The sequence below is a fragment of the Lolium rigidum genome, chromosome 1 (assembly GCF_022539505.1).
Source record: "Lolium rigidum isolate FL_2022 chromosome 1, APGP_CSIRO_Lrig_0.1, whole genome shotgun sequence".
NCBI lineage: Eukaryota > Viridiplantae > Streptophyta > Magnoliopsida > Poales > Poaceae > Lolium > Lolium rigidum.
In genome coordinates this window covers 333,835,742-333,907,063 of record NC_061508.1, presented here as the reverse complement: position 1 = coordinate 333,907,063, position 71,322 = coordinate 333,835,742, and the positions used below count along the sequence as shown (strand labels likewise).

The window sequence follows — 71,322 nt, the reverse complement described above, 5'->3', positions numbered from 1 at the left end:
TCGTTGCATGTTTCTGGATGGAACTTCCGAGGTTGCTGCCGGAGCATCACCTGCCGAAACTGAGGTCCTCGGGCCAGATGTACTTGTCCTAGGGAGGCGAAGAAAGCCTCCGGAGTCGATGATGAAGTGGACACCTCCGAAAGTTGCGGTCATGTCGTCGCACGATTCTGCAGGGATCGAGTGCGGCGGCTCGAGATGTGGTACGAACTCAAAGGATCCGCAGCGGATCGGGTCTTTTGGATCTGGTGGCGTTGGTGACTCGAGTACGAACGCCGCAGATGTGACTGGTATCGCCGATGACCTGCCTTGTGCCGACAGGGTTCCCACAGACGGCGCCAATTGTCGAGGGTACTCCTCGGCAATGCCCTCCGATTGGGGCTTAGGGTTGATGGAATCCTGCAAGCTGATGACGGCGTGTAACTCACACGCTCGTTGGGAACCCCAAGAGGAAGGTATGATGCGCACAGCAGCAAGTTTTCCCTCAGAAAGAAACCAAGGTTTATCGAACCAGGAGGAGCCAAGAAGCATGTTGAAGGTTGATGGCGGCGGGATGTAGTGCGGCGCAACACCGGAGATTCCGGCGCCAACGTGGAACCTGCACAACACAACCAAAGTACTTTGCCCCAACGAAACGAGTGAGGTTGTCAATCTCACCGGCTTGCTCGTAACAAAGGGTTAACCGTATTGTGTGGAAGATGATTGTTTGCAAGAAAACGAGTAAAGAACAAGTATTGCAGCAGATTTGTATTTCGAGTATAAAAGAATGGACCGGGGTCCACGGTTCACTAGAGGTGTCTCTCCCATAAGATAAAAGCATGTTGGGTGAACAAATTACAGTCGGGCAATTGACAAATAGAGAGGGCATAACAATGCACATACATGTCATGATAAGTACGAGTGAGATTTAATTGGGCATTACGACAAAGTACATAGACCGCCATCCAGCTGCATCTATGCCTAAAAAGTCCACCTTCAGGTTATCATCCGAACCCCCTCCGGTATTAAGTTGTAAAACAACAGACAATTGCATTAAGTATGGTGCGTAATGTAATCAACAACTACATCCTTAGACATAGCATCAATGTTTTATCCCTAGTGGCAACGACATATCCACAACCTTAGAACTTTACGTCACTTGTCCCGAGATATCAATGGAGGCATGAACCCACTATCGAGCATAAATACTCCCTCTTGGAGTTAAGAGCAAAAACTTGGCCAGAGCCTCTACTAATAACGGAAAGCATGCAAGATCATAAACAACACATAGGTAATAACTTGATAATTAACATAACATGGTATTCTCTATCCATCGAATCCCGACAAACACAACATATAGTATTACAGATAGATGATCTTGATCATGTTAGGCAGCTCACAAGATCCAACAATGAAGCACAATGAGGAGAAGACAACCATCTAGCTACTGCTATGGACCCATAGTCCAGGGGTGAACTACTCACTCATCACTCCGGAGGCGACCATGGCGGTGAAGAGTCCTCCGGGAGATGAATCCCCTCTCCGGCAGGGTGCCGGAGGAGATCTCCAGAATCCCCGAGATGGGATTGGCGGCGGCGGCGTCTCAGTAAGGTTTTCCGTATCGTGGCTCTCGGTGCGGGGGTTTCGCGACGGAGGCTTTAAGTAGGCGGAAGGGCAACGCGGGGGCCACACGAGGTCCCCACGCCATAGGTCGGCGCGGCCGGGGCACGGGCCGCGCCGCCCTATGGTGGCGGCACCTTGTGGCCCCACTTCGACTCCTCTTCGGTCTTCGGAAGCTTCGTGGCAAAATAGGACCACGGGCGTTGATTTCGTCCAATTCCGAGAATATTTCGTTACTAGGATTTCTGAAACCAAAAACAGCAGAAAACAGACAAGCGGCTCTTCGGCATCTTGTTAATAGGTTAGTTCCGAGAAAATGCACGAATATGACATAAAGTGTGCATAAAACATGTAGATATCATCAATAATGTGGCATGGAACATAAGAAATTATCGATACGTCGGAGACGTATCAGCATCCCCAAGCTTAGTTCTGCTCGTCCCGAGCAGGTAAAACGATAACAAAGATAATTTCTGAAGTGACATGCCATCATAACCTTGATCATACTATTGTAAACACATGTAATGAATGCAGCGATCAAAACAATGGTAATGACATGAGTAAACAACTGAATCATAAAGCAAAGACTTTTCATGAATAGCACTTCAAGACAAGCATCAATAAGTCTTGCATAAGAGTTAACTCATAAAGCAATAAATCAAAGTAAAGGTATTGAAGCAACACAAAAGAAGATTAAGTTTCAGCGGTTGCTTTCAACTTATAACATGTATATCTCATGGATAATTGTCAACATAGAGTAATATAACAAGTGCAATATGCAAGTATGTAGGAATCAATGCACAGTTCACACAAGTGTTTGCTTCTTGAGGTGGAGAGAAATAGGTGAACTGACTCAACATAAAAGTAAAAGAATGGTCCTTCAAAGAGGAAAGCATCGATTGCTATATTTGTGCTAGAGCTTTGGTTTTTGAAAACATAAAGAGAGCATAAAAGTAAAGTTTTGAGAGGTGTTTGTTGTTGTCAACGAATGGTAGTGGGCACTCTAACTACCTTATCAACCAGACTTTCAAGAGCGGCTCCCATGAAGGACGTTATCTCTACCGAGCAAGGTAGATCATCCCTCTTCTCTTTTGTTTACACATGTACTTTAGTTTAGTTTTTCTTTATTTATGGATGACACTCCTCCCAACCTTTTGCTTACACAAGCCATGGCTAACCGAATCCTCGGGTGCCTTCCAACAATCACATACCATGAAGGAGTGTCTATTTGCAAAGTTAAGTTGCTTACTGATGAATCAGAGCAAAACATGTGAAGAGAATTATTAATGCAAGTTAATTAATCGGGGCTGGGAACCCCATTGCCAGCTCTTTTTGCAAAATTATTGGATAAGCGGATGAAGCCACTAGTCCATTGTGAAAGTCTGTCAGAAGTAAATGACAAGATCGAAAGATAAACACCACATACTTCCTCATGAGCTATAAAAATTGACACAAATCAGAGGTGATAAATTTTGAATTATTTAAAGGTAGCACTCAAGCAATTTACTTTGGAATGGCGGAGAAATACCATGTAGTAGGTAGGTATGGTGGACACAAATGGCATAGTGGTTGGCTCAAGGATTTTGGATGCATGAGAAGTATTCCCTCTCGATACAAGGTTTAGGCTAGCAAGGTTATTTGAAACAAACACAAGGATGAACGGTGCAGCAAAACTCACATAAAAGACATATTGTAAACATTATAAGACTCTACACCGTCTTCCTTGTTGTTCAAAACTCAATACTAGATATTATCTAGACTCTAGAGAAACCAAATATGCAAACCAAATTAGCAAGCTCTAAGTGTTTCTTCATTAATGGGTGCAAAGTATATGATGCAAGAGCTTAAACATGAGCACAACAATTGCCAAGTATCAAATTATCCAAGACATTTTAGAATTACTACATGTAGCATTTTCCAATTCCAACCATATAACAATTTAACGAAGAAGAAACTTCGCCATGAATACTATGAGTAGAGCCTAAGGACATACTTGTCCATATGCTACAGCGGAGCGTGTCTCTCTCCCATACGGTGAATGCTAGGATCCATTTTATTCAAACAAAACAAAAACAAAAACAAACCGACGCTCCAAGCAAAGTGCATAAGATGTGACGGAATAAAAAATATAGTTTCAGGGGAGGAACTCGATAATGTTGTCGATGAAGAAGGGGATGCCTTGGGCATCCCCAAGCTTAGACGCTTGAGTCTTCTTAGAATATGCATGGGTGAACCACCGGGGCATCCCCAAGCTTAGATCTTTCACTCTCCTTGATCATATTGCATCATACTCCTCTCTTGATCCTTGAAAACTTCCTCCACACCAAACTCGAAACAACTCATTAGAGGGTTAGTGCACAATAAAAATTAACATGTTCAGAGGTGACACAATCATTCTTAACACTTCGGACATTGCATAAAGCTACTTGGACATTAATGGATCAAAGAAATTCATCCAACATAGCAAAAGAGGCAATGCGAAATAAAAGGCAGAATCTGTCAAAACAGAACAGTCCGTAAAGATGGATTTAATTGAGGCACCAGACTTGCTCAAATGAAAATGCCCAAATTGAATGAAAGTTGCGTACATATCTGAGGATCACTCACGTAAATCCTATATAACTAAATAGTTCATCCCCACTAACTTATTTCTCTTGACATGCAAGCTATCCACATCATCAGGTGGGCCTACATCACTAACATTTCCATGTCATCATTTTCTATCCTGTCTGTCCCACCTCATGAAGAAACGGTTCTTTTCGTGCGATCTGTTTCTTCAGCTCACCGAATCGCTACAACCCCATGCAGCCCATTCATCAAGTATTTTGTGCAGCCCATTACTCTAGATGCTCACCAATTGCACAAACCGGCCCACATAGTTTTTTGCCTATATTTTTCTTCGTTTTCATTTACCTGTACTGTCATTAACGCTTGCTCTTTGCCATGAATTTTTGTGACAGTGCGCCTCGATGATTCTTCTCCTTCCCATCTCCAGTAACCGCTGTGGTTTCCTCTCTCCCCAGTCGATGCCAGATCGTCTTTTGCCGGTTCCTCTTCCCATGACGCCACAAGAAACTGACTGAATCCAATCTTCGTAAGTTCCTCCCCGTCCCCTCCCCTCCCCTCACGAAGCATTGAAACCTGGCGATGCTTCCCCTTCACCACTAACTTCAATTTATAAATTGACCTCTACACCTTTTCAATCAGTTCTATCATAGCGACTGCGATCGTTCGGCAGGAGCCACACAGGAGATGTTGCCCGGACATCTCTTCCCAATATGGAGTAGAGACACCAGAGGTGCTCAGCACTTATCAGAGTCGCTGCTAAGCCTCTGCACCGAAGACACCGACAACAGCTGCAACATGGATCCCTTCGGCTACTTCTCCTTCCACCTCATTCATGTCTACTGATCGTACCAATCTTAGGCCTGTACTGCATATAATTGTTGTGCTTAGGCCTATCAAAATTTATTCTTTTCATTCACCGTGTTTGTGAATATGTCATTTGATGCAAGAAAAACTACCTGAAAACTGCATATGGTAATATCTTGGTTTATATGTAGGCTATGGAATCGGCTGCCGACCGCTTGACCAACTTACTTTGGCCGAAGTGTATTCACTATCCAATACTCTACTGTCCACCACTATTATGCAGAAGAACTCGCTGAATTTCCTTCCCCTTCCTCATCTTCTGCATGAAACAAATGCAACCGACGCAGTTCACGTCATTTTCTCCACAGCTTCAAGCCCGCGGCCCCGCTGGATAGTGGATAGTAACCAAGTTTCTCCCCCAGAAAATGCACTAGATTGATTGGGTGGATTCCAAGTCAGCGGTGTTGACATCAACCTAAAGTTGGTACCCCGCGCACTGGCCGGTACATATCTGCAGCCCTCTTCTTCGCTCGCGAACCACTTCAGTTTTTGCCCTGTCCAAGGTTCTTCCTAATTCCCCCATGCCTAATCTTCTTACCACACTGCAGTTGCCGGTTTATCATTTTGCCATTCATTACTTGACTAAGTTCAGAGACGATCCACACTTTTGTTCTGCCATGATCAAGTCCTTGGTGAGCGTTTGTTCTGCCATGATCAAGTCCTTGGTGAGTTTGTCGATTGAAGTATAGTCCTCTTTGATTCCTGGCATGGGATGAGCAGTTTGTTCATTCTCTACTGACATGTTTTTGCTAAACTGCATGTGTGCACCATTTTAGATCGCCATTGCTGCTGGAGATTTCACCAGAACACAATAAATTGGCAATTGTGCTTCTTCCATCATTAGCCTGCGTAATATGGGGTATCTTTTCATGCTAGCATTATTTATCTCAATGTTCTTTCATGATTTGCAAACTGCGAGCAACTGAAGTTGATGTGAGAGACGAACCAACATGTGCATCTAAGGCTTGCGTCCTTTTGTTAATACTGATGTTCAGATTACTTGATGTTGATTAATTGCCTTTTCGAACTACACATCTTAATGCAGGCGCATTTTAAAAATCTCTCTCTCTCTTGACGTGCTCTCTCTGTCTCTCTCCCCTGTAGACTAATCCATATGTTTATAGCAATTTTGCAAGTCTAATTACTTCAACTTCTTGACCGTGAAACAATAAAAATACTTCACTTCTAACTGAAGCTTGCAAATTTTCTTTGCTGGAAGGGCGGCCATTAGAGATAAAGAAATTGATGTTCACATCATGATAAGATCCTTTTTGCAGTGTTTTTTAATGAGCAATGTGTAACGTTTTTTTTTTGTCGACAAATATTTCATTTTTTCATGTTTAACAAGCATAACTTGCTTTTTCATAACAAAAATCCATCTGATATTCCCGCAGCAACGTGCGGGGTATCATCTAGTTGGCTTAATTTTCTGAGTTACCTACAGAGAATTAGACCCAGATTCGTGACAGCAAAGAAATCTGTTTCTGCGCAGTAATCCAAATCTAGTATTTACTTTACTATCAAAGACTTTACTTGGCACAACAAAACATAAAACTAAGATAAGGAGAGGTTGCTACAGTAGTAAACAACTTCCAAGACTCAAATATAAAACAAAAATACTGTAGTAAAAACATGGGTTGTCTCCCATAAGCGCTTTTCTTTAACGCCTTTCAGCTAGGCGCAGAAAGTGTATATCAAGTGTTATCAAAGGGTGGTGCATCTACAGCGGGGTTTGGAGTTTTCTCAACCATGCATAGTATATTGGATACATAAGTTTCAGCGTCTCCCTTTTCATTAGTCTTGGGCTTGCTACTCTCATCGAACAAATTTTCGGGAACAAGCCAAGCATAGTTATTTTCTAGTGCATCATTCATAGCTAGGAGTTTACATGGTATTGGTGCTTTGATCTCCCCACCATCATTAATATTATTAGTGTACCTTATTCTATCCATGTCCATTTTTTCAAGGAGACCAACAAAATTAGTATGAGAACCAAGCATATTAAATTTAGCAAAGACCTTTCTAGCCTCTCTTGCTAGACCACCAAATTCTCTAAGAAGGGTTTCTAAAACAAAACCTTTCTTTCCCCCCTCTTCCATATCACCGAGTGTAAGAAACATATGTTGGATTATAGGATTGAGATTAACAAATTTAGTTTCCAACATGCGAACTAAAGCAGCAGCAGCAATTTCATAAGTAGGAGCAAGTTCTACCAAGTGTCTATCTTCAAAATCTTCAACGGTACTAACATGACTGAAAAATTCTTCTATATTGTTTCTCCCAACTATAGACCCGCGTCCTACCGGTATGTCTTTTGTGGTAAAATTAAAAGGAAACATGATGAATCAAGTAAAGTAAATGCAAGTAACTAATTTTTTTGTGTTTTTGATATAGCAAACAAAGTAGTAAATAAAGTAAAACTAGCAACTAATTTTTTTGTGTTTTGATATAATGCAGCAAACAAAGTAGTAAATAAAATAAAGCAAGACAAAAACAAAGTAAAGAGATTGGGAAGTGGAGACTCCCCTTGCAGCGTGTCTTGATCTCCCCGGCAATGGCGCCGAAAAAGAGCTTGATGGCGTGTAACTCACACGTTCGTTGGGAACCCCAAGAGGAAGGTATGATGCGCACAGCAGCAAGTTTTCCCTCGAAAAGAAACCAAGGTTTATCGAACCAGGAGGAGCCAAGAAGCACGTTGAAGGTTGATGGCGGCGGGATGTAGTGCGGCGCAACACCAGAGATTCCGACGCCAACGTGGAACCTGCACAACACAACCAAAGTACTTTGCCCCAACGAAACAGTGAGGTTGTCAATCTCACCGGCTTGCTGTAACAAAGGGTTAACCGTATTGTGTGGAAGATGATTATTTGCAAGAAAACAGTAAAGAACAAGTATTGCAGCAGATTTGTATTTCAGTATAAAAGAATGGACCGGGGTCCACAGTTCACTAGAGGTGTCTCTCCCATAAGATAAAAGCATGTTGGGTGAACAAATTACGGTCGGGCAATTGACAAATAGAGAGGGCATAACAATGCACATACATGTCATGATAAGTACAAGTGAGATTTAATTGGGCATTACGACAAAGTACATAGACCGCCATCCAGCTACATCTATGCCTAAAAAGTCCACCTTCGAGGTTATCATCCGAACCCCTTCCAGTATTAAGTTGTAAAACAACGGACAATTGCATTAAGTATGGTGCGTAATGTAATCAACAACTACATCCTTAGACATAGCATCAATGTTTTATCCCTAGTGGCAACAGCACATCCACAACCTTAGAACTTTCTGTCACTGTCCCAGATATCAATGGAGGCATGAACCCACTATCGAGCATAAATACTCCCTCTTGGAGTTAAGAGCAAATACTTGGCCAGAGCCTCTACTAATAACGGAAAGCATGCAAGATCATAAACAACACATAGGTAATAACTTGATAATTAACATAACATGGTATTCTCTATCCATCGGATCCCGACAAACACAACATATAGTATTACAGATAGATGATCTTGATCATGTTAGGCAGCTCACAAGATCCAACAATGAAGCACAATGAGGAGAAGACAACCATCTAGCTACTGCTATGGACCCATAGTCCAGGGGTGAACTACTCACTCATCACTCCGGAGGCGACCATGGCGGTGAAGAGTCCTCCGGGAGATGAATCCCCTCTCCGGCAGGGTGCCGGAGGAGATCTCCAGAATCCCCCGAGATGGGATTGGCGGCGGCGGCGTCTCGGTAAGGTTTTCCGTATCGTGGCTCTCGGTATCGGGGGTTTCGCGACGGAGGCTTTAAGTAGGCGGAAGGGCAACGCGGGGGCCACACGAGGGCCCCACGCCATAGGTCGGCGCGGCCGGGGCTCGGGCCGCGCCGCCCTATGGTGGCGGCACCTCGTGGCCCCACTTCGACTCCTCTTCGGTCTTCCGGAAGCTTCGTGGCAAAATAGGACCCCGGGCGTTGATTTCGTCCAATTCCGAGAATATTTCGTTACTAGGATTTCTGAAACCAAAAACAACGAAAAACAACAACCGGCTCTTCGGCATCTTGTTAATAGGTTAGTTCCGTAAAATGCACGAATATGACATAAAGTGTGCATAAAACATGTAGATATCATCAATAATGTGGCATGGAACATAAGAAATTATCGATACGTCGGAGACGTATCAGCCGACACGAGACATCGGTTCACAGACAAGCGGGGAGAGCGATTTACCCAGGTTCGGGGCCCTCGATGAGGTAAAACCCTTACGTCCTGCCTGTCTGATCTTGATTATGAAAGTATTGGGTTACAATGGGGTGCCGAATAGTTCGGCTGAGATCTCGTCGAGAGGCTAAGTGCTATGGTGACCTAGCTCTAAGCTTCTGGTGGCTAAGATTGCTAAGATTGATTGTCCCCCTCGGCAGCCCCTCTCCTGGCCTTTATATAGGTGGCCAGGTCTCAAGAGGTCTCACCGAGTACGACTAGGTTTACAGTAGTTTTAAATCTAATCTTTCCTTGCTCGGTTGCTTGCTTGTCTTGCTCGCCAAGGAATCTTCTGATGCACCATCTAGATGGCCCGCCTTGCCTCCAAGTGCCTTCATGGGCCTCCAACTAGTTAATACAGGATAGGGCAATGTCGGTTACCCGAAGGGTAATGCCCACGTCACCAGGCATTACACATCTTGTGCAGGGTCATGTTCAGCGACACAGGGGTCCATCTAAACCTCGCAAGAAGAAGGTATTGGCGCCAAAGTCCAAGCTCATGTGGAGAAGAAAGGAGGCGCCAAGTGTTGTATCAAGTCAAGCAAGCCGCGAGGGAGGATGTGGTGTGGAAGGCAAGCAAGACTTGATGACGGCGCAGATGTGTGATGTTCATATCACGTCACCTTTTCCAGAAGACCCTCACGCGTTGGGGACAACGCTTCTTGAAGGGGGGGGAGGAAGATACATGCATGAAGGCCTATGTGGAGTCCAATTTCAGGGCTCCTCCAGCCTAGTTATCTTATTTTATGTAATGGTCATATGTGGGCCAATTAGGGTTTCATTGGTTTGAGTCAGTTTGGTTTGGGCCTGTCCACACCAAGGTAGAGAGGCCCACTAGGGGCTGGCCGCCACCCCCTCATATAAGGGTGGGCACGGCTACGGTTTAGGGTAGATGAGTTTTAGGTTAAAAACCATTGCGTGTGTTCACGTGTATCATCCCTCTGGGGGTACGGCACTGCAGTTTATCTAGTTCGAAATATATCCGCTGCGAAGGTTCTTGTGTTCATCAAGGATTATCTAGCTCAGGTTTGAGGCGTATCGTTCATCGATCCGTTGCTTGCTGGATTCGGCCCTCTTCTCCAGGGTGCATTCATCGCGTTGTTGGGAGGATCTACTATCCCGGGTTCTCGCTATGAAAGATCGGGCAACACCCTAGGAGGATCTGCTGGGATCCCCCTTATCACCGTTAGCCTGGTAAATTGCGCATGTGATAACGTCTCAATGAGTTTGAACAGCCAGTTCTTAGCATTTGGCTCACCGATGGCCATCATGTGTTCCACCATCTCATCATCAGAAAGCGCCCAAACACTGGCCGCCATATTGCATTCAATAAGGGAGTGTCTCCATGAATTAGCTCTGCCACATAATGAACACGAGCTAGATTGTGCCATATTACGATGTTCCAACAGATCAGCTGTGAGTAATGACTGTTGAGATAGTCACCATAGAAAACCCGTATCTTCGAAGGTACTTGCACTTTCCATAAGGAGCACCAGGCTTTAGAGTCAGCCTCTGTGTTAGAAGACCCCGGGTTGCCATCAAAATAATTCTCTCGGTTGATCTTGGTAGCAACCATCATTCTATATGCCGATCTCACATTGTAAGCCCAAAATCCTCCTGCCTTTGCATGCACAGCGGAATGCCCATGATAACCGACGCATCCATTGGCAAGAAAAACTCCCGTATGGCTTCCTCCTTCCAAGTCGCATTTGTTTCATCAATCAACTCGCTGACCAGCTGCGGTGGGTTTTGTTTCAACGAAACAATAGGTCTCATGTTTGTATCCCTCGGAAGCCAATTATGATCCCAAATTTTTGTGGTTCTCCCATCACCAATGCGCCTAATCAGCCCCTGAGTGAGAATATCCCTTCCTTCAATAATTGACCGCCAGATCTTCGAAGGATGTGAGCCAAGTTCAGCCTCTAGAATTGACGAGTTCGGGAGATAGATGGCTTTAAGGAGTCGTGCACTCAAGGAGTTTGGCGTCTGTAAAATTCTACAAGACTGCCGAGCAAGCAAACTTAGGTTGAACAACTCAATGTCGCGGAAGCCTAAACCCCCCCCCCCCAGATGTTTTGGCCTAGTCATTACCTCCCAGGATACCCAATGCACTTTACGCTTCCCTTGCTTGCTTCCCCACCAAAATTATCGGATCAAAGAGTTAATATGACTACATAAGCCACGGGGTAGACGAAAACATGCCATAGAAAACACAGGAATGGCCTGAGCAATGGATTTTACCAGAACCTCCTTGCCACCCACCGACAAAATCTTCTCAATCCACCCCTTTATTTTGTTCCACACCCGCTCCCTTAGAAATTTGAAAGTTCCATTAGCAGAGCTACCAACATCAGTGGGCATGCCTAGGTACCTTTCATTTATCGATTCATTAACAACCTCCAGGATGTTTTTAACCACGCCCCTTGTTGCTTGGGGGCAGCCTTAGTGAAGAAGATCGATGACTTCTCCCAATTTATTCTCTGTCCGGATGCCTGACAGTAAACCTCCAATAAGTTAGACAAATCTTCTGCTCCCTCTCTACTTCCCTTACTTCCCTTAAAGAACAGCAGGCTGTCATCCGCAAACAACAAATGGTTCACCGGTGGTGCCAGTGGATCCACTTTAATTCCTTCGAGATGCGATGACTGAACATTACTTTTTAAAAGGCACGAAAGGCCCTCTGCTGCTAATAAGAAAAGATAGGGTGAGATTAGATCACCTTATCTTATACCTCTTGTCTGTTTAAACTTTAAACTCCTCCAACTTGTTCCCATTGAACACCATTGTTGTGCAAAACCTAACTTAATCATCATTGCTTCCAAATACTCCCACTCTACCCGGTCGTATGCTTTCATCATGTCAAGCTTGAGAGCATAATAAGCATTGTTCTTCGATTTGTTCCTCTTCATAAAATGGAGGCACTCATAAGCTGATATTATGTTGTCAGTTATAAGTCTGCCCGAAACAAACGCCGATTTTATACAGAACATGTCAGGAAGGATTTGCTTTAAACGGTTGGCCAGAACCTTCGAAGCAATTTTATACATAACATTGCATAAATTGATAAGTCAAAACTGTGAAAGCAATGCCAATTTTTTTACCTTCGGAATAAGCACCAGTATGGTGTCATTAATACTCTCCGCTGACTCCTTGCCTTGAACAATGCTTAACCGTCAATTAGATGAACTGGGTATGTTCTAAACCTCTTTATATATCTATCCACGGCCCAACCACTGGGGCCTGGGCGACATTTTAGCCCATTCGCTAATGAAAGCGGAATGCCCCAGAACAGTATAGCCGTAGCTGCAGGTTTCCACTCCCCCATCTTTTCTAAAAAAAAGCACCCTCCATCGCTCGTCCACGGCGCCGCCGCCGCCGCCGTCACTTTCTCCCGCCGCCATGTCCGTCTTCGCGGATAGCCTTCAATCGCCGGAGGAAGGCGGCACTCCATCTCCTGACAGGTGCGCGGAGCATCAACATCAATATCGCATCTTTTCCTCTTCCTCCGATCCCCTGACCTCTCCTCGTTCTCCCCGCAGCGACAACGGGACGGCGGCCGAGCGACTCACAGACGACCTCCTCCTGGAGATCCTCTCGCGCGTCCCCGCCAAGTCGCTCTGCCGCTTCAAATGCGTCTCCAGCCACTGGCTGGGCCTCATCGACCACCCCGACCACCGCAAGAATCTCCCGCAAACCCTGGCCGGGTTCTTCTACACCAGAAGCACCGTCGATGAATGGGTCAGGGGCCTGGAATCGCCGGTCCACTTCGCCAGCGTCTCGGGTAGACGCCGCGAAACCTCTTTCGCCTTCCTGTCCAACCGCCACCCGCGGTTGGATCTACTGCACTGCTGCAACGGCCTCCTCCTCGGCTGCTGGTACGACGCCTCCAACCAAGGCAACGAGTTCGGATACGTCGTCTTCAATCCCGCCAACGAGAAATGGGTTGCTCTACCGAGCTCCGACCACAGCGAGTTTATCAGACCACGTTTGGGCTTCGACCCAGCCTTCTCGCCCCATTTCCACGTGTTTGAGTGGGTGGACGAGCAGGATTTTGAGTGGGAGTCCGACGAGCGGGAAGATCCTGACCTTGCCGGAGTGGCGGTGTACTCGTCTGAAACCGGTGAATGGGCCTATAAGGAGAAGACATGGAACCAACATATCAGGCTCACCGATGATCCAGCAACCGTGTTTCTTAACGGGTATCTGCATTTTCTCGCCGATGACCAAGAGTTATCCGATTGTCTAGCTGTGGTGGACACCACCGGGGAAACCTGGATGAACTTCCCTGTTCCCGGTGGTCTGGAAAGAGCCTTTATTCAGCGGTCACAGGGCCGCTTGAACTATGCCAATTTCCGGAGAGATGAAGATGGTGCTGCCCTTCGGCTAGCAGTTTATGTTCTTGAGAACTATCAAAGCAGAGAATGGATATTAACGCACAGCGTTGAAACTTCATACCTATTTGGAGGGGTAGATGTTCAGCTTGATGTGGACTTTTGTTGGATTGCGATTCATCCGGACTGCAACTTGGTGTTCTTCACCGTGGGGTGTGATAACACATTAGTGTGCTATAACATGGATCGCCGGCAAGTCAAAGTGATCTCCAATCTTGAAGGTGGCAACTGGCGCTATCTGCCATATGTGCCATCGTACGCAGAGTTACAATTGTCGCACCCTTGAAATCGATATGGAAATGCTCTGGGGCCTCTATAAGAAGCAGCCTTTGATGATAGGAGTCGATGTTTCGTGCTATGGAGCAGCGGACTTGGTATGTCTGCTTCAGTTTGGCTATCATTTTCTCTGAATGATATATGTATGTTTTTAAGTTTGGATCAATATAATGATTGTTCATTATGGAGGGAGTTTGGTTGATTTCTCTGTGATTATTTATCCAAAGTTGCACTGAACTTTCTGTTTGTCTGTACTGGCATCTGCATACCAATGGTTCTGAATAATTGCTACCTCCATGTACTCCGTTAATTTCACCTAGTGTTTTCAGCCAAGGTGACAGTTTTGCACGAGACATTGCCAATGATTAATATCTTCTGTTTGTAGTTCTGGACAGCTAAGCATATTATTAACAGAGATTTAGTAAGCAATCACTTGTTACCTAAACGGATAATGTGTGATATTCTGTTAATGATGATATAATGGTTGAATCACATTTTCCGTTACTGCTAATGGTTTGAAAACAAATAATCTTTGCTGCTATCTGATGGTGAAACACTGTGCAATAATACAGCGCATCTTATTGACATATACCTGGTAACTATTGGTTTTTGCTAATGATATAAATTATAATTTGTGTGATCATTCTTTACCGCTCGATATGTGTTTGTTGATGGTGAGACACTTCGGGTGAAACAATGTCACTTTCTTTGATGCTAAATGCTAATTACTTGTTACCAGGAAATTAGTTGCAAATTACTCGTGGCCTATTTGTGTGGGAAACTAAATGCTAATTACTCGTGGCTTGTTCTAGTAGAGCATCAGCAATCAGAAGGTTCTTTCTTTTGTTACGCAACTTCTTTTTGGAGCACATAATTGCTTCTGCAGACAAATGGTAAGAAGTCATGTAGGTAGCAATAAGCAAGGTCGTTCGCTCACCATTTTAGTCTTTCTTCTAGTTATACAATGTCTGTAGTGCTAGACGTACATTCTAGTCCAGTGCAGTTCTTAAACAGCAAGTGTCTGTGTAGCAGTTGTAATCCCGTTTCAGCTTCAAGCCTCCCAAGACAAACTGAACCATCCTTGTTTTTCTGTACGATGGACAAACTGAAATTTATCCTTGGGTTCCTAGCATTCAGGAGCAAGCTTTTTTTTTTGGTGATTTTGTGAGAAAAGAACTAAGAATAAACGTTATGTGGAATTTGGGATCATGAAAACTCGGTAGAGTTTTTTCTGAATGAAGGCGCCATCGATTGATTAGGTAACAGTAGCCAGGTTAGCCCGAATTCTTGTGTGGTCTGTTAACTTTGCAAAGCTACTATGATCATTTAGTGCAAGGCCTGATTAAATACTATCATGCAGCTTAAACTCCTGAAGCAATGCGCCACCTGATTCTCGAATGCCCTTTCACTAGGACTGTCTTTCATGAAGTGCTCGCTTGGCTCAGGATGACAGAAAGAGCACCTAATGGTGAGGACACCCTCATGGACTGGTGGTTGCAGGCCAAACAGCAGGACCCCCAAACTGCTTCGCAAAGGACTCGCCTCTGCCGCGCTACTCACCCCTTGGATGATTTGGAAACATCGAAATGACTGCATATTCCAGGGTAACCAGCCCTCTGTCCACTCCCTGGTCTCCATGATCAAGGATGACGCCAGACTTTGGGCAAGAGCTGGCGCCAAAGGGCTTAGAGTAGTCTTGCCACCCACCTGGGATGTGCACTAAGTTAATTTCAATCTTGTTGTAACCCACCTCTTAGGAGGATTGTAAATCAAACTCTACCTTTTCAATGAAATGAAACGCAAAGGTCCTTTGCGTTTTCTCGAAAAAAAAACTTATGCCTTCTATTTGCAGTTGGACCTGTGTTTGTTGAAACAAATCTTATTGACTGAGACCTAGTAAACCATTGTCTCTCTGCTAATGATATAATGTGTGGCCATTTTCTTTACTGCTAGATATGAGTTTGTTCATGATGGAACACTTTGGATAAGACAATATCACTCTCTTTTGTGCTGAATTCTAATTACCTTTTTAGCGGGAATCTAAATGATATTTTTACTTGTGGTATGTTTTATCAAAATGCTCATTCTTCAGTTAGGCCCTTATTCTGCAACACATAATTGCTTTTAGAATAGTATAATATAATATAATATAATATTGGGTACGAAACCCTGTTTGTTTGCTGGTATTTATTTATGTAGGTAGGTAGGTTAAAATAGTCTGCAGTAAGCAATGAGGTGTACTTTCCATTGTAGTATCGTTTCAAGTTAAAATGCTCCAGTCCAGTGCAGCTTTATTTGATGTTTATAACACTGAAGTAGGAAGTGTCTGTCAAGTGCCTTTTCCTCTGTGGCAGTGACCATTCTTATGTCGAAGAAAATTGTTGATCAGCTGATCCTTGCTGCTAATTAATCCTTCATGTTCTTAATGAGATGAAACCAAATCGGTCTGATCATTTCTGTCAGCTGTAGTTTCCTTTTATCATGCCTGCAGTCTGTCTATTGCCCTGCACTGTCAGAAACCTAATGAAATTGTTTATATTGTTAAAAAAGAAGAATATTGATGGACACGGAGGTGGAAACATGGATGAACTTCCATGTCCCTGGTGGTCTTTCTGATGGTTATATAAAACGGTCATAGGGCCACTTGTATTATGTCAATTTTCAGAGTTCCCACTTGTATTATGTCAATTTTCAGAGTTGAAGATGGTGTTGGCTTCCGACTAGTAGTTTATGTTCTCAAGGAGTATGATAGCAAAGAATGGATACTATGCAGAGTTAGTCATTGCACATTTGACATCATGATGAGACTATTGGTGCCTTTATAAGACATGGATCCACGATAGGAGTCAATTCTTTGTGCTACGGAACAATGGCCTTGTTATATATGCTTGAAGTGGGCTCTCATTTTCTGACTGATGTATGCACGATTCATTATGGATAGAACATAGCTGATTACTCTGTGATTAGTTATCCATGCACTGCACTTTCTGTTGTCTAGAAATGGTTCTGGGCAATTACCCATGTATTCAGTTAAGTTAACTTGTGTTTGAGCACGGTGGCCATTTAGTGTAAGACATGATCAATGATTGTGATGCAACCTAATTTTTTTTAATCTTGTGTTTGCATCTGTGCGAAGATAAACATCCTAATTGACAGCGATGTAGTAAATGATCACTTGCGTGCTTATGATATAATGTGTGAAATTCTGGTAATGATATGAGGTGTGAAAATATTTTCCATTATTGTAAAGGTCTGGCAAGAATTCTGTGCTGCTATCTAATGGTAAAATACTTTGGATAAATAGAATGCCACTTCCTTTTCGTTCATGCTAGTTCCTCATGGCATCTTTTAAATAGGAATCTTGTTAGTAGAACATCAGAAAGTTTTGCTGCTATATAGTGGTAAAATACTTTGGATCAATAATGTTCATTCTTTTGTTGGACAGCTTCTCTAACGCTGTATTTTTTTCATTGGACAAGTATTGTTTTTTTTTTTTAACACGGACAAGTATTGTTTGTTGGGTGCCTATCCATGTATGTAGGTTAAGATAGGCTGAAATAAGCAATCCCGTGCACTTCCTGTTCCAGTGTTGCTTCCAGACATACACTCCCTGGATTTCCCACACTCCAGTCCATTTCAACATTCCAGTGTCATTTCTTAATTTTGATTTTGAAAGTCCGAAAATGCTGAAACAAGTGGCTGTCATGTCTCTATGTAATTAAGATTTAAAAAATAACACAAAAGTGGTCCACAAGACCAGGAAGATGTCTTCTTGGTTTGTGGGTGTTGTTCAGGCAGGTAGCTTAAAAGAGTATGCCGACGCTTGACAGTGCTATTGCTCTGTGTGTAGAAGCAAAGGCTCCTGTTTCAGCTTCAAGCCTCCGAACACCAACTGAAAGTATCACTGTCTTACCTTGTTGCTAGCTCCTGCTCGTGTTCAGGATGTTTTATTGTTTTCAGTTTGCAAGAAAACACTTTATGTGGAGTTACTTCATGTGGAGTTTCTGATCATGAAAACTTTATAGCGTTTTTCCTGCACGATGGCACCGTCGGCTTATAGGAAGCCACCTCCACATTCTTACAGAATTGTTCATCTATTTTTTGAAAAGAAAACTTGAATTTTTTTATACAGAAATGAAATGAAATTATCTTCTTTTCCTAAGTTGTGACTTTTTTTTTGTGTGTGACTGAGGTTCACCCAAAATACCCAGTTCACGGAATTGACGGCCCATTCTCTAGCCCCATAGGTTTCTTTTCACTCCCCTCCCCGGTGCTCGACGCCGCCGTCGGCCGCTTTCTTCCGCCGTCCGCCGCCGTCCGCCGCCATGTCCATCCCCGCAGATCGCTCTGAGGAAGGCCGTACTTCAAATCGAATCAGGTGCGCGGATCAGCACCGGCAGCATCAATCATGGCGACGTTCCTCTCCCTTCTTCACCGATCCCCTGACCTCTCCCCGCCATCTCTGTTTGCGCAGGTCGTCCTCCACTCCTCCCAGCGGCACGGCGGTGGATGGCCTCACCGACGACCTCCTCGTGGAGATCCTCTCGCGCGTCCCGGCCAAGTCGCTCTGCCGCTTCAAGTGTGTCTCCAACAACTGGCTGAGCCTCATCGACCACCCTGACCACCGCAAGAAGCTCCCCCAAGCCCTGGCCGGCTTCCTCCACAGCAGCACCAGCACCGACGAGTGGCGGCTGGAAGCACCTATCGACTTCACCGGTTTCCCAGGGAGACGCTACCCTCCGATCGACACCTCCTGCACCTTCCTGCCCGACAACCGGCGTGTCGATATACTGGACTGCTGCAACGGCCTCCTCCTCTGCCGCTGGTACGACATCTCCTCGGAGGGCGACCAGTTCCATTATGTCGTGTGCAACCCCGCCACGGAGAAGTGGACCGTATTGCCGGGCTCCGGCAAGGCCACCAAGGAGGTGGGCGCCGTGTGCTTGGGCTTCGACCCGGCCATGTCGCCGCATTTCCATGTCTTCGAGTTGGTAACGGACCAGGTGTTCTACTGGGACCCAGACATCGTTGGAGTGGCAGTGTATTCCTCTGAAACGGGGCGGTGGGTTTATAAGGAGAAGAGATGGGATGCGCATATCAGGCTCATCTATCACGAGTTTGCATCTGTCTTTCTTAGCGGCTATCTGCATTTTCAAGCCGACCGCCACGAGCTTTCCCCTGGCCTAGCCGTGGTGGACACAGAGGGGGAGACATGGATGGACTTGGCTATCCCCGATGGTGGTCTGATTGATGGTTTCATTCAGCGGTCACATGACCGCTTGCATTATGCCAATTTTCAGAGATTCAAAGATGGCGCTGGCATTCGGCTAGTGGTTTATGTTCTCGAAAACTATGAAAGCAAACAATGGATACTGAAGCATAGCGTCGAGACTTCCTGCTTATTTGGAGGGATAGAGTATTGCCTGGTTGGAGGGGTAGATTATTCCATGGATGGGGGGTTTGATTGGGTTGCCATTGATCCGGAATGCAACTTGCTATTCTTCACTATTGGGTGGGAGAACAAATTAATGTGCTACAGTATGGATCGTCGCCAAGTCAAAATGATCTCCAAACTTGTAGATGGCAAGCCGCCATATCTGCCATATGTGCCGCTGCATGCAGAGTTGCAGTCACTGCAGAATTGACATTAATATGGGACTGCTGGTGCCTCTGCAAGAATGGATCTTTAATATGAGTCAATTCTCCGTGCTGTTGAACAACAGGCTTGGTGTGTTGTGCCTGCTTGAATTGAGCTCTTGGTTTCTCTGACTGATGTATGCAAGCTTTTGAGTTTGGAGAATGGTGGTTCTCCATTATGTAAGTAACTTGGCTGATTTTGCTGTGATTAGTTAGTCTAAATTTACTTTCTGTTGTCTCTACTGGTACAATATGCTATGATCATTTTGTAAAATATTTGCATCGTGTAGTGTTTGTGCAAAGGCACTATGATCATTTTGTAAAATATACGATTACCATGCAGCTTAAACTTATATCTTCTGTTTCGTGGCCGTTGAAAGCATGAACATCTTATTGGCAATGATTTAGGAAATGATCACCTGTCTGCTAATGAAATGACGTGTGAAGTTCAGCTAATGGTATAAATATGCAAAATCATTTATCTTTGCTTCTGATGGTTTGAAAAAAAAGTTGTGCTGCTTTGGATGAAAAAGTTGGGCTGCTTTGGTTGAAATATGATGGTGAAACACTTCGGGTGAATAATATATGCCACTTCCTCTGATGCTAACTACTCGTTTCATGTTAGCAGAACATCAACAAGCTGTGTTTGGATCATAATTATCACTATGTCAGGATTTATTTTGTTTTTGGATGATTTTTAGACAAATAAGAAATGCTGTTCACTTTCCTTGAAAGTCTTGCATCTAGTTATACTGTAATGTGGCAGCTTTGCAGCATCATTTCTGAATTCCGATTCTTGACGTCTTATAACACTAGAAATTTCCGAATTTCTGCTTTGCAGCAGGGTCTACGGTTTAAGCTTACTGTACCCTCGTTGTTAGCTCACCTCTGGTTACCGGGTGCGGCACTCGTGTTCAGGAAAGAGATCCATATTTTTGCTGCTTTGGATGGAATTTGCTGTATGTGAAGTTTTTGACCACAAAAACCTAGAAGTGACAGTTAATTAGGTAAATGTTAGCTAGGCAAGCATACATTCTTGTGTGTCCTGCTAACCCTTTGCCATACGGCCAGTTAGCATTTGAGTTAGCTGCCTTTTCCTATGGCAGTTCCATGCTTAAGTGGAGGCATATTATCCATAGATATGGTATGTGCTGCTAAATATTTTCTTTGATTAAGTTAAATGAACAACGCGCCATTAAGTAGAGCCTCTTGTTTTCTATGTCTGATGTATGCATGCTTTTTTAAGTTTAGAGCAATGGTGGTTGTTCATTATGGAGTCAACTAACTTTCTGTTGTCTGTACTGGTTTTTGCAAACCAATGGTTCTGGTACTTTTGTGTATTTGGATTGGTTAGTGTTTATTCAAGTTACTATGATCATTTTATAAAATATACGATCAGTGATTAGCATGCAGCTCAAACTTAGATTTTCTGATTACAGCTGTGGAAAGCATTAACATCTTGGCAGTGATTTAGGAAACGATCACTTGTCTGCTAATGATATAATATGTGAACTTCAGCTAATGATATAAATATGCAAAATCATTTCTCTTTTCTTCTGATGTTTAAAAAAAAGCTCTATGTGCTCTATCTGATGGTAAAACACTTTGGCTGAATGCAAAGCCACTTCCTCTGATGCTAACTACTTGTGGAATGTTCGCAGAACATCAACAAGCTATGCTTGGATCATAATGTTCAGTAGTATGTAATTTTTTGTTTTCCGAGGCAAAAGTGAACCATTGCCGTGTGGTTTCTGTTTTAGAAGCAAAAGCTTCTAGTTATACAATTATACTACTGCAATGTTCCGCATACACTCCATCTCAATGCAAGTTGTGAAGCTTTGCAGCATGAATTCTGAATTTTGATTTTGGGCGTCGTCATACACTGAAAGTCTGAAACAACAAACGGCTGTCATAGCATGGCTCACGGTTTCAGCTCCAAAGTTACCCAAAAACTGAAACTATTGTGTTCCCCTTATCAGTTTCAAGGATGCTGATGCTGGCGTTCGTAGATCTATGATCGATGCATTCGTGGCCTTGTTAGGCCCTATACACATTGGTTACCCAAAAGCATAACTCTGAATTCTTGATTGCAAGCGCACCGTAAGTGTTATGTTCGTTGCATAGACATCTGTAGTTTCGTACACTTGAAATTTGTGGGGATTTGACAATGTGCCACACTTTAACCCATGCAGTTAGAATACCGCCAGAGGTTCCTGTAGCTTCCACATGCTCAATCTTACCGAGAAAGGAAGCAAGCTTGAAGGAAGAAATACATCTCAGCTTTGTTTCTTGGAGGAAAATGATTTCCAACTCATGTGGGAGAGGGTGTCATGGACCAGTTCACATTTTTGTGTCATCATCCATGCCCCTTGGATTCCAAGAAGATAAATTGAAATGCTTAAACCCATTCGGCATGGCAAACTAAGGCATATGACAGATGTTTCGAAAAAGAAGAAGCATACAACAGACTAGATGACACGCGCGCTTCGCTGCGCCGGCTGCTAGTCGTTTTCACATCCTTTGTTTTAGGTGGCATTTCCGTCATCCGTGTGAGTTTCGAGCATAGTGGCGAGGTGCACGTGCTAGTCCTGCCTGTATTCTTAAGGCCTTAACCAAAAACAGTAAGGAATAAGTAAACTTAATTCGTGCGTGAAGTTTAACCATCTTAGTGTTGGTATATTATACTGCATCGTAGAGTCCATGTGGCCTTAGATGAGTCCGTTGTGCATATATACGAATTTGGATAAGATTGGTGAAAAGGGGCGGTGATTATGAATGCATGGAGGCCACGCGCCCAGCTGGTAGACAATGTGTCCACGTTCTTTCGATCCAGCTGGTGGCGGCCATGCATGCGTGCCTGGTGGTGTGCTCTTCTCACGACGTACACGAACGTGGCGAGCCGCACATCAGATACATTGTCTTTTAGTTTTAGACCTGGCAGAGCAGCTGTTCTTTGCATATAAGAATACCTTCACTGGTTCGTTAGGTATCACGAACACCCACGCTCTATCATTGTTAACATTCATAGCAGAATCTAGACAGTGCGAGCATACAAGCTGAAGCAGCGCTTTACCGATGGAGCTTGCCGGCATGGACGCGCCAGCAAACGGTAGAGGTGATCTGTCCGAACTCTGCTAGTAGTATATTCGTTGTTACAAAATACCTTCCTTGTTCCCCTTCGTTTTTCAAACAGGCCAACACCAGGCCGTCCTGATTTCTCTCCGAACTGGAAAGAATAGGCGGCAGCACGCCTGTATACCAGACGGAGAGGGCTCATCACGGCTTCGCCTGTAGAGAGTGGATCGGCCAAGCACACCGCCAGATGAGATTGATGCGCAGATCATGGACAACATGGTTGCTCGGGAATACTATGGTTCCCATGAGGCCAGGCAACTAAGACACTGTTGCGTCCTCACCAGCTGGTTTGGAGACCGACAGATTGCTGCACAGCCTTCAATCGCGGTACCTTCCTTCCTGCCTCCTCAGCACCAGCTTTCTCGCCGCCTCGAATAGCAGCCTATTGGCGCTACCTTCCCTTAGAAACCATCACCCCAGTACCAAGTACTCCCTCCAAAAGTTCCCATTTTAACTAAAACAGAATGGTGCTTGCCCATGTATGTTTCACGTGATGACCGGCGTCGATTAAATAGGAACTGAGGTAGTAGAAGCAGCAAAATCAGATAGAGTGGTCACCTTTTCTCAGAATGGCTATCCAAAAGTAGTTCATCATCAGCAACGCCCAGATCATCAGTCTGATCGATGTCGACCGACGACTTCTCGCCTGGTGTTTCCTGGAACAAAAAAAGGTCTCAGCTGATACACTTGGTAAGGCAGAATGACAGGACATCAAACATATGCGCACAGACAAAGGCAGGCGTAGGCAGCGGAGTGTGCAAGCCTGCATCATCAGATGAAAGAGCAAGCACTGCCTCAACCTCAGTATCTCCAGATCCTTCAAGATCAGTTAGGGACACATGCAGAAAAAGCTAAACTTAAAATAACTGAAATAGCAAGAGAGAGGCCGCACCAACACTGTCAGTCTCCTCGACAGCGGAGCTCTCACCAGAGACAGCCAGCCACTCAGGTGCTTTACCAGTGACTATAAGCGAAGCATCATGGCCAACAAAGACAAAACTACCTTCAGGGCAGAACCTAACGGTCTGGAAGGGATTATCCTCACCACGAAACGAATACCGGGACACCCTGACATCAACAATGTAGCTTCTGCCCATCAACGTAGCTAGTTCTGCAGGGGCGCAGCAGAAAAGAGGATGCAATTCTTGGCAACCAGGATGGAAACAGGCTTGCCAACCGAACCCCACCCCACATCACCAGAAAAAAACCATCTCCACAGATGCCCCGTCTCCAAACACTACCACAGAGATGCAAAACCTGGAAAACAACAATAGAAGAAATGGTTTTAGCCGGAATACCATGCCAAAAGAAAAGACAGACAATGCATCTGTTGCAGTCCACACTAACCTAGGGCTCGCACTCTTGCAGCGACACTTTTCGTTGCTACGCCTATAGACGGGTCCTTCCTGAACTGACTTGCAGTTACATCCGCTGCAAAACCAAATCCACCATCCTGGTTAGGCTGGAGACCCATCAATCACAATCTTGCTCCTAAATCTCTTACCCTGCAAAACCAAATTAGCATTAGCATCCACAATGAACACGGCGAGCAAACAGGACCAAGCAATGTGCATACCGCGGCAACATGTCGATTCATTTGAAACAGCTCTGGCTCAGTGGAGACCAGAATCTCACTCAACTCAAACCGCTGACCCATTTCCATAATAAGCTCCACTTGGTGACCAGATCATAGCAACTTGCATATGCCAAACCGAGGACAGAGAATCAGTAAGCCTAAGTGTGCATGGCAGTTATAGCTACTAATCCATCAACACTAAATGCCAGCCTTCTCATGCATAGTAAATATCTGGCGAAATAAAGGTATATTTCTTGCTAGTTACATATTCCTTTCCTAAGCAAGCCTACAAATCTAAATCAGAATCCTCGTATGCCGAAGAGCTTTGCTACAGAATGCTACGAAACAAAATGGAACATAGGTTCATTTCTTACATAACAGTAAAAGTATGGACATCTTTTATAATAATTAGCCTTTTTTTCAAAACCCATCAATTAATTTGGTTCCTACAAAATCAGACATAACGGAATGGTGAGATAACTATCTGAAGATTGAACAGAAATATGACAACCACACTGAGAAGATTAAGTTCAGTGGCTTCACAAGCAAATGCCATATGCCATAAAACGGAATCCTTTTTCTTTTGTATCCATCAATACACTTGAGATGTTGAGCACACACTACCCCTGATCCAGGAACTCATCAACGAAGGATACTACAATTTTCGGTTAAATTAAGCGAAAATACTATTTAAGTTATGATTCCAAAACCAGACCTCTACGGAAGCTTTCCCTGATTAACATGTAATTCTGCAATTCACATGCTACTTCATAAATAAACAGTGTAGATTTCACAGATTTAAGTGTATATGATGTGACTACACGTTCAGTTACAAAAATGCATCGATCTAGATATCTAGTACACCTGTGTGGATCCAATGTTATAACCTGTATGGATCCTAGAGAATAATTATCACATTTTCAAGATCAAATATGCTAGAAAATAAGGTGGGAAGTTGCACTGAAGCAAAATTTAGTTACATTAATTGAAATGGATCTCGACCCAGAGAAGGGCATAACTTAGCTAAGGAAGCATCAAAAATTGATGGACTGAGTTGTTAGTTTAACAGGATGTGCATCCCTCTTGTTTACTATCTACAATGCAATTAATGTGTCTATTTATCAATGAAATCTTACGATGAGGCTAAGGGGTTATGTGATAAAACATGAGCTGAGACGTAATTAAGCCACACAGGGTTAGCTAGTTATTTTTGTCTCCTTGCATGATTTGATTTGGACCAGCAGCAACGACTCCTTGTTAAACCAGTATCAGAATTCTGCTGCATGGCTTGGTCATTGATAAAGATACTGTAGGCTCAGCGCTGTTGCAGTTCAGGAGCTGCAAGATGAAGAGCAGTATGCTGACCACGCTGGCCATAATCAAGCGACAGAGGGCTGTGTGTGCAGATAAGTAAATGATAATTCAAGTGCATAATTTAAAAGTATTATCGACATTTGACAAAGTGATCGGATGAATTGTGGACCTCTGAAACACTCCCGACTTTATGTCACATAAACATACTACACACTTTTCATTGGTCTATGCCCCACTGAAACATTTTATGTCTTCACTAATCATAAGAAGCAAAGCATGCAACCCATGTTGCAGGAATAGGATCAACCAAACTAAAAAAAAAACTGTAGCATATGCATCAAGCAAGAAGAATAAACTTTCATACCATAAAAAGCTAAGAATATGTGCGTGAGCCATTCTTAGCCTGAATATGTATACTTTGGAGTGTTTCCGTTACCTTCCCCCTGATAATGCCACACGAGCATGAAAAAAGCAACGCAAGCACCGGCAATCAGACCAGTACCACTCGCTACTTCTTACAGATATCCCCGAGGCGGCACGAGCAAGCAGCTGCTAGGAAAGAGTAAGCAACATAAAATATCAATCTTGTTAGAGTTGCACACATGGCTCTTGAATAAATCAATCATGTTGGAGTTTTATTGACTCATGATTCATGTTACAGCATATTAGTATATGGCCCTGCTGTCAATTACAAATTAGTACTGCTTGGTATGTCCTCTTGCTAGTGATGTCCAGATTCACCGTTAACCCATGTCATCATCAACAAATATGTGAGAAATAAGTTTTTCATGAGTTTAAAGCACCTTAGTATTTCATATGGAGCTGGAAATGTCTAAATCAGGAAATTATTTTTATCTATGGTTTCCTGCAGTATTGGTTTTGGTTTTCGATTGCCAAATCTCTACAAAGTGCAGCCATCATACAGTAGAAAATTTATTGAATCCTACGAAACAAAATACTCTAAAGCAATTATCTTTGCCAAAAGAATACCAATATGAAGAATCAGAAGAATAAAAAGAAAAGAGCTACTACCTTATGTTACACAACTAATCTGAGAGCTTAGCCTTCTCCCGAAGCATCTAGCCTGGCTGCCATGGCTAGCACCAAACGGGGAAAAGTGACCACTCAGGACCTAGATCCGCGGCGCAGCCGGCCCCGCACTCCGGCGCAGTTCAGGGATCTAGGGAGGGGGGCCGGAGGCAGTGAGCAGGGCAGGACGGGACCGGGCGTCTTCTGTCCCTCGCGGGAGCCTGGACATGGAGGAGACAGGAGAGGATCTGGGTTCCGTTCGTGAGCGAGGACAGGGGCGATTGGTGGGCTAGGAAGCACTGCGCCCCCATGGACCTCCGGCCCTGCAGTCGTCCATAACGACTTGGCCTAGTCCAATCGCAGATGTTGAGTGGTAGTAGCCCGGCCCCGGAGCCCGCTCCTCCGTCCGTGTGTACTGCGTCCCCATCGACCTTCGCCGTGCAGGCGCGACGCCTCAAGCTACCCTGCTCGCCGGAGAAGGAGACCGAGGCGTTGCCTCCCCTGTAAATGGAGAGATAGGATCGATTACGCGAGCGGTTTTTCTAGGTGGGACGATGGGCGGACGAACCCGTCTCTTCCAACCTTTTTCAGAGGACGATCTCCCTCGAGATCAGAGGGACGGGATGACGACCTCGACGGCGCCGCCCTTTCCGGTCACTGCGCCCACCGTCCCCAGCTCCCCACCACTGACTACGCACCGCCGCCACCCTCGCCATGTACTGCCTCTGTGCCTGTGCAGGCGGCCGCCCTACGGATCCGACGACTGGGCGGTGATCTCGGGTCGGCAGCCAGAAACCCTAGGGAGAAAGAAGAGACAAATGGAGTGCGGAGCTGGGTTTGGGGAGCGGATGCCAGTGCCACACTGCGATGGCCCACCTCCGGAACAGGGCACACGTTGAGCAGCGGTGCATCACCGTCAAAGAAAGTAGCGGGAGACACGTATTACTGCAGGCCCACACGATGATGTAAATATTAGCAGCGCATCGGTGGGGCGCTGAGAAGCCAGCGATCTCAACAGCTTTACTTGTTTTAAGGAATGCATACACAACTGACCCCAAACTGATAGGGACCAAACTGACTGACTTGATACAACAGACTACCAACTGCAGATTAACAACAATCTTCTTGCCCTTAACTGCTACCCAATTGCAACACTGAAACTGAAACTGAAACTGACTGACAACCTCATCATGAACTAAAGAGACATAGACAATCTGCTAAGGGCAAGATGCACTCACTCGCCATCGCCTTCCCAAGGTACAGGAGGTTGCCAACCTGCAGTGGCTGACTGGCTGCTGGGTAGCGTCCACCTCCGGCTGTGCTCCTTTGCCGACAACATGATCTGTCTGATCTGTCTATCAGATAGTCCATCAACCACCCTCGCCTTCCTCTGCACTTCCTTGTCGATGACCTAGACGTACTTGCCATAGAAACTTGATGGGCGTGTCATGGCTTCTTTGAGAATTCTAGTTTCTTTGTTTTGAACAATCCAATAAAAAGGAAGTTTAAATTTTGGTAAGCGTTCACTTTCACTAACGGACTTGATTCTCCCCTGACCATTAAGGATTCTAATGATGCACGCCAAAAGCATGAGATGGCCATTTGATCCCAACTATTCACATACATAGGTTGTTGTTCAACATTCAATTATTACATCACAATCTCTGAAACGGAGATGGAGAAGAAGACCAACACGGCATTAAATTATTCAAAACAATAGGCATCGGTGATAGCAAATGTTGTGAAAAGTAGCTATAAGGATGAATTCTTGGGAAGATCTCTGATTATCTGCAGGCAGGCAGCTATAACTTGTTGCTGTACCAGAAGACGCCCTTGTGATCCTCCATGGGCTCAATGAAGACGCACTCCTTGGCCTGGCACCAGATGGCCTTGGCGGTGGGCGTGGCGTCGCGCTTAGGATCAACCGGATCGCCTTGGTGGCCTCCATGGCAGGTAGTGCGGGGCGTGCGTGTTGGCAACATTGTGGAGGACACAAACCATCGATTCTAATCGACCATTCTTGAGCGCGTGGTGTAGATCCCAAGATCTATGAATGATCAGGCGGTGCTGACCGGTACGCCTCCCAAATATTATCCCTATGAATCTATGATGTAGTGTTGCACTGGATTTGAGAACACGCGAAGGATGATTCCGGCAGATGCTATTTCCATGAAACCCTACAAAGACCCATGTGACATCTAGGTGACCTCAAATCATCGCCAGGTCAACTCCAACTGCACACCAAGCACCACTAACGTATTTAGGACCGTATGCACCATGTATATAGCTGATAAATCAGTTTGCAAATTTATGGACCAAGTGATCCAACTAAATATGTCCATGTATGTTGGACGATGCAATTTTCTTCAACATATAAACTAAGAGGGATGTTGTTCTACCATCCAACAAGATCTCACTTCATGATGTGTTTTTAATTACATGGAAGGTAATAAACTTGTGCTCTCATCCAATACAACCACTTGGTCCACCATAATAAAACATGAAGCCCTTCCCTTCTCTATAGAAGACATCAGTATGATTGTAGCAATCGGGCCTGTCAACTAAAGGGTTCCAAACTATGGCCGGCTCAACAACATGACCTTGGGAGTCATGCAACTTAATATTCCTGAAAAATCCTGATTTTCGTTCATCATCCTCGGGAAAGTGACCGCTGCCCATCGGAGGACCTTGTGTATTCCAAGGATAACTCACAAATGCTAGCCATGCCATTGTTCGTGGTGTACTTGAGCAGAGGTTCCCTGGAAAATGCCCCAAAAATGATGGGGCATGCGAATCGTGGTGTCGGTACAACACCCAATCTCCAGAGCTTGGATCCTGTAATTGAAAAGGGATGATGACGGTGACCAAGAATATTCATAAATAGATGAATGTATCTATAAACTGTAGGATAACGTTGCATAGAAAACAAAAAATTTCCTATCGCGAACACGCAATCCAAGCCAAGATGCAATCTAGAAGACGGTAGCAACGAGGGGGTATCGAGTCTCACCTTTGAAGAGATTCCAAAGCCTACAAGATGAGGCTCTTGTTGCTGCGGTAGACGTTCACTTGCCGCTTGCAAAAGCGCGTAGAAGATCTTGATCACGATCGGTTCCGGCGCCACGAACGGGCAGCACCTCCGTACTCGGTCACACGTTCGGTTGTTGATGAAGACGACGTCCACCTCCCGTTCCGGCGGGCAGCGGAAGTAGTAGCTCCTCTTGAATCCGACGAAGCACGACGGCGTGGTGTCGGTGGCGGTGGAGAACTCCGGCGGAGCTTCGCTAAAGCACGCGGGAGCTATGGAGGAGAGGGGGCGGCTAGGGTTTGGGAGGGGTGGCCGGCCTCAAGGGGGTGCGGCCAACTTGTGGCTTTGGTGTGGCCGGCCCCTCCCCTATGCCCCTCATTATATAGGTGGATCCCCAAGAGTTTGTCTCCAAGTCTTCGAATAAGACCCGAACCAAAAACCTTCCATAGAGAGGCGGAAACCTAGCCTAGCTAGGACTCCCACCAAGGTGGGAGTTCCACCTCCCATATGGGGGTGGCCGGCCCCTAAGGGGAGTCCACTTGGGACTCCTCCCCCACTAGGGTTGGCCGGCCATGGAGGTGGAGTCCCATGTGGACTCCACCTTCCTTGGTGGTTTCTTCCGGACTTTTCTAGAACCTTCTAGAACCTTCCATAGAACCTTCCGTGACATTTTATTCACATAAAATGACATCCTATATATGAATCTTATTCTCCGGACCATTCCGGAACTCCTCGTGATGTCCGGGATCTCATCCGGGACTCCGAACAAATATTCGAACTCCATTCCATATTCAAGTACTACCATTTCAACATCCAACTTTAAGTGTGTCACCCTACGGTTCGTGAACTATGCGGACATGGTTGAGTACTCACTCCGACCAATAACCAATAGCGGGATCCGGAGATCCATAATGGCTCCCACATATTCAACGATGACTTTAGTGATCGAATGAACCATTCACATATAATACCAATTCCCTTTGTCTCGCGATATTTTACTTGTCCGAGGTTTGATCTTCGGTATCACTCTATACCTTGTTCAACCTCGTCTCCCGACAAGTACTCTTTACTCGTACCGTGGTATGTGGTCTCTTATGAACTTATTCATATGCTTGCAAGACATTAGACGACATTCCACCGAGAGGGCCCTGAGTATATCTATCCGTCATCGGGATGGACAAATCCCACTGTTGATCCATATGCCTCAACTCATACTTTCCGGATACTTAATCCCACCTTTATAGCCACCCATTTACGCAGTGGTGTTTGATGTAATCAAAGTACCTTTCCGGTATAAGTGATTTATATGATTTCATGGTCATAAGGACTAGGTAACTATGTATCGAAAGCTTATAGCAAATAACTTAATGACGAGATCTTATGCTACGCTTAATTGGGTGTGTCCATTACATCATTCATACAATGATATAACCTTGTTATTAATAACATCCAATGTTCATGATTATGAAACTAATCATCCAGATCGTTGAATATCATGTATGCATATCTATTTAATTACTTGCAATATATCAATATTGCCTCCAGATCAGCATTCCATAAATTATCATTTGTATTCTTTCATCATGTCCATTAGTACTAGATTTATTTTGTATTGTACTAATTTATTGTTTTCAGCAGGCCAGAGAAGGCCATTTTTATGTGATAGCTACCAACTTGTTTTCTTTTCTCCCCTTTGTCTACCCATGCGACTATATATTCTTTATGTGCCTACTTACCGCACAAAAGAAAAACGTAGTGACGAACTCATTCCAACATGTACAGCGTGGTCTTCCTGCCATAGCCCATATATACCAAACTTATCGTTGTCTATTTGAACTCAGCCAGCCACTCAGTGTCATCATCGATCTACACCCGGGCCACCGAACCACCGCATGAGAACAATTGTAAGGGCATCTCCAATGGCCTGAAGCGTGGAGCGACCACACCATTGAAAAATGCGCCTGCATCCAAGAACATCGGCCCGACTCATAGTGAGTGGGTTGTCCGCGGAAACGTAAACGCAGCCCAATTATACGTCTCGGATGCGTCTCGATGGATGTTGCGCGGTCGCGACGCCTGACTGCTCGTTTCTCCCACGGATCCGCTGGCAGCGATCTAGATCGATGCGTCTTCTCATGCACCAGTATTGATGATGAGGCATCGCTTCGGCAGTAGCGCCACATTAATGGCGATGCCGAGCCGCCACCGCCCACCTCTGACAATGAAGTTAATGTTGCTGCCAAGCGTGCCGCGCCCCTCGGCTTCTCATGCGTATATAAAGAGGGGAGCACGCTCGGCTGCCTAATCATCTCCTCCACACAAACCATAGCCACCGCACAACCTCCACCGTAGCACCCCCCCCCCCCACAAACCCGCGAGGGAATCCATGGCTGGTCCACCTGGCCGGCGAGGCAGTCTAGGCCGCAGTCGCCGCGGCAGGGGCCGTCGTGCTGGCGCAGCATCACCCCGCAGCTCATCGTCGTCACCTTCGCAGGAGGCGAGCTTCTTCAAGTTCATCATGCGCATCGAAGAGGACCCCCTCGTCATCAAGCGGCTGCCGGACAAGTTCGTTGATGGCGCCGAACCGGCCGAGTTACAGCTGCGGGAGGCCTGACGCAGATTTTGCCGGTGGCCTGTCGAGGTCTTGTTCGACGAGCAGGGCAAGATGTACCTGCACACGTGGGACAAGTTCGCCCGTGCCCAGAACCTCGAGGCTGGCTGCCTGCACACCTTCCTCTACGAAGGCAACAGTGAGATGATCGTTAAGGTGTTTGACAAGATATCCTGCCACAGTCACTACCACACGAACGAGTCAGGCGAGGACACCGACAACTAGTACTGTTAGAGTGTTCTTTCTTTGCAGCGAAGATGGCCACTAACTAATTGAAGCCACTAGTATAGGTTTTTATATGTTCTTCCTGCGCATCTAACAACATAAGGCACATAGAACCCAACTGAATTTTCTAGTTTGAGTGACTAGGTGTCTGAGAGTGTTCTTTGTTGACAGCGAGATTGATGATCTGATCTTTGCTGCTAATTAACCTTTAATGTTATTAGTGAAATCAAATCAAATTGGTCTGATCTTTTCTGTCTGCTATAGTTTCTTGCATGTGTGCGGTCTGTCTATTGCCTGTCTGTCGAGTTGGGCCCATAGAGGGTCTTTTCTGTAAAAACTCAAAGTGCAGATTGTTACTAAAAAAAAAGAGAAAAGGCACATTGTTTCACAACATGGGTTGATATGCACCCGTGAGCTGAATTAGATTTCGCAAAATGGGTTGATTTGAACAATCTTCTTCCAAGAAGTCCCCTTCACGTTTCAGTATAAACTAAACAGAGTGAAATATCTTCATTCCTGCATGGCCGTACACTTCCTATTGTTAAAGTTTTGCCTCTAGTTATAAACTTTTACTGGGATGCCTGTAAGGCTGTAATCTTCGGCATACACTCTAGTCCAGTGCAAGTCACTTCTGAAATTTTCATTTTGGGCGTCCTGTCACACCGAAGTCTGTCATAGCAGGGTCGTCGTTTTAGCTTCAAGTTACCAAAACAAACTGAGACCATTCTTCTGCTTGTCTATCGGTACCGAGAATGCTGACACCCGATGCTGGTGGCTCGGTGTGTGTTATAAGTAAAGGCTCAGGTTTCAGCTTCAAGCCTCCCAACATAAACTAAAAATACCTTGTTGCTAGCTCGTGCTCTGGGTATCGGGGACGGTGATGTGTTACGAAGTAGATGGATGATTTTAGCGATTTCGAGGAAGATCATGATAACTTTCTAGCGTTTTTTGTACCAAGGTACCGTCGATGTATGACCTCGCATCAACGGCATTTTTGTGTGGCCTTTTTAATCCTTGGCTGGGTTGGTTAGTGCATTCACGAAAAAGACGAAAAATAAGTGCACTGTCTTGCAAGAACACCCCTCATGCAGAGAACTGTTCCTCTGTTTTTGTCACAGAAAACTTGGAACAAAAACATATTTACAGAAATGAACGCAAAATCGCAAATATCTTCTTTTGTAAGATGTCAGTTTGTGACTAGGTTCAGCCCAGTATACCTAGCTAATTGGCGGCCCATTCTCTCTAACTTAGAAAAAAGAAGAAAGACACTCTTGCCCCTATTAAAAAAAAGGACCAATCACTCCCGTCATCTACTCACCTCCCCGGTGCTCGCCGGCGCTGTCCGCCGCTTTCTTCCGCCGTCCGCCGCCATGTCCATCCCCGCGGATCGCTCTCCCCCGTGGGAGGAAGGCCGTATCTCAACTCGAGTCAGGTGCGTGGAGCAGCAACAACGGAATCATGGCGATCTTCCTGTCAGATCCCCTTAACTCTCCATCGTCTCTGTTTGTGCAGGTCGTCCTCCACTCCTTCCAGCGGCACGGCGGTGGATGGCCTCACCGACGACCTCCTCGTGGAGATCCTCTCGCGCGTCCCGGCCAGATCGCTCTGCCGCTTCAAGTGCGTCTCCAACAACTGGCTGAGCCTCATCGACCACCCTGACCACCGCAAGAAGCTCCCCCAAGCCCTGGCCGGCTTCCTCCACAGCAGCACCTACACCGACGAGTGGCGGCTGGAAGCACCCATCCACTTCACCGGTTTCCCAGGGAGACGCTGCCCTCCGGTCGACACCTCCTGCACCTTCCTGCCCAACAACCGGCGTGTTGATATATTGGATTGCTGCAACGGCCTCCTCCTCTGCCGCTGGTACGACATCTCCTCGGAGGGCGACGAGTTCCGTTATGTCGTGTGCAACCCCGCCACGGAGAAGTGGACCGTATTGCCGGGCTCCGGCAAGGCCACCAAGGAGGTGTGCGCAGTGCGCTTGGGCTTTGACCCGGCCCTCTCGTCGCATTTTCATGTGTTTGAGTTGGTAACAGACCAGGTGGTTTACTGGGACCCAGACATCGTTGGAGTGGCAGTGTACTCCTCTGAAACGGGGCGGTGGGTTTATAAGGAGAAGAGATGGGATGCGCATATCAGGCTCATCTATCACGAGTTTGCATCTGTCTTTCTTAGCGGCTATCTGCATTTTCAAGCCGACCGCCACGAGCTTTCCCCTGGCCTAGCCGTGGTGGACACAGAGGGGGAGACATGGATGGACTTGGCTGTCCCCGATGGTGGTCTGATTGATGGTTTCATTCAGCGGTCACAGGACCGCTTGCACTATGCCAGTTTTCACGTAGATGGTGCTGGCATTCGGCTAGTGGTTTATGTCCTCGAAAACTATGAAAGCAAACAATGGATACTGAAGCATAGCGTCGAGACTTCCTGCTTATTTGGAGGGATAGAGTATTGCCTGGTTGGAGGGGTAGATTATTCCATGGATGGGGGGTTTGATTGGGTTGCCATTGATCCGGAATGCAACTTGCTATTCTTCACTATTGGGTGGGAGAACAAATTAATGTGCTACAGTATGGATCGTCACCAAGTCAAAATGATCTCCAAACTTGTAGATGGCAAGCCGCCATATCTGCCATATGTGCCGCTGTATGCAGAGTTGCAGTCACTGCGGAATTGACATCAATATGGGACTGCTGGTGCCTCTGCAAGAAATGGATCTTTAATATGAGTCAATTCTCCGTGCTATTGAACAACAGGCTTGGTGTGTTGTGTCTGCTTGAATTGAGCTCTTGGTTTCTCTGACTGATGTATGCAAGCTTTTGAGTTTGGAGAATGGTGGTTCTCCATTATGTAAGTAACTTGGCTCATTTTGTTGTGATTAGTTAGTCTAAATTGTAGTGTACTTTCTGTTGTCTCTACTGCTACGATCATATTGTAAAATATTTGCACCGCGTAGTGTTTGTGCAAAGGCACTATGATCATTTTGTAAAATATACGATTACCATGCAGCTTAAACTTATATCTTCTGTTTCGCGGTCGTTGAAAGCATGAACATCTTATTGGCAATGATTTAGGAAATAATCACCTGTCTGGTAATGAAATGACGTGTGAAGTTCAGCTAATGGTATAAATATGCGAAATCATTTTTCTTTGCTTCTGATGGTTTGAAAAAAAAGTTGTGCTGCTTTGGATGAAAAAGTTGGGCTGCTTTGGTTGAAATATGATGGCGAAACACTTCGGGTGAATAATATATGCCACTTCCTCTGATGCTAACTACTCGTTTCATGTTAGCAGAACATCAACAAGCTGTGTTTGGATCATAATTATCACTATGTCAGGATTTTTTGCTTTGTTTTTGGATGATTTTTAGATAAATAAGAAATGCTGTTCACTTTCCTTGGAAGTCTTGCATCTAGTTATACTGTAATGTGGCAGCTTTGCAGCATCATTTCTGAATTCCGATTCCTGACGTCTTATAACACTAGAACAACTAGTTGCAGGGGCTACGGTTTAAGCTTACTGTACCCTCGTTGTTAGCTCACCTCTGGTTGCCAGGTGCGGCACTCGTGTTCAGGAAAGAGATCCATATTTTTGCTGCTTTGGATGGAATTTGCTGTATGTGAATTTTTTTACCACAAAAACCTGGAAGTGACAGTTAATTAGGTAAATGTTAGCTAGGCAAGCATACATTCTTGTGTGTCCTGCAAGCGTTCACTAACGGACTTGATTCTCCCCTGACCATTAAGGATTCTAACGATGCACGCAAAAAACATGAGATGGGCATTGGATCCCAACTATTCACATAAATAGGTTGTTGTTTAACATTTAATTATTACATCACAATCTCTGAAACGGAGATGGAGAAGAAGACCAACGTGACATTAAATTATTCAAAACAACGGACATCAGCGATAGCAAATATTGTGAAAAGTAGCCATAATGCTGGATTCTTGGGAAGATCTCTGATTATCTTTAGGCAAGCAGCTATAACTTGTTGCTGAATCTTTGCGATCCTCCATTGGCTCGACGAAGACGCACGGCCGTGGCGTCGCGCTTAGGATCAGTGGATCGCCTTGGTGGCCTCCATGGCGTGGTAGTGTGGGGCGTGCGTGTTGGCGATGTTGTGGAGGACACAAACCATCGATTCTAATCGGCCATTCTTGAGCGCGTGGTGTAGATCCCAAGATCTATGAATGATCAGGATAGCACGGTGCCAACCGGTATGCCTCTCAAATATTATCCCTATGAATCTATGATGTAGCGTTGTGCTGGATTTGAGAACACGCGAAGGATGATTCCCACGGATGTTTTTTCGATGCAACCCTACAAAGACCCATGTGACATATAGGTGACCTCAAATCATCGCCAGGTCAACTCCAACTGCACACCAAGCACCACTAACGTATTTAGGACCGTATGAAACATAAGAAAAGAGCTGATAAATCAGTTTGCAAATTTATGGACCAAGTGATCCAACTAAATATGTCCATGTATGTTGGACGATGCAATTTTCTTCAACATATAAACTAAGAGGGATGTTGTTCTACCATCCAAGATCTCACTTCATGATTTGTTTTTAATCACATGGAAGGTAGTAAACTTGTGCTCTCATCCAATACAACCACTTGGTCCACCATAATAAAACATGAAGCCCTTCCCTTCTCTATTGAAGACATCGGTATGATTGTAGCAATCGGGCCTGTCAACTAAAGGGTTCCAAACTATGGCCGGCTCAACAACATGACCTTGGGAGTCGTGCAACTTAATATTCCTGAAAAATCCTGATTTTCGCTCATCATCCTCAGGAAAGTGACCACTGCCCATCGGAGGACCTTGTGTATTCCAAGGATAACTCACAAATGCAAGCCATGCCATTGTTCGTGGTGTACTTGAGCAAAGGTTCCCTGGAAAATGCCCCAAAAATGATGGGGCATGCGAATCGTGGTGTCGGTACAACACCCAATCTCCGGAGCTTGGATCCTGTAATTGACAAGGGATGATGATGGTGACCAAGAATATTAATAAATAGATGAATGTATATATAAACTACCTAGTTCCCATTTGGCATCAACAACTAGGATTCTTACTTACATTAGTATCATCCATGCTACCATAATAAAACGAGGAATTGGATCCATCCAAGTGGAACATAATTTAAAAGAATCCATATCGATAGGGGAGCAAAATCAACTTAATTTTATTATTTCAAATTTGTATTAGTAATTTGAATGAATTAAAAGACGGTAAAGAAATATATCATGTACTCTAGCAAGGGTTTTAAAATCCTAATAGGGAAAAAAGTTGCCATCTTACATTAAGATAATCAAATTCAGCATGTTGTTTTCATGGCCATGTCCATGTACGTTCAATTTCAAACATAAGCTTCTGAACATAATATTGTATAGTGCGAGGTGGCACCTTATTTAGGCTAAGAGCAGGGGCGGACGCACGTTGTCCTTTCCGGTACCACAGGACACCGGGTAAAATTTTACTTTGCCTTGTACCTGTATAATACTACAGAGCGTGACACCCCCAAATTTTGTAGAGGGACACCGGAAGAAGCAGCATCGTAGCTACCCAGCCCAGAAACGAGGAGTGGCGGCCCAAATACGTCCAGCCGGCAAGCGAGCGAACTAGGCCAGTTGCAGCTATCGATCCATCCATCCCCAAAAGGCCAAAACATACGACAGCACCTCTTCATCTACTAGCAGAGAACCTGCATCGCACTTCCGTCCGTCAGTTTGCCGCCGTCGCCGATCACCAGATCGCATCAAGTCATCGATTCAGCCGACAGAAAACAGGTACGTTGTAGCAGTGCAGTCCCTCAATACGCAGCCTCTATTGAATCCTAAAGTCGCTTCTTATATTGTGGCCTAGGGTTCAGGGGGTTTGAAACTAAGTTGGGAATTGGATTATTTCGGAATAATTATTCATGCTATGAAAAGATCGCACCGTTTGTGAGAGATACACATTGATTTTCAAATTCCAATTGCTCATCTACGGCCGGACGCCCAAGCACCAAGCAGTCAGATACAATGTCAAGTAAGCAAACCAACAGTAGCCTGCTGTTTGATGTCTCATGTCTACGATCTTTTTCTGAACCAGCAAATCAGTTATGATTGCATATCTTTATTTGTACAAATTTAGATTATCCAAATTAATTCTCGTATAAAAATTGACATGCTACAGGAGAAGCTCAATTTATGGCAAAGTTTGTGAAGAAAAGGAAGACCTCAGTACAAGATGAAATGGCTGGCCCGTCACAGGAACAGAATGATGCCCCAGTTCCTTTGTCTCCACATGTACAAATCTCTTCTCGGGGTATAGGGAATTCATCTCAGGCTCGTGCAGAAATCAATTGGGAAGAAGAAGTTGAATTTGATCCAGGCAAAAGAAGATGCATAGATGAGTATCCTCCTAATCTGAAGGATTTAGTAAGAAGAAAGTATTTGGCTAATGGGCCTTGTCAACCTCGTACTTGTGATTTTCAGGCTACAGAAATTTGTGGTAAAGACAGGAGGTTTGTTTCAGAATGGTTTGATGAGTTTGGGAGTTGGCTCGAATATAGCGAGTCTACACATAAAGCATATTGTTTTTGTTGCTTCTTATTTAGACCGCGGAAGAAGAAAGAAGCTGGGTATGTTGCATTTGTTAAAGATGGTTGGTCAAGTTGGAACAAGAAATATAGATTGAAGGAGCATGTAGGAGATATCAACAGTGTTCACAACCAAGCAGCAAGAGATTGTGAAGCTTTGCTGAAACAAGAACAACACATTTATGTTGCTTTGAATAACCAAAGTAATGCTATGAAAAATGCTTATTATACACTAAATGCTTCCATTGATGTTGTTAGAGTGTTACTGAAGCAAGGATTGCCTTTCCGAGGTCACGATGAGTCGGAGGAGTCTTTCAATAAAGGAAATTTTAAGGAGTTTCATGGTTACACGGCTGAGCAAAATCCAGCAGTAGCCAAGGTTGTCGGCCCTAATGCTCCAGGTAATAATCAATTGACTTCTCCAAAGATTCAGAAGGCCATAGCTGAATGTTTTGCAAAGGAGATACTTCATTCTATTCTTGAAGAAATTGGACATGATGTATTTTTCTTGCTGGTTGATGAGTCTAGGGATGTGGCCGGTAAAGAACAAATGGCAGTGGTCTTACGGTATGTTGGTAAATGTGGAAAAATCAAAGAGAGATTAGTTGGCCTTGTACATGTGAAGGAGACAACTTCTAAATACCTTAAGTCTGCCATTGATGCTTTATTTGCGGAATATAAGTTAAGTTTCAAGCAAGTCAGAGGTCAAGGATACGATGGTGCGAGCAATATGCGAGGTGAGTTCAATGGGCTGCAGTCTTTAATCATGAGAGAAAATAACACAGCGTATTACGTTCATTGTTTTGCGCACCAACTTCAATTAGTTATTGTGGCTGTTGTACGGAACCACACATGGATTGGGCAATTTTTTGACATGATCTCTGCAAAGAGAAAGGACATGGTCCGTGAAAAATATAGAGAACAAGTGATTGAAGCTTTAGGTTGTGGGATACTTAAAAGTGGGACGGGATTAAATCAAGAGCTAGCTCTTCAAAGACCCGGGGACACTAGGTGGAGTTCACACTATAAGACTCTAAAGAGTTTGATTGATTTGTTCCCTACAGTTGTCAAAGTGCTAGAATATGTGGAAGAAGAAGACAGAGATGGCACAAACAGAAGGCAAGCATGTGGTCTTCTTGTTTATTTCCAGTCATTTGATTTCGTCTTCTACTTGCAGCTTATGTCCACCATACTGATAATTACAAACACATTATCATTGGCTCTACAACGGAAGGATCAAGACATTGTAAATGCCATTGGTTGTGTTACTTCAACCAAAAACACCTTAACTGAGCTACAGATGAATGGGTGGGAATCTGTCCTAGGTGAAGCATATTCATTTTGTGAATAACATTCCCTTTCCAAGTTACAAATGGAAGATCCATATGTGAATCCTAAGAAGCCACGTCAAAAAACAGGTATTACCAACAAGCATCATTATCAAGTGGATTGTTTCAATGACGTGATTGATTGGTTGCTTCAAGAGCTTGATACTCGCTTCAATGAGAAAAATTCCAAGATCATTATTTGCTCGGCCGCTTTGAGCCCAAAAGAATCATTTCGTGATTTCAATTTGGATAATTTGATGAGTCTCGCTAAACTATATCCAAAAGACTTCGATGATGCAGAACTAAGGGACCTTAGACACCACCTCCTTTTGGCGTGTTAGTAGACTCCATAATATTGATTGATATAATATTAGAGATGGGACACCCGGTCACTTTTGTTCTGGGTCCGCCCCTGGCTAAGAGTGACCTTGCGACCTTTTTCACCATATTCTGATGGAGGAGCAATGGCCTGTCCCGGCAAAAGTGAAGCTCCACTTGCCGGTGTGTATCCTGCGCATCTCAAGTCATAGCAGCCCGCTGAAGTGGCACCACCGATCTAATTAATTATGCAATGGTAAAAAGAAGTAATGTTATGCATGGATGGATAAGAACTTATACTTTGTCTGATCATGCCCTACAAATAGTATGGTCTACACATTACCGTCGTCCCGTAATGTAAAGAAGCGAACATCTCGATTATTGTACAAAGCAGGGGCCACCTGTAAGACCAAACCAAAGTTTTACAGTATGATTTCTAGAAAACATCTAAATCTATAAATATACATGAAGAATATTATATAATTCTACCTGAAATCCGGCTACAAAGGTTTCGTAGCGTCCTTCTTCGAGACAGTTGATCTGTAAGGCGGCTCCAGACTGTTGAGACGGTCCTTGATTTGGGGACCCCCAAATGCTTATATCAGCTTGAAGACCATAGAATTCTCCAAAATCTGTGTGCCACATAGCATACTAGCGAAAAATGGTTAGCTAATACTAATTTCAAAAATAATACAAAGATTTGAGATTCCACAACACAAAAACAATCAACAACCACTGCTCTAGCTTCCTAATTGTAGGAGTAGGACAATAGCATCCTTGCTAGAATAGCGAACTTAGCAACGAAACGTTTCAGTGTAAGTCTAGCATTATTGTTGGTGAAACCATATGTTTTGGACCTACGTCCAGAATTAAACTTCACCAACTGGCCGGGGTCGAGCAATCTGTTATTAATTGCAAGGGAGGTTCTTTCTAGTGTATCCGGATCTCTTTAAGGAAAAATAAAGGGTATGAGATCCTTAGGTAGTACAATTTTGATTCCAATTTTTTTAGGGAAAAGAGTATGAGAGGCTCATATGGTTTATGGCATCAATAAGATTTAATTATAGAAATTTAGCACCCCATATGTAGAAAGAGCATCCCTTGCAATTAAATAGAAAAATACAAATACAAATTCATCACAATGGAAAAATGGAGACAGGGTGTACATGAGAAACATGGTAGTCATTTCGGTTGCGAAATTGATCTCTCCCAGAGAACTGAAAAGTATTCAGTCCCCACGGTGTAGTGGGCTGCAAAAGAATTGTTGTTATTTTTTCACATTTGGGCCCCATAATTATTGTAGCAATTTTCTGAAAAATAAATCGTGAATCGTGATCTTGTTTCAACGGTGAAGAAGATATATAATGTAAAACCATGAACAAGAAAAAATTTAAATGAAGCAAGGAAGAAGATTATGTTACCTTCTCCTCTATTTGTATAGTGGTATTTACACCTATTGACTCGACCAAGGTGAGGCTGCTCGGCACATATGAAAAACAGAACAAGATCGCTATGAGAATGTAATCCATGAGGCACATAGAAGTTCCTTCACCTAGAATGAGAACCACATAGCATGGTATGCTAGTTCGAAGACATAATATAGAATAGGACCACAGAAATTTATGGAAGAAAATAGTGGGATATTGTGTTCTCCAGATCACCATTCCTTTATGGCTTTGGCATGCATATATATACAGATCGTTGAATATCATGTATGCATATCTATTTAATTACTTGCAATATATCAATATTGCATCCAGATCAGCATTCCATAAATTATCATTTGTATTCTTTCATCATGTCCATTAATACAAGATTTATTTTGTATTGTACTAATTTATTGTTTTCAGCAGGCCAGAGAAGGCCATTTTTATGTGATAGCTACCAACTTGTTTTCTTTTCTCCCCGTTGTCTAGCCATGCGACTATATATCTATAATATCTATAAAGTTTATCCCCACTAAGTTGCATTTAATGTTTGCAAGCTGAAAGGTGGTGTAGCCACATTATCTCAATTATTCTTATCCATCAGATTTCAAATATACGGTCATTAGTTATCCATCGTACCGCTGACACAGTATCAAACCGATGTTACATTGTCACCGGAAATCAAAGAGTCTATGTTTTGTCTTAATTATTCCCTCCGAAGTACTTGGGTTCTTTCGGCTTCTTTCATTATTGCGGCCATGAGGTGGCTAGCTTCCTCCAAACCAATCACAGTACATATGTACCATCTCTCTTCTCGGATGTCTCCGTTCGCCATAGTGCAGTAATCTGGTTTACTTCCTTTCCTTTTTGACCACACAATTGTTCTACGGATATGTATAATCATCATGTTGGATGTTCGTTGCTGAAAAGCAATCTGCCGTTATATCCTTTCCTATTGCAGATTGAAGTTGCATGGGTTCAGCTGCCCCTCAGTAATAGGAACCAGGAGGTACGTTTCTTCATCCCACTTTATCTATACTATAGATGAAGCATAAGGAAGAAGCAAGGACAAGATCAAGATATTATTCTTTTGAAAACTAAGATCAAGATGATGGTACTGCCAAAGTTCACATCAGATACCAATCCTAAGTAGTTTCCTAAATTCTCTTCAATTATGTGAAGAGATACACAGCTGAAAACCAAGTCTTGAATATACTTTCTCCAAGAAAAAAAAGACTTGAACATACAAAGCTACCAAAGCAACTATTACGGAAGCACTTTATGTCAATATATGCAAATGAACATCATTTCCTTAGAGTAATGTTGGTTGCAGACATGAAAATCATCTCTTATATCCGCGGCAACGCACAGGAAATCAACTAGTTGTTTATGTGCCTACGTACCGCACAAAAGAAAAACGTAATGACGAACTCATTCCAACATGTACAGCGTGGTCTTCCTGTCTTTAGCCATAGCCCATACTAGTATATAGATCTGAAATTCCAGGTGCTCACGTGTTTCTGGCTTCTACAGCATTTCTGGACACCATGGTTTTGGACGACATTCCTACTCATTTGACGGCCCAACGCTGGAAATGCAAGGGCCATGAAGCCTTAGCCGTAGGTGGCAGCCGTGGCCAACGCCTGAAGTTAGCCCATTTATTGACGCACTGACGGCCCAACACTGCAAATGCAAAACTCAGCAAGCCCTGTAGCCCTGACGCGCTCGAGAAGACGCATCGACGCAGGATCGCTGCTAGGCGGGCCCGACAAAACATCCGCGAGACGCGAGCGGACACTTTTCGCGTCCGTGCGGCGTCCGCCGAGACGCATCCGAGGCGCATATTTGGGCCAGATTTGCATCGCCGCGGACGCCCGATCACTTTGCGTCGCCTCGGTGGAGAAGGGTTCGGACGATCACGGCGGACGCAAACGGTGGCTCGGTGTTTGTTTGCGTCGCCTCGGTTGGAGATGCCCTTAGCCCGTAGGTGGTAATGGTAACGCGTGAAGATGTGACATAGTTAGCCCATTTATTGACGCAAGACGGCCCAACACTGGAAATGCACAAGTCACGAAGCCGTAGCCCACGTTCACTCCCCTTCCTTCCTCCTCGCTGGACGGCGGCCGCCGCACCACCGCCGCCGCCATGTCGATCCCGGCGGATCGGTCGCTTCCGCCGGTGGAAGGCCGCGCTTCAACCCGTGCCCGTACGCAGAGCGAAATCACCATCCATTATAGCCAGCTTCCTCTTTTTACGGATTGCCTGACCTCCCCTCCATCTGTGTCTGTGCAGATACTGCTCCGCCTCCTCCAGCGAGACGGCGGCCGAGAGGATCACCGACGACCTCCTCCTCGAGATCCTCCCGCGCGTGCCCGCCAAGTCGCTCTGCCGCTTCAAGTGCGTCTCCAAGCACTGGCGCCACGGCCTCATCGCCCACCCCGACCACCGGAAGAAGCTCCCGCAAACACTCGCCGGGTTCTTGTACAACAAAGGTTTCACCAGCAGCAGCCCGGAGTCCTTTTTGGTGCCGCCTATCCTCCTCACCAGTGTCTCGGGGAGCCCCTGCCCTCTGACCTCAACCTCTGTCGCGTTCCTGCCCAAGTACACGAGTGTTGATGTCTTGGACTGCTGCAATGGCCTCTTCCTCTGCCGCTGGTATGGCGTCTCCACCAAGATTGGAGAATTCAGCTACTACATTGTGTGCAATCCAGCCACGGAGAAGTGGGTCGTGTTGCCTGGCTCCGGCCAGGGCACCTACGATGTGCTCGTCGCACTTTTTTGGCTTCGATCCCACCCACTTGAACCGAACTGAAGCGGTTGGATCCCACCCACTTGTTGGAGCAGGCCTGGCCCAACTCATCACGCACGTAAACCTTTGTTTCGGTCGCATCCTCCCGCGCGCGTACTGTATGCCTACCTAGTCCTACTGCGAACGACACAAGGACGGAGCCGCGCATAGAGTACGTGCTCCTTTTGCTTCTCTCGTGCGTGACGTGACTTATACGTAATTCATCATCATTTCATTTATTGGCGCGTGACTTAATGTACGCGGCCGGCCGGGAATCCATGCGTTCGCTGCCAAATCAAACCATCTACTCTCGCTATTTCTATTGGGGGAGTAGTATTTCTTCTTCTCCCCTGGCAGCCAAAATCACCAGATAATCGCCCCCTTTTTTCATTTTCGATTTCGGTTACCTCTTTTTTTCCCCTACCCGACCGGCGGGCGACCTTGTATATCTTTTCATCACCATACTCCAAAGTCACAAACAAAAACTCACATTTTCTCCTCGCTAATCAATTAATTAATTAACCCGGCCACGCTATCCTACTTATTTGTCTCGACAAACCAAACGGCCGCCCGGCAATTCATTCATCACACCCTACTACTCCTACTACTACTAGTCCTTAATTAACGTTTGTTGACCAGACGACTCGCACGTTTCTTCTTTTTGTCAGACCATCCAATTTCTCCTCTCCATCCAACATCCCAAGCCCTGATATACACTTTTGCCCCGCTATGAAGCCACAACAACCGAACCGGTAAAACTGGAGAGGGTAACCTCTTTATTTACAAAACTGATAAAACAAAATACAACGCAAGAACCCAAACTTGCCACCGAGGACATTGGCACGAAAACCGAGTTCAATCAAGACTCCACGACGAGACGCCCCCAAGAGGCTGGGTTACGACGCACCGCTCCGCCGTCATCGAGACATCGAGCCCTAGGGTTTTCACCTATAGTAGAGCTGTACCGCAGGGCAAATGCCCACAACGACGCCCCCAAAGAGGGTTACGACGCACTACGCCACCATCATCGAGACCGCGAGGTCTAGGGTTTTCACCTGAAGTGAAGTGGTACCGCGGAGGGCGGATAGCCCCCCAACAGGGTTACGACACCCGCAGGCATCGCCCCCATTGGCGCCGACGTGCCTAAGATACATGTGTATCTAGACAAATCTGCCACATCTTTTTCTGAGACTGATGGAGTAGAAAAACTCGTATTTGTAAAAAAAATGGGCTGCACCTACTTTGTTGTCGCTCCCCTCACATGACATCCAGCTCGCATAGCAAATACAGTAACAATTAACAATGCACTCCCTCCGTCCATAAATAGATACTTATTATAGATGTGTTTAAGTCTTGAACAAAAAAAAACTAATAAAAAACAAAACTAGCTAAACCTGGACAAGTATAACACATCTATTTCTGGAGATGTAATAGTAGTAGTACTTGGTATATATAAAGAGGTGCTTTACATTCTTGCAACTCACCTCAGCAAAAAACACCATAAACTGGGGCAATTATTGGTCAAACAGAAAAAAAAGGCAAGCCATAGGCTTGCAGCCGCGCTCCAGGCGGCACACTCCCCTGCAAAAGAACTAGCGCATTTGTCAAACAGAAGAAAGGCAAACCGACAACAAATACTAGCACCAGCGCAATCAAAACACCGATCGATTTCATCCTTGCCCGTTTTCATCGAACAAGACCAAATTACGGCCAGGCAAAAGGCAAACGTTGATTACCAAATGCTACATTCCACATGCACAGTTGGTAACAGCAGCGCAAGTCAGCTACAAATCCATCTTTCGAGATGAACAGCACCACATGTATCAAAATGGAGAACTCAACAAACCCATCTTTTCACAGCAATCTCCAACACATTACACAAGGGATATTCTAGTAGAGAGTCAGATCATGGAAATCAACACTGGATCCCATCATCTCTTAAAGGAGAGCACTGCACATACACACCAGAATTCCTAAGCAAGTTAATCGGCTACAAAATTATGTGCGTGTAATGCCATGGGATGTATCAACTACTGAGTTACTATAAGATACTAGATAGATGGCCAGAAAAAAAACACCATCACCATAGTTCAAAATACAGGTGGTTAACATCATAAGCTATGGGCAGAAATCAACCTTTCCATAAGCAATGAACACAAACAGGCAACACATTTCATCTTTAATACGTCTGCATTATGTGTTGAATCCAAAAAAGAGCACAAATTTCAGCAAGGAATTGCCTCACACAACACAGCAATTTCAGCAAGACTAAGACATATGTTTCAACCGATTTCACCATACCAAGTCAAGCATAATAAATAATCAATGATGCCCAACACCTTTACATCACAGCAATGTAGTAAACAAAATAAAATCTTGGTGGAGGAGAATCAATAGCCGCAAACATACACAGTGCAGTCCAAGGAAAATAGGGACTACTCGAGAGAGAAAGAGAGACCTTCAGGGTGACCCAGTAGTGTAGGAGACGTCCAAGTCGAAGAAGGCAGGGGCAGCAGGGCGCGCTGGACACCGGCAGCAGCAGCAGAAACTTACTCGCCTACAATCTCCTTGGCTCCAACTTCACATGCTGAGGCGCAGCAATTTCCGAGACCATCTATATGCCTTGCCACATAAAATGAGACCAAATTGACTTCCTGTACCTAATAAGAGATGCAGCTACAAATGTAGACGAGACCAGAATCCTAGGTCCACAAAAGAGGCATATCAGAACAGGAACATGACCTTGACGATGAAGGCGGTTCACAGAGCAGAAGAAGGTTGCTCCTGGACCGGCGAGTGTGCTGCTCTGAGATGTACCCACCAATCTCTCCAGCCCATCCACTCATCCAGCTGCTCAAGAAAGAACCAGTAGCGAATGGAATAAGTGAACTTTGAAACATACTACATTTAACTAGCAGGTAGCAACTAAAGCTAGCTCCTGTCATGCTAAAGCTGGAACAGTAATGGCTGATATCCTCCTATCTAAAACAAAAATTTAATCATTTTTCACATACCTAAGGTTTCAGCAAGAAACTACAACAGTATTGAATATTTCAGCTCAGCGACTTCAGTCAAGTAATTGGGTGCAGACAAGTACAGCTCTCTAACACCAAAGATTGCATGATTAATATACTCACATGAAGCACACCATTGCAACTCGATATCCTTTACAAACCAGAACGTGGGATTAAATTGTGGTCACAAATCAGATTGCTTTTCTGTACTGGTAACAGTTTGGATACCAAAAAAAAAATGCTAAATGGCACCGACCAAATCTTCAGTCATGCCATATACGAAGCCTGAACCAATGTCAATCGCCACGGCAAGAAGGCCATGGCACACAACAATGAATGCGTGGTTTCTCTACCTCAAATAAAAAATGAATGCGTTGTTTCTCAACTGCTAGCATATTCGACATGTTAAAAAAAATCCGATTTTTTTGCAAGAACACACAGGGAGGAGGAGAGGGGCCTCACGGGCAGCAGCTTGAGCTGGAGATGGTCGGCATCAGCAGCACGGAGTTGTGGCCGGAAGCAGGAGCTTCGGAACGTGGTCGCCGACAGCAGCTACGAGCAGCAGCTCGTGTAGGCAGGGACTGCAGACCTAGGCGCCGGCGAGCTCCACCGCGGCACCGTCCATCGAGGCTGCTTCGTCGGGGAGGAGCCGCGGAGGGGCGAAGAGGGAGGATGGGCACCAGGCCGCGGCCCGGGCGACAGTGGGAGCCTGGCCGCCGGCGAGGAGGGCACCGGAGGTGCGGCTCGATCTGGATCGGGTCGTGCGCAGCGGGTGAGGGAGAGAGGTGCTGGCTGAGGTGTTGGCCGGAGTTGGGAGGCAAGGCTCAAGGCTCACGGGATGGAGGAGATCGAGAGGAGAGGAGGGAGGCTGGAGGGGACGCAGAGCTCCACATTTCGTCTCCCCGATGACGGCCTAAAGTTCTGGTCCAAAACTAAATTCGTTTGGCATACAAGGGAATTTTTTGTTTTTAGCATACAAGGGAACTTAATAAATATTAATACAAATGTCATGTACCTGCATGCGATACATGTCTCTCTCTTCGATCAAAAAGTACAGTATGTATCTATCTCTTGCTACCAAACTAAAATATAGAGGAGCTAGGTCTTAACAAACCCGGTGTAGTGGAGCAAACGAGTTTCTGATTGTGCTTCACCGGATGTACATATCACGGAGTTGTGATTGATGAATAACCCGATTGATCGCATGGATGGAAATCTCGGTGCCGAGATCGTCATGTGCGTCTAAGGGTTTGAGTCAAGGTGTCTTGGTTCATCGAAACGGGGCCGCGACGATGGAAACATGAGCGATATATTACGTCGCTAGGTTTTTGGAAGTCCCACGTGAATTCTATATATGAACAACATCATTAGCTATTCTATTTTTTTGGAAGAAACCCCATAAGAGCAAGTATAATAAGGCTGACTCAGCAGGCTATAAAAATTAAAATAGTGTTATTTTGCTTAGGTGGATGAGAGAGAAGTGGAGAGAGAAAAGAGATGGGCTCTCATGCAAGAGCTAGCTCTTGCACGTGCTCCTAGGCACTTTGTGAGTATGTGTGGTGGGCCTTTTATACATAAAGTTATCAATCCTTAAAGCCAACTATTGTACAAGTTAGCTATAAGTCGACTATAGTCGGCTTTATAGCCAGCACTCAGCTGCACTATTAGAATTGCTCTAACTTGTTCCATTCCCTCCTCACGGTACCGGTTGACTTCAACCAAGCAAGAAACCATTTATTCTTTGACTCCATGAATATGGTGGAGCCTTGAAATCAACCTCAGGTGAAATGCGCTTGTGGATGAGTGCATGTTAATTACCATAATGTAAGTTTGCATTGTGGATGAGTGCATGTCCAAAATCAACAATTCAGAAACCATATTGTAAGTTTGCATTGGATTACTAATGGAGTGCCCACAATATTTCTCACTTCAAGCTCTCCTTAAATGCCTCACTTATCAAAATGGACGAACAAAGAGGATTAGTTGTCTTCCAATCTGGTGCAGAAATTTTGGTGTAAACTCCGCAATGACTGGCTCAACCTCGGCCTCAACGGACTTCGCTCTGACCGGCTTGTCCACCACATCGATGTACTTCGCGTTGGCCACCGTGTGGGTCCTCTCCAACCGGTGATGACATAGCCACACCCGCAACACAATAGAGGTCGAGGCTAGCGAGGTAGGGGCGGCGTCGGGTATCATGCGGCATGGCGGCGGCGAACTAGTACTAGTACTTGGTAAGTGAGAAAAAAGAGAGGACAATATAATTTGGGCCGCCCATGTTAGGGAGAAATGGGCTAATACGACTTGTCTGTGGTTGTTCGCGTGTCCACGATATAGATCTAAATGAACATTTTTTTCCAATTTGGGTGATAGGGCTAGAATTTCCCTTAACTCGCTCAACCGACACGACTTGACTCGCCCTAGCTTGGCTCGTGTTGTTACAAGCTTGATTCGTAGTCTCGTCATGCATGTTTACTGCTTCAATAGCATGGCCGATTGGTATGTGGCGATTTTAATTAATTTCGCAATTTTTTTTCAATGGGTTATTAATTATTGCTCTAGTGCAACGAGTTACTACTTGTATAGCATAACTTTTGACGTGACACGTATCAACCGATCGGGGAAAATTTCACCAAGGACACAACCATACCAAGATTAGTGTGAGAAAATCTTTGTGGTGACAGAACTGAAACTCTAGTAGTAGGAGTAATACACAATTCCGTATCTCATTTCCTCACATTCATTATGACGATTAATTAGGCAATACCAAAAGTCGGGCTATTTCCACCGAAAATGTAGTACTACTCGGTCATGCACTGGTCCAAATTAATCGCCATAATAATTACTCACAATTTATTTCCTTTCCATTTTCCAATACTCCCAAGTAATTGTGCAGTAGTCCTTTCGTCTCCGTCCCGCACAAGTTGGAAATCAACCACAATTCCTCTCCCATTCTCCGTGCCCTCGTCTCTACCAACGCCACCACCGTGCCCGCTCGATTCCGGCCTGCTCCGGCGAGGCCACGCTGCCGCTGCCGCTGCCGAGCCTCTCCTCCTTCTCCGCCGACTAACCTTCTTTCTGCATCCTCCCCGACGAACCCTAGCCCAGGCGCTCAATTCCGCCTACTCAACTCCCAATGCAGCCCCGCCGCCCCGGAGAACGGACCTCCCCGCCGCACGCCGGGAGCCCTGCTGCCCATCCTGCAGTGGTAACGAGCGTGGCGACATGACAGTGTAGCTAGACGCGCGCTGGCCGTGGCCGGCGGTAGCAGCGGGGCCTGCCAGTCGCCTCTCCTATTTTTTTATTGCCGGCCGTCCATGGGGAGTTCCTCCCGGCCACCTCCCCGACATACTGCCGGCGGCGACGTCTCCGATCTCCGACCTCCTGCCGCCGGCCACCGCTCTGACATGTCGCTGCCGGCGTCATCTCAACAAGCTACTGCTAGGTGAGCTACCTCTTCCCCTCCTGCATCCATTAAATTTTTTTCTTGTTGGGTTGATTGTGCAGCCATTAAATTGAGCATGCACATATACGGTAGATCGAAATCCCTTTCTTCAGTAAATCAAAAAGTTCAATCGATTGGTTAATTACACCAGCAACCTGAAGCTAGTTCTGTACGTGGCTGCTAGCTACTTCTGTTGATGGAACATTCAGATTGCTTGGCTACTCAAAGTTGGTTAATAATATATGGTTTTACAAGGTGGACCGGCGTGCGGCTAACTCTCTGATCATGCTTGCCCTTAGGTCGCTATGGTTAGAACGGAATGCGCTGTGTGTTTGAGGGGAAGCTCACTCCAGTGGCTACTACGTTGAGTACCCTCCTCGATGAATGGCGTGCATGGGTACTGGCTAGAGATAGGGGTGGGTCGGAGGGAGGTTGAGTGCAACCCCTTGGCCTTGGCCTAGGCGTTGGCAAATAACCAGAGTGGCGTTGGTGAGTGTTGCACTTGGTGCTTGTAATCTCGGTGGCTTGGACATCTTGGTCCGTTTTCTGAGTTTAATACAATGACACGCATAACTCCTGCGGGTTCTCAAAAAAAATATGGTTTTTGGAACTACCATAAATTGCTCTGTCTAGCAAGCATGAATAATGCCCTTCAGCTAACCGTTCCAGCAAATCAGGCTGGTGTAGGGAGTAGAGAAAGCTTGTACGGAAGATGGAAATCCGTTTCAATCATTCATAACTTCTCATGTGCATAGACAGTAGTAGATGTATATGAAATAAATGTGCTCACTATTTTGATTGTTTGCTGCTTGTTAAATAGGCTTCGGTGTTTAAATTCTACAGCAAAAGACGGCGACCACCTCCCCGAGCACTTGCTGCCGGTGACATACCTGACCACCTGTTGCCTTCCACCTCCAGAACAACCTACTACCGGTGAGCTCCATCTTCCTGTCCTGCATCTATTCTTCTTGATAAAAGAATTGTTTTTTTCCTGTTCGGTTGATTGTGGAGGCACTAGTTTGAATGTGCAGGTATGCAGTAGATGGAAATCTGTCTCAGTAAATCAAAACGTGATGTGTGCATAGGCAGGTCTATACTTGCATATTTTCGTGTTATGCGTCTATAACATGTAAGATGAGATATGGATTTGTATGTGTATCGGTTTTAATTTGGTCAAATGGATATTGCTTTGTCCAAAGGAAAGGTACAGGGTGGCCTGAATGCATGGTTTTAGATGAAATCATCTTCAATTATAAGTCTGACATGTATGGACGGATTTAGAGCAATGCTTGGTTTTTCTTTTACGTTTCTCTTTGTGTTGCAGTCTTGTCCAATCTGCTTCGAGGGCATCTTTTACGCCTCAGTGTCTGCTGCACAGTTCACATCATTTTTCTGGGTTCAGTATATTTTGTTGTGTAGCTTTAAGTTTTGTCATCTGTTCAGTTGGTGTTCCAGTGTTCCTCCCAATAGTCTTAAGCATATGGTCATCTGGCTATTAAAATTTTGGGTTGGAATATATTGTCTTATTCTGGAACAATTTGCCACTCATCTCATTATTTACTTTCTTACATCAGTGGAGCATTTGAGGTATAATCTTGTTCCACAATTGTTACCTAGGATTATCTTTGGAGAAAAAAATGTTATCTTTGAAAACAAGAACTACCTACCCCTTTTTATCAATATTGTGAAACTTGTTGGATCAATAGGGCTGCTAGCTACTTCTGTTGATAGAACATTCAGATTGCTTGGCTACTCAAAGTTGGTTAATAATATATATGGTTTTTTGAACTACCATACATTGCTCAGTCTAGCAAGCATGAGTAATGGCCTTCAGCTAAACGTTCCAGCAAATCAAGCTGGTGTAGGGAGTAGAGAAAGCTTGTACGGAAGATGGAAATCCATTTCAATCATTCATAACTTCTCATGTGCATAGACAGTAGTAGATGTATATGAAATAGATGTGCTCACTATTTGCATTCTTTGCTTCCAGTTATGCATAGCCTGCAGTGCTGAAACCATGGAGAAAAAGACGGTGACTTCCGGCCATCCCAGAACACCTGCCCATCGGTGACGTCCCTGACAAGCTGCTGCCGTTCACCTCCCCAACAAGCTACTAATGGTGAGCTTCATCTTCCCCTCCCACATCTGTTCTTCTTGCTAAAAATGGATTTTCCTGTTCGGTTGATTGTGTAGGCAGTAGCTTGGGTGTGCACCTATGCAATAGATGGAAATCCCTTTCAGTAGGTATAATGTGATGTGCGCATAGGCAGGTCCATACTTGCATATTTTCCACGAAACATCTTAGATCATAAGATATGGATTTGTGCTTGTATCGGTTTTCTTTAATTTGATCAAACAGATATTGCTTTGTCTCATGGAAAAGTACGGGGTGGCATCAAATCTTCTTCAGTTACAAGGCTGACATGTATATATGGATGGATTTAGAGCAGTGCTCTGTTTTTCTATTTTATGTTTCCCTTCATGTTGTAGTCTTGTCCAATCAGCTTTGACGGCATTTTCTACACCTCCTTGTATGTTGCACAGGTCATCATTTTTCTGGGTTCAGTGCATTTTGATTTGTAGGTTTTAGTTTTTACATCTGTTTAGTTGGTGTTCATCCCAATATACTTGAGCATATGGTCAATTGATTATTAAATTTTTAGGTTGGAATATGTTTTCTTATTCTAGAACAATTTGCCACTCATGTATCTTGTAATTTACTTTCTTACATCAGTGAAGTATTTGAGGTATAATCTTGCCGCACCATTCTTCCCTTGAATTATCTTTTGAGAAAGAGATGTTATCTTTGAAAACAAGACGTACCTACCCCTTTTCATCAGTATTGTGCAACTTGTTGGATCTATAGGTGTACCTTTCCTATTATTGAAAGTCTTCTTCCTACAGTATATAAGTGCACTTTCTAGTTGAATGGCGAGAGGTACTTCATGTGTTTGAAATTTTAGGATTTCAAAAAATCCATCTCTATTTTGACATAATCATTTATGGCTCACACCAACTCTTTTGGATGCAAGAGGAACATGATTGAAAATATAAAAATAATCTAATGTATGAATCAAGACATGTACTGCAGGTCAATCAAGTGGCATTTGTTGTTTTAGTTGTCACTGGCATTTGAATATGTGTTTCTAACGACCTTGTTTGCCTCTTAGTTTTTGTATTACCCACTTATGTAACTACTACTTGTTTTATCCACCGGTTTTACATATTTGGAGTTCAGATTGGTTAGTGCCAGCTATAGCCTATAATTTGAGGAAATATTGACCTTGTTATCTGTCTACTAGCCATGCCTCCTGTAGACTGTAGCAAAGATTGGTTACTAGCCATGCTTCCTGTAGATTTAGGATCTGCTGCTGTGCATTTGATCTTATAGAAAATATTTAAGATCTTGTTAAGTAGTTATCTCTCAATGGAATTTTCGGTACTGATCTTGACATTCAGGTGTACGGCCAGATCCTTACTTATTTGTTGTTTTGTTTCATGTGAGCATAATTGCAGCTCTAGCTGTTCACTTTGCAGCAACTTCTAATATCCAAATGAGGAATAATAGCTGAAACTTTTGAACACACTAGTTGATTCCCTCTGTTATAAATAAATCATCAAACTTTGTTATGCTAATATTGGCATTCTCTGGCTATGTTTTCTTTAACATGATAAATGAATGACCGAACTAAAATTATGTTGGTTGTTGATCCATGTATTCTCAGTTTCTTTGTATATATTGCGCCTAGCTCTGTTGGGGTATGGAATACAAAGTTCAACTACTATTTAGCATACCAAACTCTGAACCGTCTATGAAATGCACAAGAAATCATTAAACTGAATATTTGTATTGACTCTACTGCATTCTTTTTTGGGCATGGGCAAAATGGACGGGTCGGTCTAATCGGTGGAGATAATGTGCAAGTTCTCAGAGCAGCACGCCCGCTGGTCCCGTACCTCCTCCGCCGCCAACGTTGTTGCTGTCAAGGTCCTGTTTCTCCCAGAGCTGATGTTGCCGACGGCCACGTTCTCGGGCTCATGCTGACGGTGACGGCCACCTCCCCAGCAAGCTGCTCCTGTGAGCTCTCTTTCCTCCTCCTATCATATTCTTGCAAAAAAAAGTTTCCTTTTGCATGGGCAGTAGAGAAAGTGTGCATTTATTGGTAGATGGAAATCCATTTCACTAAATCAAAGCCTCTCATTCGTATATGAAGGTCCATCTGCATGGGATGCATCAAGGTGGCCAGGTGGCTGGCAATTTTGAGTATGGTCCAGTGGGTAGCATCGATGCGGAGCAGCGGAAGTCCTCCTTTGTCCGTGTGTAGCAGCAGGATGGTAGCAAGGTGCTCAGGTCGCAGCCTTCATCCAAGAAGAAACAGAAAAAGTTATATCCCTCTCTCCGTCTTGCTTAAATTCATTCTTCTCTCTTTCCGTAAGCACAATTTGAGTGGAACACACACACCAATTGAAAATCAGATTGATTGTTGTGTTTGGTTGCCGGCAAGTAGGACATCCGGTGGGATGGCGTTCTGAAGATGTTGACGGGCAGATGTTGGCTCCTCATTCTGAATTCTTTTCTCGAAAAGAACAAACAAACTTCTTTTTAATTTATAATTCTGAATGTTGAATGCTGATTGAGGGTGTGCTGCAACTCGATACTGGATAGTTTACCCTAGTTTGGTATGTATAATGGTGCTTTTAACTATGTTTTGCTGTAACCTGGAGTTAGTCTTGTATTTCTTAATTTGCCTGGTAAGGATATATAGCAGTAGCATTAACAACAATCCAATTTCTGCATGTCATGTCTATGTTAATTACTACTGTGTTGTAGCAAGTCAAAGCGGCCTAGTTATATTCTGTTGTATGCCTGCACATCTATTAGTTGTTATTGCTACAAGCTTCTGAAGTACTATTTGTAAATCAAGAAGAAATATTGAGGATCAGCTCGTAGTCGACCTTTATATTGTTACTTTGGTTGCATACATAAATGGCCCAGCCTTAACATCAAACCTTAGTACATGAATGGCATGCATACTGATGGGAAGGTGATTGCCGGACAACTTGCTTGATTAATTATGCATGCTCTATTTTTTATCTTATATTTTGCCTCACATATTGTTCTACATTTCTTCCTTGATAAATATTTAGAACATTGATAAGTTGTTATCTCTCAACGGAATTTTTGCTACTGGTTGGACTGCCTGTATCGATTATTTTGTTAAAAAGATTACATCTTGACATTTAGGTGGACACTTAGATCCTTATTTATTTTTTTATTTTGTTTCATGGGAGCACAATTGCAGCTCTAGTTGTTCATGTTCTATGCACACGTGCAGGACCTCCTAATATCCCAGTGAGGAATAATAGCTGAAACTTTTTTTTATGCTTCTTATTCTAATTTTTTAAGCTTCTGAAACTTTTGAACACACTAGTTGGTTCATTCTGCTATAAATAAATCATGAAACATTAGTATGCTAACATTTGTAACATTCTCTGGCTATGTCTTCTTTAACATACTAAATGATTGACCGGACTAAAATTATGTTGGTTGCTGATCCATGTATTCCTGGTCTCTTTGTATATATTGCGGCTAACAATGTTGTGCTACGGAGTACAAAGTTCAACTATTATTTATTAGAACAAACTCTGAACCGTCTATGAAATGCACAAGAAATCTTGCGAAAAATGTTTCCTTTTGCATAGGCAGTAGAGAAAGTGTGCACGTATTGGTAGATGAAAATTCATTTCACTAAAGCAAAGCCTCTTGTTTGGATATGCAGGTCCATGTTTGCTGCACAATCTGCATGGCATGCATCAAGGCGGCCAGGTGGCCGTCAATTTCTAGCAGGGTCCAGAGGGTAACATGGATGCGGAGCAGCAGGCGTCCTCCTTTATCCGTGTGTACCAGCTTGCCAGTAGCGAGGTACTCAGGTCACAGCCTTAATCCTAGAAGAAACGGGAAAAGGTATACCGGTCTCTCCCTCTTGGTTAAATTTATTATTCTCTCTCTTCATGATAACAATTTGTGTCAAACACACGCATTAGTTAAAAATCAGATTGATTGTTGTGTTTGCTTGCCGGCAAGTAGGATGGCCGGTCTGATGGTGTTATGAAGATGTTGACCAGCTGACTCTGGCTCCTAAATCTAAATTCTTTTATCAAAGAGAAGAAACAAACTTATTTTTAAATTATAATGCTGAATGTTGAATTCTGATTGTGGTGTGCTTCTAGCCTGCAACTCCAGACTAGATAGTTTACTGCAGTTTGGTCTGTAGAACGGTGCTTTTAACTCTGTTTTGCTGTAACGTGGAGTTAGTCTTGTATTTCTTGATTTGCCAGGTGAGGTATATAGCAAGAGCATTAACAACATATCCAGTTTCTGCACATCATATCTATGTAATTACTATGCTGTAGCGACCTTGTTATATTCTACCGTATGCCTGCACATCGATTTAGCTTCTATTTCTACAAGCTTTTGAGGTACTATTTCTAAATCATTATTTTGTTACTTTGGTTGCATACAAAAATGACTCGGTATTAACAACATATTGTGGTACATGAATGCCATCCCTACTGATGGGATGGTGATGGCAGAGTGAACCAACATATTGTAGCGAGATGCTCAGGTTGCAGCCTTCATACAAGAAGAAACAGAAAAAGTTATATCCCTCTCTCTGTCTTGCTTAAATTCATTATTCTCTCTTTTCGTAAGCACAACTTGAGTGAAACACACTCTCACACACACACACCAATTCAAAATCAGACTGATTGTTGTGTTTGGTTGCCGGCAAGTAGGACGTCCGGTCGGATAGCGTTCTGAAGATGTTGACCGGCTGCCGCAGGCTCCTCATTCTGAATTCTTTTCTCGAAAAGAACAAACAAACTTCTTTTTAATTTATAATTCTGAATGTTAAATGCTGATTGAGGGTGTGCTGCAACTCGAGACTGGATAGCTTACCATAGTTTGGTATGTAGAATGGTGCTTTTAACTTCGTTTTGCTGTAACCTGGAGTTAGTCTTGTATTTCTTGATTTGCCTGGTATGGGTATATAGCAGAAGCATTAACAAGAATTCAGTTTCTGCATGTCATGTCTTTGTTAATTACTAGTATGTTGTAGCAAGTCAAAAGCGGCCTTGTTATATTCTTCTGTATGCCTGCACATCGATCTAGTTGTTATTGCTACAAGCTTTTGAGGTACTATTTGTAATTCAAGAAGAACTGCTGGGGATCAGCTCGTAGTCAACCTTTATATTCTTACTTTGGTCGCATACATAAATGGCTCAGTCCTAACATCAAACCGTGGTACATGAATGGCATACTGATGGGAAGGTGTGGCAGGACAAGTTGCTTGATTAATTATGCATGCTCTGTTTTTTTTTCTACCCTATATTTTGCCTCACACATTGTTCTACATTTTTATTTTAGTTTACTGAAATTATGCAGGGAGCCACAATTGTCTAGCGAGGCTTGGTGGTGCGCCGCAGGGGTCGTGCGATGTCCGTGGGGAGCAGCTTGGTCACTGTCATCATCTGAGAAGAGCTCAAAGAAGGTATCCCGTTGGAAAATCATGCTAGTTCCCAGGTCTGATCCAATGTGTAAATTTATCCAATGTGTAAATTTATGTTTCCTAACCTAACACAAGATAATTCTGGAATTCACTTTGTAGTGATGTTCCATTAACTTGGAACGAGATTGTTATGTTGATGTATACTTTCAAGAATTATATTATGAAGCTCGCCATCTGTTTGGATCATTTTTTCAGCCAAGCGTTGATTCATATAGGAAAGTTTTGTTATGAGGCATGTACTTATTTTTCAGCCAAGCGTTGATTCATATAGTATTTTCTTGCTTTGTAAAGATTTTGACGTCTTTAACACAAGATAATTCTGGAATTCACTTTGTAGTGATGTTCCATTAACTTGGAACGAGATTGTTATGTTGATGTATACTTTCAAGAATTATATTATGAAGCTCGCCATCTGTTTGGATCATTTTTCAGCCAAGCGTTGATTCATATAGGAAAGTTTTGTTATGAGGCATGTACTTATTCTTCACTTTTTTCATTATTGTGTTGTAACCATAGCTGTGGAGAAAGGTTAATTATATGCTATGAGGCAACTATGATTTAATCTTCTGCCCCCGATATGATTGAAAAAAATCTCTTCTTTGTTGAGCCTCCGGAGGAGGAGGCATGGAAAAATATCTTCTTTGTTAAAACTTATTTGTGTTAGCATGTCTTGTTTTATATAAAAAATAATCCTGTTGCACCTGAGAGTGTGCAATTTAGTTTAGCTGGGGCAGGCACATGTGCTCTGTACTCTCTTGTATTATTGTTAACTACTAAATTTGAACATAAACCTTTGATGTTAGATATTCTCGTAAAGTTGTATTGCTCGCAAGGTGTGTTAGTCTTCTGCTACTTAATAGATCCTTGGTCAATGTGTTACTAATATTTGGATACCAAATATCTGAAAATGCTAGTGAAGTAATGAACCTAAGATTGATTGTTCATTCTGCATTTTATAGCGTCTCTGAGTTTTTGTTAACTCCGTGTTGATCTCACAGCTGAAGAACATGTTGCAAACACTGAGCCAATTAAAAGTCATCATCGATGGGATGCAGACAGTGGCAAAGTCCCAGAAAGACACATATTGAGTCAAAACGGTTCTGATGATTGTAAGGATATTTTTCTGACTACATGAAGCCGTTCTTTTGGCAGCTCTGATTCAACAGAAAGTGGAGATTCTCCAAACGAGCGGATTGGTGAGTCCTTAATTTTTACTGCTCCTTTAATTACCAAGTTGGTTTTCTTTGTTTTTGTCTTGCATTACCACCATCTCAGAAACCTGCAACAGTTTCCGTGAAAGTCGAACGATTTGTACAACCATTTACTGTGAGAGCTGGGCACGAGCTTCTTAGCAAATCTTGATCTGTTTGTAGCTTTTGGCTTGATCATATCGAGACCAATTATGTGTCTTTGTTTTTCACAACTTTGGACTGTTGTCTTTACTTCCTTTGTTAGCGTATCATCCTGTTGCCAAAGCATATAGTATTCTTCTCACTTATCTCTCTTTACAATAAAGGTTGTTTGCAAGTTTATGTATTTTTGACACGAATTTTTTTGTATCATTATCTTGTCAGGATATTAAACTCTTCTCATTTGATCCCTGCAGCTCAGGTTGCAAGCGGGGCGGGTTGCGGTTAACTGCTACAGAGCGACGCGGGATTGTGTTAGGATTGCGGGTCGTTCGCACCTTGCCGCAACAAACCGCTATAAGTAGCGCGGGACACTCCTTAATCCCGCGTCATCCCGCATTAGTCCGCGTAGACTGCTATAGCTAGCTAGCTGATCGATCCCAACTTCGCAAGTAGCTAGCTGCCTGGAATGAAAACGCAAAGCAGCAGAAATACGTCTAGTATCAAATGACATACAGGACTACAGGAGTCTAGCTGATCCTTGGAGATCTGTGGGTCACATACCTTGATTTGCAGCTGCAGTGATTTCTGAAGATGGCAGAGATCCTTTGTTCTTGGAGATCCTTTGTATGTCCCGATTGCAGAGATCCTTTGTAGGTCCAGATGTGGAGATGACGGCGGCGCCGCCGTCGGCCACTCCATCAAGAACTGCGAGCGGGGGCGCCGATGTCAATTGAGGAACTGTGAGCTGGGGCGCCGATCTGGATGGAGGAACTGCGAGCGGCGGCGCTGATGTAGGTCCTGATGTGGAGATGGCGGCCGCGCCGCCGTCAACCTCTCCATCAGGAATTGCGAGAGAGAGCCTGCGGAGGGAGGGCGGTGGGAAGAGGAGGTCGGGGCATCGACGGAGGTCGGGGCATCGTCCAATCTTTCTTGGTCAACGAGGGTGAGGACTAGGGAGCGTTCGCGTCTGGACGAGGGGTCTTGCGGGTTATGCAGTTTTGCGGTTTTCTAGCGGGCCAGGCGGGATGACCGCTTTGTCTCGCGAGTAGGTTTGCGGGCTGTTTAGCGGCGCCGCGTGGGCTTTTTTTGCGGGGCGGCCCAGCGGCGTGGCGGGATATCCCGCCCCGCTTGCAACCTGACCTGCAGCTAGTGTTCTCATCATCAACCACTGTCTACGTTTGGCCCAAGGAAGATCCCTGGACAGAGGATTTCCATGATGAACCATTAGGGATGAACAAAGGTAGTACATGCCTGTCAATACCTACTATAGAGCGATAACTCTTGTTAAAGCATGATTTTCTCCTGAATTGTTCTTCCAGTTCTCCCAATTTTTTAAACTTGACAGGCTGCTAAATAGCACCAGTTGGTGTCCTAGCTTGGACCGTTGATTAAGTTGTATTAGTGTTTTCTAAACTAGCTGGCATGATTGTCATGGTCGGAGCCAAATGATGCATGGCTTTATTCATCAGGATGAGTTGATGACTGCTTGATAAGAGAATGATGATGACCATTGTATTTCCTTTCCTGAAATATTATCCCCCAACAGATCAAGTTTCAAAATGAAGTTTGATATTTCTTAAGAAGTTATCATGATTTAATAATCTTCTTTGATATTAACATGGATAGAAACATACATGTTATTACAGCCGATAAATCACCTTTTATTTCCTGAAACATTCTAAAGAGGCAAAGATGGACCATTAGTGTTCCTGTCAACTCAATGTTTTTTATTTATGTGACTAGCACATCATATGTATTTCCTCTAGTGTTTTTTTTTTCATTTTCTTTTCAGGTTTCATATATATCTAGGAGATACATGTGTTACGTCTACTAGGAAGTTGATGTTTGCTGAACTCTTGTTTTGGGTAAAATCTGGAGAAGCTTGGGGTTCTAAGATTTTGCTGATGATTTCGGTCTCATATTGGGGGATGCATAAAAACTTGATTATCTTTTCTTAGGGTTAGGTCGATGTGACTTCATGTTTAATTATATCATTAAAACATTATTTAGGGGATCTGTGTTGAACTGTATTCCTAGGGCTAATTTGCAAGGACCAAGAAATTTCGTAGACCCCCCTTCTTAATTACTACATGTGCCAATTGTTTCACATACATTAGAGAAGAGAGAGAAAAAAGAAAACGTGCATTGAGATAGATGACAAGAAATTAGAAAGGCCTTGTAATCTCTAACAATTTTAAAAAAGCGCTCATGCCTTATAATCCCTAACATAGGATGTAAGCTACATTATGAGACATGTGATGATTGTTAACTGATCAGTAATCATCGTTTCATGATAAAAGAAAAAGTGCAATCACCAAGCATAGTTATATGAACTTAAAAATTTGCAAATGAATGCGACTTAATTTATGGATACTTCCATGATGATTAGGTAGGTTTTGTGAATTCTGTTGCTGCTGTAACTCTGTGGTTGCAATCTTCCCCGCCGCATATAAAATCATTCAAAAATGTTTATCACAATCTATATTGAGTTTCATGTTACATTTGAGTTGTTACTTGAACCGATTCTGAAGGTAGTAGATGGTTTTCCTTATTGCCCAGTGGTAGTAGATGTGGCTTCTGCTGTTTGGCCTTCCAGCACTTGTGCCGCCGGTCCGGGGTCAGGTTAGGGGAAGGGCTGGGATGAATGCCGTCTGCAGCAGCTCTGCCTCCGCCAAGTCGCGTCATCGATTGGAGCAGCAAGTTGTTGCAGCTGAGTGATTTAGGCTGAGATTATTCTGTCACTCCTAATCTGCATGTGCATTGTCTGCAGACGGGCGTTTCCTCTCTTACACGTGGTTGCTCTGACCGCATCTATCATCTTATTTTTCCCTGTTCGTTGTCAGTGTATTATCAACCTTTGGTTTGGTATTGTCTACTGTGTGTGTTACAAGTAAAGATGACTGAAAACATTGGAGTTGAGTAGTTAACTTAAATGTGCAAGTTCATAGTTCGTACAACATGTGTGCCTCCAACTGCATGCCATTTTTCAACTTGCAGCTGAGTGTTTGGTTTTGGTACCCTGATGTTTGAGCTTTCTTTCTCTTTTGGTAAATTGGGGTGTTGCGTTGAGGATATCTTGTGATCTTATAGATTTGTGCTTTAGACTAATGTAGGGAGTAGAATGCACATATATGTTTGAGTAACCAGAATGTGCCTTTATAAATTTGCGTAGCTGCAGTTGCTTAATTCTGGATGTGTGCTTGTTGAGGGAATCTAGTACTATTAAGAATACAAATCTGTGTTTTGGACTAGTCCTGGATGATTGGAGATTTAATTGCCATCATAAGCATCCAGTCTGCAGTCACTAAGAGTATCTTGACCATATATATGTTTGCAGTTGCCAGAGAAATTGGTCGATTACAATACCTTTATTTTGGCCATATGATGGACTTCAATTGGTTTTCCTAGAAACTGCTTGGAACTAAGTATTAATCATCATTGTTCTTGTGGTGGCAGGGAATGTCTACCTGTTGGCAACATAGAGCGGCTGGAGCTGGGAGAAGGGAGCAATGCCGCCAGCTGGGAGAAGGGATCGTCTGTAATTTGGGGTTAGTTATTTTTCTTTTGTTTTGTTACGTCAGTTCTTTTCCTTAACAGTTTGCTCACCGGAATTGGCCAATAATATCCATTCTATTGCTTGTATTATTGCAAAAATCTGTTTCATTTTCCCTGTTAATGTGTACACAGTGAAGAAAACATCACCAAGTTTTCCACATTTGAGGTAGCTCTCTAGTTGTTGGACTGCGATTTATATCCACACTAGCTGAGACTGCTCCCCAATGGTACAGATAATATGAAAAAGTGTGTATAATACGATAATGCATAGTTTTCGTTGGTAAAAACCTTTAGTTCTCTTGCTGATGGAAACAATTTATCTTGTGCAAAAAATCCTCTGTTAATAAGTATAATTCACCTTTTTGGAAGTAGCACTTCGAAGGAAAGCCGCACATTTAGTTACCATTGCAAACAACCAAAGTGAGATTCGGAACGATGGACGGAAACAGTTATTAGATAAAACAAGTAATCAGCGGAGAAAGTTAAGATTCATCCATTTGGGTCTATTGAGATCATAATGGGAACTAGGTAGTAATTAGACAATCCTAAGCCCCTACTACATGCTTTTCTAGATCATACTATGCCTATGGTACTTTGTAGTTTGACAAGATTATGTGCTAGATGTGAACTTTGGACTATCAATGTTGCTTGATATTATTCATTGTTGGATTAGGAACATGTGAAACTTAGCTATTCCTTTTCTTTGGCTATAACAATGTCTTTAAAAAATAGCTCTTAGAGTTTATTTGTACCTCTCTAGAGGGGTACATACATAATAACAACTACTGTAGGAACATGAAAACGTAGATAAGTACAGCGTTGCACTTTCTGTTTGTGGAAACTACTATATGTCCCTATTCTTACTTGACAGTACGTTTATCTCATGTCGAATATTCTTTTGCGCCCCTACATTTTGATGTCTGGCCTAGCCTAGTAAATCTCATTTGTGTAACAGTTTCTTGTAGTTTGTTGTCATGCAGGTGATGGATGGCCGAGCTTTGTCCAACCAACCAGTGCTAGTTGGTCATGACGCTGGAGTGGTACGCGGGTAAGAGATTAGCATGATGCTCGGTCATGAAGGGGAGAACAGGAGGAAGGAGTGAGCTATGGCCGCCTGATCCAACATGCTTTGTTTGTTCAATGCTTTCACTGATGTTGAAGTATGTGGGTTGGTTAGGTACTAGTGATTTGAAGGTGAAATGCTGCAATGGGTCGCCATTTGTTTGGCCTAGAATCAGTGTTGTTTTTATTTGTTTCACAGTTTGTTAGCTCTGTTTTGCCGGTGATGTGTAGCTGCATGCTGCACGTTTTTGTTGCCATTTGTTACTTGAGAATCTGGGCTGTCTACATATGTGTGTTTGCTGTTAGCCTTGCTTTCGTGATGTTTGACAGTGATGCACGTTATTATTTGATGTTGTTATCGGAATGCACAATGATAGTACAGGTCATGGCAAAAATTTGAAATTTTATTGCTTAACTAGCTACACAGTTTTGCATGCGAGAGTAGAAAAGTAATCTAGATAAACATCTACAACTACACCTAGTTATCCATGGTGTGTGTGCAGGCACACTATGTTCAGCTGGAAATTTGAAACCAATGTGGAGCTAGGCCATCATGGTGTGCCTTACAGGATCCATAGGATCAAGTAATGATTGTAGTACTATGAGATATTGTTCCATCTCAACTTGCCATCCAAAATCAACAACACCTTCTTTTCCCATGTAAGCGATGAGATAATCCGTGCTCCTTGTTGCATGTTTGCTTCTCATCCCATTATGCTACCATCAGCTTCTCCTGCTATCCATTTCTGCATTTGGGCAGTTTCCTTGGAATACGAAACAGGATTAAGATTACCCAAGGAAGAAACGGGTCTGCCTATCTCTCTTAGGCTCAAAAGAATTGTCGCAACCTTAGTAAAAATATAGGGTAAACTTGTCTAGATTGATTGATCCCACAACAAATATTTAGATCTGGAGGAAGTATAATATTTGGAATTAATTCCTAGCCTTGGCGAATTTATATTATATTATGGAAGATCAGCTGCTGAATACTACTACCTCCGTCCCAAGGAATAAGACGCACGCGTATTCCAAGACGAACTTTGACCATAAAAATTGAGCAACAAAATCTTAGTAATATTATATGTAAGTAGTATCGTTGGATTCGTATTGAAAAGCACTTTCTAATAAAGTTAATTTCATACAAACAATCTTTATATATTTAAAGTAATATTTAGTCAAACAAAAAACACGTAAAACGATGACGCCTTATTCCTTGAATCGGAGGTAGTACTTGTTAATAAGGCTAGCCATAGTGCTAGTATCATAGCTAGTATCATGCATCCTAGGCCCACCAAAAATGCTGATGTGGCAGGTAATTATGGATGAAAGAGAAGATTAGAGTATCATAGGTAGATACTCTATCATAGCGCACATCACGAGAAAAGTTAGTATCAAATAAATCTTGTACACATATTTGTATTGGGATTCTACAAATCAATTAATATAGCAAAACTATGATACTAGTCTATGATACTATGCATTATGGATCTAGTATCATACAAAAGTATCATATACATAATACCACTATATGATACTACCCACTATGGCCAGCCTAATCCTCAAAGGAGCTATTCCTTTACATACCACGTAGTGCATTACTACTACTTTGTACATTAATCGATCTTCTACTACTATTTTTTTTTTTTTGAGGGTTATCGATCTTCTACTACTAGCTGGCAACACACGCACAACCATGCCAAATAGAGTGGATTTCCTAGCCATGATTATAGGAAGCAGAATTAATTATCTTCGGCTCATGGGCTTCTGCTAACATTGGATCAATGTACCGCATGTCTCCATTGATGTTGGGCGTGATTACCGACGGAAAGGAACGGAGAAGTTATTTCGTGAGAAGTAAATAATCAGTAGTTGATTGGTCCATCTACGTGTGCACGTCATCGATCTGAGGCACAGGGTAATCTCAACAGTTCATCTAGGCATGGCAAGAGGCATCGAAAGAGAGTACTCCATAGTGAAATTTCGGCCGAGCCGACATCTTTTTCCCGCCGCTCCACGTACTCCTCCCTCCCTCTCTGGAAATTTGAAACTCCAAACACACAGCCTCAGCTTGCGTCTATAAGTACAAGGGTATCGCGGTAGTCCGCGTGCGGTTAGCGCGTGTGACTATGACTTAGACTTTGACTCTTTACTCGTCGAGGAGAGGAGCCTTACTCTGCCGCCGGCTCCATCTCGCCGCGGCCTGTACGTGCTTTGTCGATCCGATCTCCGTCCGTCATGCCGGCTGCGCGGAGGATAACCCACCTGCAGGCACGTACTCCCTTCTCTATCCGTGAGTTTCTTGTACTTTTGTCAATCCATGGCGTGAGCGTGATTAGGAAGTCGCGATTCGATGGGTCAGCGCGGCGGGGCGGGAGAGACCGCGTCACGAGAGCAGAGCCCGGCCTGTGCGCGCGTGGAGGCAGCGAGGGCACTGTGACGCGTCAGAAAGAAGCTGCGCGAGAGAAAGCAAAGCACGGCGCGAGAGCCGAATTCGCTCGCCCCGAACGATGCGCGCCTGGATGCAGCGAGGGCCTGCGGGAGAGTGGTTCGTGCGTGACGCCAGGCTCGCCCACGCCACGGAAGCCTGATTGCCCTGCTAGCTGAGTCGTTGCGGTGAAAAGGGCGCTCCATGCTCCAGCGATCTGATTTTTGATTCAGCGATTGGGAATTTGACGGGAGGAGGGCATGGTCTCGGGAATATCTTCTTTTTCTAAGATGTGAGTTTGTGACTAGGTTCAGCCCAGTATACCATCTAATTGGCGGCCCATCCTCTCTAATCTCTAACCTAGAAAAAGAAAAGACACTCTTGCCCTGCAAAAAAAAGACACTCCCGTCACCTCCCAGGCGCTCGCCGGCGCCGTCCGCCGCTTTCTTCCGCCGTCCGCCGCCATGTCCATCCCCGCGGATCGCTCTCCCCCGTGGGAGGAAGGCCGTATCTCAACTCGAGTCAGGTGCGCGGAGCAGCAACAACGGAATCATGGCGACCTTCCTCTCAGATCCCCTCACCTCTCCACCGTCTCTGTTTGTGCAGGTCCTCCTCCACTCCTCCCGGCGGCACGGCGGTGGAGGGACTCACCGACGACCTCCTCGTAGAGATCCTCTCGCGCGTCCCGGCCAGATCGCTCTGCCGCTTCAAGTGCGTCTCCAACAACTGGCTGAGCCTCATCGACCACCCGGACCACCGCAAGAAGCTCCCCCAAGCCCTGGCCGGCTTCCTCCACAGCAGCACCTACACCGACGAGTGGCGGCTGGAAGCACCCATCCACTTCACTAGTTTCCCAGGGAGACGCGGCCCGGCGATCGACGCCTCTTGCACCTTCCTGCCTGACCACCGGCGTGTCGATATATTGGACTGCTGCAACGGCCTCCTCCTCTGCCGCTGGTACGACATCTCCTCCGAGGGTGACCAGTTCCGTTATGTCGTGTGCAACCCCGCCACCGAGAAGTGGACCGTATTGCCGGACTCCGGCAAGGCCACCAAGGAGGTGTGCGCAGTGCGCTTGGGCTTTGACCCGGCCCTCTCGTCGCATTTTCATGTGTTTGAGTTGGTAACAGACCAGGTGGTTTACTGGGACCCAGACATCGTTGGAGTGGCAGTGTACTCCTCTGAAACGGGGCGGTGGGTTTATAAGGAGAAGAGATGGGATGCGCATATCAGGCTCATCTATCACGAGTTTGCATCTGTCTTTCTTAGCGGCTATCTGCATTTTCAAGCTGACCGCCACGAGCTTTCCCCTGGCCTAGCCGTGGTGGACACAGAGGGGGAGACATGGATGGACTTGGCTGTCCCCGATGGTGGTCTGATCGATGGTTTCATTCAGCGGTCACAGGACCGCTTGCACTATGCCAGTTTTCACGTAGATGGCGCTGGCATTCGGCTAGTGGTTTATGTCCTCAAAAACTATGAAAGCAAAGAATGGATACTGAAGCATAGCGTCGAGACTTCCTGCTTGTTCGGAGGGATAGAGTATTGCCTGGTTGGAGGGATGGATTATTCCATGGATGGGGGGTTTGATTGGGTTGCCATTGATCCGGAATGCAACTTGCTATTCTTCACTATTGGGTGGGAGAACAAATTAATGTGCTACAGTATGGATCGTCGCCAAGTCAAAATGATCTCCAAACTTGTAGATGGCAAGCCGCCATATCTGCCATATGTGCCGTTGTATGCAGAGTTGCAGTCACTGCAGAATTGACATCAATATGGGACTGCTGGTGCCTCTGCAAGAAATGGATCTTTAATATGAGTCAATTCTCCGTGCTGTTGAACAGCAGGCTTGGTGTGTTGTGTCTGCTTGAATTGAGCTATTGGTTTCTCTGATTGATGTATGCAAGCTTTTGAGTTTGGAGAATGGTGGTTCTCCATTATGTAAGTAACTTGGCTCATTTTGCTGTGATTAGTTAGTCTAAATTGTACTGTACTTTCTGTTGTCTCTATTGCTACGATCATATTGTAAAATATTTGCACCGCGTATTGTTTGTGCAAAGGCACTATGATCATTTTGTAAAATATACGATTACCATGCAGCTTAAACTTATATCTTCTGTTTCGCGGCCGTTGAAAGCATGAACATCTTATTGACAATGATTTAGGAAATGATCACCTGTCTGCTAATGAAATGACGTGTGACGCTCAGCTAATGGTATAAATATGCGAAATCATTTTTCTTTGCTTCTGATGGTTTGAAAAAAAGAGTTGTGCTGCTTAGGATGAAAAAGTTGGGCTGCTTCGGTTGAAATCTGATGGCGAAACTCTTCGGGTGAATAATATATGCCACTTCCTCTGATACTAACTACTTGTTTGATGTTAGCAGAACATCAACAAGCTGTGTTTGGATCATAATTATCACTATGTCAGGATTTTTTTTTGGGATGATTTTTAGGTAAATAAGAAATGCTGTTCACTTTCCTTGGAAGTCTTGCATCTAGTTATACTGTAATGTGGCAGCTTTGCAGCATCATTTCTGAATTCCGATTCCTGGCGTCTTATAACACTAGAACAACTAGTAGCAGGGACTACGGTTTAAGCTTACTGTACCCTCATTGTTAGCTCACCTCTGGTTACCGGGTGCGGCACTCGTGTTCAGGAAAGAGATCCATATTTTTGCTGCTTTGGATGGAATTTGCTGTATGTGAAGTTTTTTACCACAAAAACCTAGAAGTGACAGTTAATTAGGTAAATGTTAGCTAGGCAAGCATACATTCTTGTGTGTCCTGCTAACCCTTTGCCATACGGCCAGTTAGCATTTGAATTAGCTGCCTTTTCCTATGGCAGTTCCATGCTTAAGTGGAGGCATATTATCCATAGATATGGTATCTGCTGCTAAATATTTTCTTTAATTAAGTAAAATGAACAACGCACCATTAAGTAGAGTCTCTTGTTTTCTATGTCTGATGTATGCATACTTTTAAAGTTTAGAGCAATGGTGGTTGTTCATTATGGAGTCAACTAACTTTCTGTTGTATGTACTGGTTTTTGCAAACCAATGGTTCTGGTACTTTTTTGTATTTCAATTGGGTAGTGTTTATGCAAGTTACTATGATCATTTTATAAAATCTATGATCATTGATTAGCATGCAGCTTAAAGTTAGATTTTCTGATTACAGCTGTGGAAAGCATGAACATCTTGGCAGTGATTTAGGAAACGATCACTTGTCTGCTAATGATATAATGTGTGAACTTCAGCTAATGATATAAATGTGCAAAATCATTTCTCTTTGCTTCTGATGTTTTTTAAAAAACTGTATGTGCTGCTATCTGATGGTGAAACACTTTGGCTGAATGCAAAGCCACTTCCTCTGATACTAACTACTTGTGGAATGTTCGCAGAACATCAGCAAGCTGTGCTTGGATCATAATGTTCAGTAGTATGTAAATTTTTGTTTTCGAGGCAAAAGTGAACCATTGCCGTGTGGTTTCTGTTTTGCAAGCAAAAGCTTCTAGTTATACAATTATACTACTGCAATGTTCCACATACACTCTATCTCAATGCAAGTTGTGAAGCTTTGCAGCATGACTTCTGAATTTTGATTTTGGGCGTCGGCATAAGTCTGAAACAACAAACGGCGGTCGTAGCATGGCTCACGGTTTCAGCTCCAAAGTTACCCAAAAACTGAAACTATTGTGTTCCTCTTATCAGTTTCGAGAGTGCTCATGCTGGCGTTCTGTCAACACCCGGATTTTTAAGTCCAGATGCCTATTATGTCATTCATCGCAATCCCAGGAATATTGTTTTTGCGAGACATAATAGATTGACATCACAACACATCATTCATTACATACCATAATCGTCTTACAACAGAGGATCACATGATCCAGTCTTAATACAACATAAGGGATCTAGAGATCCAATACAAAACACGTAGCGGAA

The 71,322-nt window shown here is 44.0% G+C and overlaps 4 protein-coding genes and 2 long non-coding RNA genes across 8 annotated transcripts; 5 read left to right on the top strand and 1 right to left on the bottom strand.

Moving 5' to 3' along the window:
- Window positions 1-12,676: 12,676 nt before the first annotated feature.
- Window positions 12,677-13,954, top strand: LOC124663564 (F-box protein At5g07610-like). The gene is made up of 2 exons (XM_047201256.1): window positions 12,677-13,528; window positions 13,598-13,954. The coding sequence occupies exons 1-2, from the start codon at window positions 12,677-12,679 to the stop codon at window positions 13,952-13,954; spliced, it is 1,209 nt and encodes a 402-aa protein (XP_047057212.1).
- A 4,271-nt stretch (window positions 13,955-18,225) lies between these two features.
- Window positions 18,226-19,942, top strand: LOC124684407 (F-box protein At5g07610-like). Its single transcript, XM_047218723.1, has 2 exons — window positions 18,226-18,322; window positions 18,419-19,942. Exons 1-2 carry the CDS (start codon window positions 18,270-18,272, stop codon window positions 19,587-19,589), a joined length of 1,224 nt encoding a protein of 407 aa, XP_047074679.1. The 5' UTR covers window positions 18,226-18,269; the 3' UTR covers window positions 19,590-19,942.
- Window positions 19,943-33,818: 13,876 nt separating this feature from the next.
- On the top strand, window positions 33,819-35,518 carry LOC124700192 (F-box protein At5g07610-like). 2 transcript variants are annotated; one of them, XM_047232369.1, is made up of 3 exons: window positions 33,819-33,931; window positions 34,012-34,806; window positions 34,887-35,030. In XM_047232369.1, exons 1-3 carry the CDS (start codon window positions 33,870-33,872, stop codon window positions 34,912-34,914), a joined length of 885 nt encoding a protein of 294 aa, XP_047088325.1. In that variant the 5' UTR covers window positions 33,819-33,869; the 3' UTR covers window positions 34,915-35,030. The 2 variants fall into 2 exon arrangements, with proteins under 2 accessions (XP_047088325.1, XP_047088318.1); XM_047232362.1 differs by having other exon boundaries at window positions 34,012-35,518.
- An 11,694-nt stretch (window positions 35,519-47,212) lies between these two features.
- Window positions 47,213-48,556, bottom strand: LOC124700210. The gene is made up of 2 exons (XR_007001675.1): window positions 48,432-48,556; window positions 47,213-47,805 (listed from the first exon to the last, which is right to left on the bottom strand). It is a non-coding gene; the product is annotated as an uncharacterized LOC124700210 (long non-coding RNA).
- Window positions 48,557-53,546: 4,990 nt separating this feature from the next.
- Window positions 53,547-65,240, top strand: LOC124700176. 2 transcript variants are annotated; one of them, XR_007001667.1, is made up of 9 exons: window positions 53,547-55,492; window positions 55,629-57,379; window positions 57,754-57,894; window positions 58,009-58,073; window positions 58,859-58,964; window positions 59,981-60,178; window positions 61,481-61,574; window positions 63,791-63,882; window positions 64,870-65,240. It is a non-coding gene; the product is annotated as an uncharacterized LOC124700176 (long non-coding RNA). The 2 variants fall into 2 exon arrangements; XR_007001666.1 differs by lacking the exon at window positions 61,481-61,574 and having other exon boundaries at window positions 58,009-58,964.
- A 2,600-nt stretch (window positions 65,241-67,840) lies between these two features.
- On the top strand, window positions 67,841-69,207 carry LOC124663554 (F-box protein At5g07610-like). The gene is made up of 2 exons (XM_047201246.1): window positions 67,841-67,902; window positions 67,983-69,207. Exons 1-2 carry the CDS (start codon window positions 67,841-67,843, stop codon window positions 69,145-69,147), a joined length of 1,227 nt encoding a protein of 408 aa, XP_047057202.1. The 3' UTR covers window positions 69,148-69,207.
- Window positions 69,208-71,322: the final 2,115 nt, after the last annotated feature.

Excerpts from the sequence above, each read along its gene's own strand:
- LOC124663554 (XM_047201246.1), top strand. The coding sequence starts at position 67,841 with ATGTCCATCCCCGCGGATCGCTCTCCCCCGTGGGAGGAAGGCCGTATC. Across the intron at positions 67,903-67,982 it reads CGTATCTCAACTCGAGTCAG|GTCCTCCTCCACTCCTCCCG; the intron begins GTGCGCGGAGCA and ends CTGTTTGTGCAG.
- LOC124700192 (XM_047232362.1), top strand. The coding sequence starts at position 33,870 with ATGTCCATCCCCGCGGATCGCTCTCCCCCGTGGGAGGAAGGCCGTATC. Across the intron at positions 33,932-34,011 it reads CGTATCTCAACTCGAGTCAG|GTCGTCCTCCACTCCTTCCA; the intron begins GTGCGTGGAGCA and ends CTGTTTGTGCAG.
- LOC124684407 (XM_047218723.1), top strand. The coding sequence starts at position 18,270 with ATGTCCATCCCCGCAGATCGCTCTGAGGAAGGCCGTACTTCAAATCGA. Across the intron at positions 18,323-18,418 it reads CGTACTTCAAATCGAATCAG|GTCGTCCTCCACTCCTCCCA; the intron begins GTGCGCGGATCA and ends CTGTTTGCGCAG.
- LOC124663564 (XM_047201256.1), top strand. The coding sequence starts at position 12,677 with ATGTCCGTCTTCGCGGATAGCCTTCAATCGCCGGAGGAAGGCGGCACT. Across the intron at positions 13,529-13,597 it reads TATCCGATTGTCTAGCTGTG|CGGTCACAGGGCCGCTTGAA; the intron begins GTGGACACCACC and ends GCCTTTATTCAG.